The sequence below is a fragment of the Musa acuminata genome, chromosome BXJ2-5, assembly GCF_036884655.1.
Source record: "Musa acuminata AAA Group cultivar baxijiao chromosome BXJ2-5, Cavendish_Baxijiao_AAA, whole genome shotgun sequence".
In the NCBI taxonomy this organism is placed as follows: Eukaryota; Viridiplantae; Streptophyta; class Magnoliopsida; order Zingiberales; family Musaceae; genus Musa; species Musa acuminata.
In genome coordinates this window covers 43,193,001-43,253,948 of record NC_088342.1, presented here as the reverse complement: position 1 = coordinate 43,253,948, position 60,948 = coordinate 43,193,001, and the positions used below count along the sequence as shown (strand labels likewise).

The 60,948-nt window shown below is 36.4% G+C and overlaps 7 protein-coding genes across 16 annotated transcripts; 1 reads left to right on the top strand and 6 right to left on the bottom strand.

Moving 5' to 3' along the window:
* Positions 1–354: 354 nt before the first annotated feature.
* Positions 355–2,071, bottom strand: LOC135584801 (dormancy-associated protein homolog 3-like). Of its 2 annotated transcripts, none has more exons than XM_065109641.1 (3): positions 1,675–2,071; positions 1,489–1,591; positions 355–685 (listed from the first exon to the last, which is right to left on the bottom strand). In XM_065109641.1, exons 1-3 carry the CDS (start codon positions 1,940–1,942, stop codon positions 658–660), a joined length of 399 nt encoding a protein of 132 aa, XP_064965713.1. In that variant the 5' UTR covers positions 1,943–2,071; the 3' UTR covers positions 355–657. The 2 variants fall into 2 exon arrangements, with proteins under 2 accessions (XP_064965713.1, XP_064965714.1); XM_065109642.1 differs by having other exon boundaries at positions 619–1,330.
* A 4,404-nt stretch (positions 2,072–6,475) lies between these two features.
* LOC103985535 (protein SMALL AUXIN UP-REGULATED RNA 12-like) lies at positions 6,476–8,404 on the top strand. 3 transcript variants are annotated; one of them, XM_065109640.1, is made up of 4 exons: positions 6,488–6,601; positions 7,157–7,277; positions 7,524–8,041; positions 8,138–8,404. In XM_065109640.1, exons 3-4 carry the CDS (start codon positions 7,606–7,608, stop codon positions 8,164–8,166), a joined length of 465 nt encoding a protein of 154 aa, XP_064965712.1. In that variant the 5' UTR covers positions 6,488–6,601; positions 7,157–7,277; positions 7,524–7,605; the 3' UTR covers positions 8,167–8,404. The 3 variants fall into 3 exon arrangements, with proteins under 3 accessions (XP_009401534.2, XP_064965712.1, XP_009401535.2); XM_009403260.3 differs by having other exon boundaries at positions 7,157–7,320; XM_009403259.3 differs by lacking the exon at positions 7,157–7,277 and having other exon boundaries at positions 6,476–6,601.
* LOC103985903 (putative pectinesterase 63) lies at positions 8,382–10,962 on the bottom strand. Its single transcript, XM_009403758.3, has 4 exons — positions 10,370–10,962; positions 10,070–10,276; positions 8,820–9,055; positions 8,382–8,713 (listed from the first exon to the last, which is right to left on the bottom strand). Exons 1-4 carry the CDS (start codon positions 10,937–10,939, stop codon positions 8,554–8,556), a joined length of 1,173 nt encoding a protein of 390 aa, XP_009402033.2. The 5' UTR covers positions 10,940–10,962; the 3' UTR covers positions 8,382–8,553.
* A 3,245-nt stretch (positions 10,963–14,207) lies between these two features.
* LOC103985904 (pentatricopeptide repeat-containing protein At4g13650) lies at positions 14,208–16,634 on the bottom strand. The gene has a single exon (XM_018826117.2). The coding sequence runs from the start codon at positions 16,632–16,634 to the stop codon at positions 14,208–14,210; it is 2,427 nt and encodes an 808-aa protein (XP_018681662.1).
* A 3,225-nt stretch (positions 16,635–19,859) lies between these two features.
* Positions 19,860–24,359, bottom strand: LOC135584795 (pentatricopeptide repeat-containing protein At1g19720-like). Of its 4 annotated transcripts, none has more exons than XM_065109633.1 (3): positions 21,343–24,359; positions 20,877–21,206; positions 19,860–20,055 (listed from the first exon to the last, which is right to left on the bottom strand). In XM_065109633.1, the coding sequence occupies exon 1, from the start codon at positions 24,165–24,167 to the stop codon at positions 21,480–21,482; it is 2,688 nt and encodes an 895-aa protein (XP_064965705.1). In that variant the 5' UTR covers positions 24,168–24,359; the 3' UTR covers positions 19,860–20,055; positions 20,877–21,206; positions 21,343–21,479. The 4 variants fall into 4 exon arrangements, with proteins under 4 accessions (XP_064965705.1, XP_064965706.1, XP_064965707.1 ...); XM_065109634.1 differs by having other exon boundaries at positions 20,877–21,062; XM_065109635.1 differs by having other exon boundaries at positions 19,860–20,065; positions 20,877–24,359.
* Positions 24,360–25,008: 649 nt separating this feature from the next.
* LOC135584794 (conserved oligomeric Golgi complex subunit 3-like) lies at positions 25,009–46,014 on the bottom strand. Of its 3 annotated transcripts, XM_065109637.1 has the most exons (26): positions 45,904–46,014; positions 45,657–45,740; positions 45,319–45,423; positions 42,894–42,938; positions 42,729–42,803; positions 42,534–42,629; positions 41,749–41,826; positions 38,840–38,925; positions 38,690–38,756; positions 38,521–38,583; positions 38,327–38,428; positions 37,986–38,090; positions 37,812–37,904; positions 35,982–36,070; positions 33,871–34,090; positions 31,867–31,950; positions 31,250–31,366; positions 31,092–31,124; positions 29,171–29,257; positions 28,999–29,061; positions 27,245–27,361; positions 26,563–26,655; positions 26,045–26,170; positions 25,873–25,973; positions 25,298–25,469; positions 25,009–25,201 (listed from the first exon to the last, which is right to left on the bottom strand). In XM_065109637.1, the coding sequence occupies exons 1-25, from the start codon at positions 45,994–45,996 to the stop codon at positions 25,340–25,342; spliced, it is 2,352 nt and encodes a 783-aa protein (XP_064965709.1). In that variant the 5' UTR covers positions 45,997–46,014; the 3' UTR covers positions 25,009–25,201; positions 25,298–25,339. The 3 variants fall into 3 exon arrangements, with proteins under 3 accessions (XP_064965709.1, XP_064965708.1, XP_064965711.1); XM_065109636.1 differs by having other exon boundaries at positions 25,009–25,469; XM_065109639.1 differs by lacking the exon at positions 25,873–25,973 and having other exon boundaries at positions 25,009–25,469; positions 25,974–26,170.
* A 3,302-nt stretch (positions 46,015–49,316) lies between these two features.
* Positions 49,317–56,148, bottom strand: LOC135612868 (beta-ketoacyl-[acyl-carrier-protein] synthase III, chloroplastic-like). 2 transcript variants are annotated; one of them, XR_010487130.1, is made up of 9 exons: positions 55,736–56,113; positions 54,330–54,478; positions 53,569–53,705; positions 52,739–52,841; positions 52,540–52,658; positions 50,360–50,424; positions 50,036–50,255; positions 49,634–49,957; positions 49,317–49,545 (listed from the first exon to the last, which is right to left on the bottom strand). XR_010487130.1 is itself a non-coding variant. In XM_065109631.1 (8 exons), exons 1-8 carry the CDS (start codon positions 55,912–55,914, stop codon positions 49,736–49,738), a joined length of 1,194 nt encoding a protein of 397 aa, XP_064965703.1. In that variant the 5' UTR covers positions 55,915–56,148; the 3' UTR covers positions 49,317–49,735. The 2 variants fall into 2 exon arrangements, 1 of the variants encoding a protein (XP_064965703.1); XM_065109631.1 differs by having other exon boundaries at positions 49,317–49,957; positions 55,736–56,148.
* Positions 56,149–60,948: the final 4,800 nt, after the last annotated feature.

The window sequence follows — 60,948 nt, the reverse complement described above, 5'->3', positions numbered from 1 at the left end:
ATATACCTCCATATGGCTTATACATCCACCTCTAAGCACTCACTGGCATCATCTACATAGCACTACTGCTCTCTGTTCTTTGGAGGCTTCAGTCCATCCTTAAATTTAATACTAAAAAGAGGTCTCCAAATCTAGACCAACTACAGTTAGTAAATGCTTAAGATCTCAATTCTCTCTCAAGACACACCATCTGACACTAAAAATAAGAAGAAGAATACTTTTCTTTTCAGTAATTAAAGATTGTGGAGCTCTCACTACCAGCTGATATTGCTAAACTACATAAAAAATTATACTGGACTATCTTGATACAGGAATTCTAATCATGGAGCAAACAGTGATTTCAAGCACAACAGCTCTGATAACATGCACTGCATTATCCATCATCACATCCACATACCAAGACTCCATTCATTACAAACTGATTGCACCCTGCTTGGGTTTCTTTTCACACCTCCAAGTTCTCAGACACCCCCTTTCTCTCTCTTTTTCTCTCTTCCTCTCTTGTTCTACATCCACTTCCAACTTTATTGTAGTTACAAAAAATCTGCATACATGCTAGCAAAAGATATAATCTTCACTTACTGCATCTTCTTCATATTTTGCTGTTTCAGCTCAACATTTTTCCTCTTTTTTTTTTTTTTTTTCTCTATATGAGTTTCAACTGTCCAGAGAACTTATCACCACCCTACATGCAGTAATTAATAGAACAATTAAAACCAAATTAATGCAAGAAGATTATCATTTGGATGCATACACAATATGCTTAGCCATCATGAAGAACAAAGAAAGGTATTTTTATTCTTGATTACATGATATAGAAAAAAAATAAAAAAGAAATTCCAGACAGGTTATCACCATCCTACATGCAGTATTTTACACAACAATTAAGACCCATTTGATAAGGCAAAGAAAGAAAAGATCTTTTCCTCCATCTCAACTGTCCAAAGAACTTGTCACCACCCCACATGCAGTACTTAGCAATTAAAACCAAATTAATCCAAGAAGATCATCCTTTTGGTTGCACACACACACACACCCCCCCCCCCCCCCCCCCCATATTACAGGTGCCATCTTTGAAGGAAAAAAGGGATTTATTTGTTGTTAATTAGTTGATACTGAGAAGAAAAGAAAAGAGGGGTCTTTCCTCCATCTCATCCTTCATGCAGTTTATAACACAACAAATAAGACAAATTAATGCAAGAACATCATCATCTGCTTACACACATATATCATGTACCATCTCTGATTTTTAATTAGTTGATATGGAGAAGAACAGAAAAGAGTTTTCTCTACATCTCACTCTCATCTATCCAGGGAACTTATGGCCACCCTACACGCAGTAATTAGCATATCAAATTAACGCAAGAAGAACATTGTTTGGATGCACAAAATAAATATATATACATATATATATAATTTTAATTAATTAATTAATTAATATGGAGAAGAAAAGAAGAGAAAAGAGGGAGATTAATGAACAGGACGAACCAGTCATAGACGGTGGGGCTTCTCGGCTCAGCAGTCTCGACCCCCTCGGCCACCGGCGTCGGCTTCCTCCGGAGCCTCTTCCAGTCTCCCCTCGGCGTCGGAGCTGCAGGAGGAAACAAACAGGTAATAAAAAGACGATCTTTTTCAGAATTCTCCTTGCCCCACAGGGTTAGGCGGCAGACTCACGGGAAAGAGGGGAATCAAGGGCGCTCCACGGGCCCCGAGGCGACGAGGCGGCAGAAGACGACGGTGAGGGCGGTGCGGCGGAGGCGCTGCCCCGGAGGATGGTGATGCTCCGAGTGACCTGAAGAGCGACGGGAGCTGCTGCTGCTGCGGCGGCGGCAGCAGAGAGTGAGGAAGGGGAGAAGGAGGAGGACTTCCGGAGCTTGCCGAGGCCGGTGTCCGGTGGCGGCCCGGCGACGGTGTCGTCCCACAGGTGGTGGAGAAGACTCATTCTTCCTCTTTCCCCTCTCCGAGTCCGTTATTATCACTACTGTCGTTATTATTGCTCTTAGCAACTGTTACAAACACTGTCTCGGTTTGTTACCACGAATTATCGATTCATGGAAGGCATCACCAAAGCTCGAGAGTGTGCGCATTTATAGAGGGAAACGGGTTTTTGGATTTTGTGGAAATAATTATTTTACATAAAGATATATATATATATATTTGACTATGTGTGATTTGACTTAGCTACGTGTTATTTAGCTTGATCAAATCACGTATATGATGTGATCGTCCATCTTTTCACTCATCAGGGTTATGATAAGCGATGATGTTTTAGGTGCAAATGAATGACATGGTATCTAATTTTGCTAATTTAATATAAATAATTAAATGGAATACAATTTTTTTAGTAGACACCTTAATAAAAAATATACCTAATCAAGTCAAGAAAGTTGTGCTGCCATTTCCTCTCTACCATTTGATTTTTTTATTAAATTAAATTTATTTTGATTGCTAATCAACTGATTAAAAAAGAAGATAAATCATATTATTCTAAATAATTTTTAGACAAGTTATTTTAGACTCACTTAGCAAAAATGGGATATTTGAAATCTCATTCTAAAATTTTTTTAAGGAAGCTAGCTATGTTAGTCGATAAAAACTTTGACGGTCGATAACTAAATCGATCGTACATTAGATCAAATTTTTATTACTTATTTTTAAAAAAAATTAGGATGTAAATAATTTTTTAAACCCTAAATTTATTGTGTTAAACCTCTTATCATTAGGAGGAAAAAAAAAAGATGAACTTTAAAATAGAAACACTCAATTAGATTAACAAAGTGGATCATTCATGCAATTAGCCGCCCTCAAACAAAGCAATTAGGGTTGTATACTTGTATGACTTTTCCACCCATCTTTGTCTTCCATGATGACTCCATTTCAAGTGAACTTTCCAAAGCAGATAAAAAGTTACATGATCCATAAAGAAATAGTCAAAAGGCAGCATTAGGTTTTCAATGAGGGAAATATCACCAGAAACCTTCCAATGATGATAAATAAAAAAAGAGTGCATTATTGGGAGGCAATGACCTAAACATGTCACCATCTTCATCACCCTATTTTCTGCACCAATCCAAGAGTCAGGGTTAGGTATCCATTCCTGTCAGTGGTTGCTCTTGGTTGAAGGCATTGTGAGTGGAGATAATGCCAGAGATGGTAGAGACTATCATGTATTTATGAGTTTGGAATGCCAAAACTTGCAATCAAACACTATGGGGATGAGTCTTACTCTTTGAATTGATTAGCATCACTACACACATCAACAACATCTTTTCTGTGATGGAAAAAACATAAACATAAAATTAAATAAAAATTTCTGTTGTTCATGACAAATTAACTCTCATTCTTCCACTTGGAATGAATTTTAGTTCTGGGCATCAGATGTATTCAAAAGGATTGGAAAATAAATAATAAAATTAATTTTTTATACCTTTATTTTCATGTATAAGCATTAAAATTGGATTAATGATATTGGCTAATGGATACTGATCTAGTTCATCTTTTGGGATAAATCTAACTTCCATTTCATCCATTGCAAGCCCTTATGAGATATGATCCTATTAAAAGAGATCAGTTAGCCAATATGTGACATGGGAAAGCTAAATGCAAAGGAGTATTAGCCACACTTCAGAGGGAGTAGTTAGTATTTGACTAGGCTTTAAAGAATTCTTGAATAATGGTAATACATGAATAATTATTGTGGCAGCTATGTTTCAGTAAATATGACTATTAAGCTCAAGTTTAGATGTTAGAAGGACCACACAACCTTCTTTGCTGGACTTCATCTTTTAGAGTCAAGATAAAGAAATAGACAGCTTTACTTCAGTGGCTATCCACTATAATTTTTTTTTGATAATTTTCTCTCTCAAAATATATGATTGTAAATAAAATTTATTGTTGAAGACTTTAAATCTAAACCTTAACCAATAAGTACCAAAGATATCAATCAACTTAGTTCATATGACATTTAGCTGTTGATAATAAGAACATCATTGTTTATTTTTTTCAAAAAATTATTTATTTATCATAAGGTTTCAAACATACAGAAAAAGGTAGGGAAGAAATTATAAATGATTGTCTGCCACAGTGGATAAGTTTGAATTGACACAATTTTCATGTTATCTTCAAACTTATCTGATTGCTTCTCATTTGTCCCTTGTTAATGATCTTGACACTATTATCTGAGTGGCTTCTGTTTACCCTGCAGTTCCTATACAGCAAAAAGTGAACATTTCTTTCTAGTATCATAAGTGCTGCCATGAACATAAAAAAATTATTATAAGTGCTAGTATTCTTGTTGGTTACTCCATAGTTTATGCCAGAATAATTGAATTCATGAAATGACAGTAACACAAGAAATGCAGATCTGAGCTTGTCATGCATTCCTTTACAACAGTTTCCAGGATCAGATATATTCAAGTTATCTATCTGTACCTCAACTTGGAATCTTATACTCTTCAACTTTTTGTTTGCATTAGAGCCTCTAATACTATCTTATATGAAAGAATTATCTGAATCCAGTATCACAAATAGCCAAACAATGATGTTAATCAAAGACAGATATGCTGAATTTGAGTTGAAGCCTCCAGCCATGCTGCTAATCATGGAATGTTAGGTGAAGTAGGTCCATCAGAAGTGAATTCATTTAGCTTCATCAATAAGGTCCAGTGAGATTGTAATAGTTAGGATCCTCTTAATCTTCTACAGAGAACTGGTGGACCAGTTCTCTGCAACAATTAGAGAGAATTGAATTCTTACACAACATTAAAAGCTTTCACAAGCATGAGTGGTTGCTCATGAATTGCCTTGTGGACCCAAGTATGAGTGCTATCTTCAAATTCACTGAGTCTGAGATCTCATGGCACAAGTGATGGAAGGAGGAGAAGACTGAGAAAGACTTCATTAAGATGGAAAATAGTATACATACATTCTCATGTCCTTGTTGAAAAGAGTCAGTCAACATCAGAGGCTCTTAGCACCAAGCATTTGGATCTGTACCACCACCTTGGAATTGTTCAGCCCCTGTTCATCCACCAAAGCCATGACAGACTGACTACCTATTGTGTGGACCATGGAACATGACAGTCCTCTAAAGTCTAGACCACATGATCCCTGAGAGCACCTTTCCTGGAAGCTCCAACAAGATGTGGCCACATTCTAAATCAGAATGGTGCAGTAGGTATGTAATCCTTTTCTAGTGATTTCTCAGAGTATGTAACAAGTCATTCCTCAGTTCTTTCTGATGTCCAGTTTAAAGGTTTTCATCTTTTCTGAAGGCAGATCCTTGTAAGATACACAACTAATTCCTCAGCTTAAATCATTCTTCTAATCACCACCTCACAGTATTCTGTCAAAGTCTTCTTGGAGGAGGCTATTTCCAAGATTTCAATACTCAAATCATTTTAATTCACCTGGAAGCTTGCAAATGAACGATCATGCTTCTTTTCTGCTAGCATATCCTGCAAACTACTTATTTTGCCTTTGCAGACATTCAAAAGAAAATGGATCATGAAGACAGCAACCCCTTCTACACTGTGCTGGTTCAGTCCACTGGAAGATCTCAATGCAACAAGACTGGTAAATAAGGTCAACTCATGAAAACAGCTCATCTGTGATTCTGCCTTGTGCACTGTGCCATCCCTTTCCTTTTACCTCAAAACAGACTACTTGAGCAAAGCATAGTAAGGATCAGAACTATGCCATAAAACTCAGTTGGTACTGCCTTGTGCAGTTGGGCTTCCAGGACACTCCTCTACATGATCATAAGCTACTGCTTAGTTTGATTCTGGATATAGTTCAGATCAGGCCCATAACTCAGTGAGGTCTTATAGTTCATAGGATCATAGGCTTTACATAGTTTAGTCCCAGCTTATGATGTAAAACGAGTACATAAATTTTCATCATCGTCATTATGATTCAGACTCATTATAATTTCACGGATGTGAGACTATTTCTTCATCTCCTTTCGTTTCCAACAAAATCAAAGCATAGTGAGTCATAGATAACTCTTATTACTATTAAATTATCCCTATCATAACTTTAATTTCCTCCTCTCATGATTCACACTCTATCCATCTTTTATCTTTAAGAATAAATAGAGAAAAAAAAAGGAAAAAGAAAGAGAGATTGGATGCATCAATCAATGCGATCACGCTCTCCAAAGTACGCTTTTGAGGTTGTCACGTTGGATCACGGAAAGGAGAAAGGGATCAATTCTGATCAAACCGATCTCAGCCGTTGGGCAGCGACATCGACGGACGCCAGCGAGGCCCTCCCCCAAGAAAGCCTTCCTTTCGGCGCTTAAGGATCGGCGCAATCGAGGTTGACGTCTGCGGCGTTGACCGAGTCTGCGCGGTCAATTTTCATCTTCCCATATTGCCCTCGGTGGATATCACTTGTGTTGGGGAGAGATGAGAGAATAAAGCAGAATATAGGGATAAATTCGTCATTAGGTGACCTTACCTTTATTACAAGGTGTGTGTTCTTGTTCCCTACTTGGGTGTTCTTAGTCTATCTTCGTCTCAAACCCACTCGTCTCCTCAGTCACGATGGCAGCTTCTCCTCTCTGCATGCAATTATCTTGCCATCTCTAATGCCTCTTAAGGTACTAAAAGCGAAAAATTGCTTGCTTATGAATATATATATGTATGTGTATATTTGTTGCAATTTGATCTCCTTGCTCTGGAATGTAGTTTGCAATGAATTGTAACTTTTTGGAATTTATGCAAGATTAATTTAAGTTAACTGTAGGTTGATCAAGATATCTTCGAAAGTAATTAACCATGGTTATTCTTATGCCCAAATCTATCAATGGTAAAGGAAGTATTGTTCTCCTTATTTCCATTTCAATGCCAGCTCTCATGATGGAATAGGTGGTAAAGGTTTCTGGATTTTTTTTTCTGTATAAGATGTACACTTCAGGTTGTTGATGCATCAAAGTAGACTCAAGTTACAATCCTTCAAGACCTGAATTAATTTTTGATATGTGAAGCTTAAATTGCAGGAAGTATTGCAGATTTGTTGCTGTAACCCAGCAATACAGGAACTGAAGCACATAATATTGTTTTAGGAGCTCTAACAATCCGATCTAATGTTATTCACCAGCTTTTTTTTGTTCCAGACATTATATTTAGATGCCTAAATCCGAATAACTTACCAGGAACTGGAATGTTTGTAAGAGGAATTCACATGTTGCATCACAATCTGCTATGACAGAAGATCTGAAGATGGTTTCTGAGAGATGAAATCTTGCTGTGTCTCAGAATCTTTACAAGATTCATGTTAGTACAATCCATGATCCTGTCTTCAGATCCCTGCTGTAATGTGAGTCACTAGATGTCTACTTATTCCTGGATCCAGAAGAGTAGTCTGTAGTGAATCTTCTGTCATCAGCAGTAGAAACCAAACCTTGTTGTTGATTAGAATCTTCCCCTCTGTATCATCTTCTTATGGTAGGTCGTATGATCTTGTAATTTGTTCTAGAAATACCTTATGATCTCTATGTTGCTCTTTCTGTCTCCGGTCAGAGCTATGAATGCTTAAGGCCACTGAAATCCATCATCACTTGGCGTTCTGAGTCCGACCATCACTGGTTTGGGACTCGCAGCCATGGGTGAGGAAGCTGGGAAGGTGACTAGCATCTGGCAGATTGTGAGACTGCGAGAGATCCTTCAAAAATGGCAGTCCATCGCCCTCGGGCCAAAAGAGGACCGGCACAGGGCGTCCGGGATCCCCCCGACCGTCAGCAGCCGCCTAAAGGACGTGTGCGTCCAGTGTGACTCCGACGAGGAGTGCTGCCAGAGCCCGGAGGCGCCGCCGGATGTCCCCAAGGGGTGCTGCCCAGTGTACGTAGGACCAGAGCAGAGGAGGTTTGTGATTCCGACCAGTTACTTCAGCCTGCCGGTGTTCAGGCTGCTACTGGAGAAGGCTGAGGAGGAGTTCGGCTTCGATCACAAGGGCGGACTCACCATCCCTTGCGAGATCGAGACGTTCAAGTACATCCTCCAGTGCATGGACCGGCACGGCAAGGGCCTCATCGATGACGGTAAGTAAGCTCAGGCTTTGTCTTCCTTCGAGTGCTATGCATGAATGAATCACTGTGAACGTTGAGGTTTGTTCGAACTGCTCTCTGTCATTGCAGAAGGAAATCCAACAGGGCTTGAGGAGTGAGAGCGCTTGGGATTGTTCTTTGTCAGCTACAGCATTCATAGGGATTGATAGAACTTCCACTTGGTGGTATGTGCTAAGCTTAAGGAGAGCTCTGAAACATGTTTCCCCCTTCCTTGGATTTCAGGGGAGTTGCTGGGATTAAGCTGTGTAATCCCCAAACATAGTTTTCGGAAAATGGTGCTGTGAATCATGTAATGATTGATTGGAAATGCAAATGCTTGAAAAGCTGCTTTTGTGATGACTACTACTACTACGCTTTTGGAATCCTTTTATTCTCCAAATCACATGGTCTTGCAACACGACATGCACAGTGGGCAAACAATGATAGAACAGGAAGCAGCGACCAAACATGGCGCAAAGAGGAGAAGGAGATGACATGCTGAGCTCCTAGACTGCAGGGGGAGGAAGAAGCCATGATTGTGCTTGGATGAAGTCCATGGTGAGGAATGGCCTTGCCTGCTTATCATTGAGTAATCTCGCATACTTCACACGCCCATCGGTAACAGCCCCTGGTCCCAAGCACTTGTACTCGCCAAAGTACACCGTCCTGGTGGTTCAAGATTAAGTGCCGGCTCACAGCTCAGGGAAGAAAGGCCCAAGACTGGGTGGGATTCATGTGCAGGGAGATCAAGGGAAGAGATGGGTGTCGATACCTGTTGCGGCCGGCGACGCCCTTGTTGTCCCAGCCTCTGGGGTCGATGAGGCGGCCCATGTGGGTGTAGGAGAAGACCACCCTCGACATCTCTCGCCATGCCCGGCTCAGGAATGCGTTCCCTGTGCCTGTGATGTTGCAGTGGATGAACGAGAAGCCACTCTTATCTGAGAGATTAGATCTGGCTTGTGCTGTAATGTAGGCGACATTATCTGCCACTGATTCGATTTCACAGTTCTGTAAGATTTGTTGATTAGATGGAAGTTTCTATCACCGAAAATGTTTCTTTATATATATATATATATATATATATATATATATATATATATATATATATATATATATATATATATATATATATATATATATATATATATATATATATATATATATATATATATATATATATATATATATATAAAAGCAACCATCTCATTGTTTATTTTATTTTTGATTTGATTTTGTTTTATTGCACTTATCTTTTTTTGCTTATTGGCATTAATGACCAAAGCTAAAAGTGTTTAATAAATTGGAAAAAGAGAAGCACATTACTACTACCCATTGTAGTGGATGGACTATTGGAATGTTTGTATACAAGAGAAATCTAAATACACTCAATTAAACCCATGTTTGCTGTTAGTTTGATTAATTTAGCCATAAATGTGCCTTAAAAATCCATAAGTGCATTAATTTTACTCAGTGTTTGGAACCTACTAAAGTAAAGTATGTCTGAGTAACCTAAGAGCATTGATTTGGCATTCTTCTAATTTTGTTAATGACACATTAATTAGGCTTCAACTTTAAATTAGATGAAATACTATAATTATTTTTTAAAAAATTAATTAATCAATCTTAATGAAAAAAATTGTTATATTAAATTATAGTTACTCTCATTTGTGGATTCAAACATGAGACCTATCACTTGCAATCCAATGTCACAACATCACACTATATTATTATCCTTTACTCTAAAAAATAATTGATATATATATATATATATATATATTTTGTGTCATTCATTCTTCTCCATGCAACACAGAAAAAACATCTTTAACTAGAAAGAATACTATAATTAATCAAAAAATCAAATAATTGATCTCAGCAAACTAAATTATTAATCTACTTTACAAAAGGGATTAAATTTACACATATAGATTACATATATGCTTCTTTTTTTCTTGTGCATGTAATATGGATTCTTGTTCAGCCATTAAGTGTGCAACAGAGAGGAAGAAGAAGAGAGTATAGAACCTGGTAGATGGATCTGCCATTGCCAAAGATGAAGTCGACTGTTCCCCTAATGAAGCAGTTCTTGAAGAAATGCCTGCCGGTGTCATCGCAAAGCGTGTCTTGGTATCCGTAGAACTTGCAGTTGTAGAAGGCTGCCATGTCCCCCGATATCCTCATCGCCACCGCTTGAGCTCCCTGCACTCCATCGACTGGCATCGGTGCCGTGTTCTTCAACGCCGCGAGACGCATCAGAGCAGGTCAGTTAGTTCTATGCCTGTGAAAACCCTACTGCGACTGCTTCGGTCTCTCGAGACCGCCTACCTCGAAGATCACGTTGCTTGCGACGAAGTAGCTGGACTCCACGGCGACGGTGGCGCTGTTCGCCGTCCCGTACCTCGCAGCCGTGCCGTCGAACGATATCGTCGGCATCGCACCGGGTTGGCCGTAGAACGTGACGTACGGCCTGGACTGGTCGACGAGGATCTTCTCCCGGTAGACCCCCGGGCCGATCTTGATGACGGTGCGGGCGGTGTTGCCGGATGGGATGCTTTTGATGGCGTCCGTGATCGTTCGGAAGTCTCCGTTGCCGTCCTTCCTCACCGTCACGACCCTCCCGCTTCGCTCCGTCTCTGCGAGGAGTGGTTCTAGGGTCGGTGCACTTGGTGGTTCGAGGTTGCCCAAGTCAGCGGCGGCCGCGAGGGCGGGGAGGATACGGAGGCAGAAGAGGGCTGCAAGGAGGGCGGCCGGAGAGTGAGCTTGTCCCAATTGTCGTCTCATCTTCGATGGAGGAGGAGCATGAGAAGGAAGGAAAGAGAGGTGAAGGAAACGAATAAACCGGTCCAGCTTCTTATGTGATCCTTCTCGCCTGCTACGGTTACCAAACATGGCCATATTGCCGGTATAACGTAACTGAGGCATCTTGAAAGGCCACCATCCAACACAAATTGTTAGCATGATATTATTAGGGTTAGTAAGTATTTTGAATTCCTAATGCTAATAAGATTGATTAGAAAATAAATTTTTTTGGAGGAAAAGAAATTAAATATGGAAAGAAATCTTTAGAAAATATATCTTAAAGGGGGAAAGGGGAGAGAAGACGTAGGAGGAACACTTTGCATATAAAGTTTCCGGTAAATATAGAAAGGCTGAGGAAAAATTATTGAACTCTGTGATTCACAAAGCTTAATGAATCCATATTGAGCCTATGAGAGTTGATATGTCAAAGTAAAGGAATAAGAGAAAGAAATCAGAATTTTATCTATCTAAATTATCTTTTAAAAAATTTAGAATTTCCCAAAGGTATTTATTGATGATCAAAGTATATTTTTCGATTTAAGTTTATTTTATAAAAATTATACGTCAAAAGTTGCACACTATTATGTCTTATTTTGTACATCAATTTAATCGTTTACACTTACATGCAAAAAAAAAAAAATGTTTAATATATTTTACTCTATAATTTACAATAGTGTATATTTGTTTTTCATGCTAATCTAAAACTTACAATATATATCATAGGGTTAAGGTTCATTTTAATCTATGTGATTTTGTCCATGGATCACTTAAGCTCTTATGATTTATTTATATTTAGAATAACTCTTACATATAAGTCAATCCCGTCAAATTTGAGTTAATAAACATTAGAGTATGCTTACATGTTGACTCATAATAGATCATTAATATAATGACATATGTAATTTAAGTTTAAAAAAAAAATTAAGGTCCATTTTAGCTCTAGTGGTTTTGACTATGGACCACTTAAGCCTATATAATTTACTCGTACCTAAGATAACCCATATATTTTCAAAAACGTAGTATATAAGCCTCTCTCGTCGAGTCTAAGTTAACAGAGTTAGAATATGATTATATGACATAATAACTCATAATAAATTATTAATATAATGATACATATAATTTAAATTAAAAAAAGGTTAAGATCCATCTTATCGAGGAAAAGGAAGCGACAGAGACCATAATGGTGGACGAAGGCGAAGAGGCGAAGGTAAGAGAGAGATGGACCATCATGGGGTGCAAGAGAGGACGAAGTGGGAGGCGGTGGAGATAAAGACACCTAAGAGGAGGAAGAGGGACCAAGAGACCACTATGTACTTAGCTCGAACTGGTCAACACACACATATCCATCTGAGATGGGACCAGAAGCTCCTAAGCTCGTCGTCAACGTGGAAGAAACTGTATGTGTACAATGCCTTACTAAGCAATAGTAGCTCGGTGTTGCTATTGGTGGTTACTTTCATAGTGATGCCTCCTCCTACAATTTATGATAATCTTAATTTTTTAATTTAAGTTATATGTGTCATTATATTAATATTTTATTATGAGTCAACATGTCACATAAGCAGACTCTAATATTTGTTAATTCAACTTGACAAAAGGAACTTATGTGCTATATTTTTAAAAATATAAAGATTATTATAGATATAAATAAACTATAAGGGCTTAAGTAGTCTATAATCAAAACAATAGAATCTAAAATGGATCTTAACTTTTTTTAAATTTAATTTATATGTGTCATTATATTAATAATTTATTATGAGTCAGTATACCACATAAACAGATTTTAATATATGTTAACTCTGACTTGACGGGAGGAACTTACATGCTACATTTTTTTAAAATATAAGAGTTATTTTATACATAAGTAAACCATAAGAGTTTAAATGATCTATAACCAAAATAAAAAAAATTAAAATAAACCTTAACCTTATATCATAATAATAAAACGTAGACCGAATAACTTATAATAATCATAAACTTATAATAACTTACATGTGAAACATTCCGTGAAACGAATACAATAATTTAGCAATCAAACCCTTCCAAATTGAACTTATGAGGAAGAACAGTGATAAGTATGAACCAAAGCTACAACATCAAATTAATACGATGTCATGTCACCATGGTGATTATTTTGATAAAGGCATCTATTGATCTCCATCCTAAAGGGTCAAAATCATGATCCAACCCAGAGACAATTCCTCATGGGCCAGCATACTTGTGCGAATGAAAATAAATAATAACTTATTATGTCTTGACTAAGCTTCTTCATTGGAGATTATTGATAAATATATTTAATTTCATATCAATTGAGGAATATAAAAAAAATTTCTAAGAGTAAAACCATGTGGGGCTCACCTAAGAATGGATAATTCCTCGAAGATAAATAGTGATTTATCACCCTATAAACTAACTCAATCAGCTTCCTCCATCCAATAAGAGACTAAATTGGGGTCCTAGTAGGTCACCTTTTCTCTTTGCTTTCTTTTGTTTCTGGGGTCCTTTACCACATCAGTGCATTGCATACATAAGAAGTTTCAAGATATTTAAACCAGGGAAGTAGTAATAAAAAAAGAATATATTTCTTGTTTCTTCTCAAAACTGCAACAATCTGCTATCTAGAAATTTAACGTTCAAAGTAGGCCAACTTTATCTTTCAAACAAGATCATCAACTTGATCTAGTCTAAATAGATGTCCTAATAAAATAATTTTCTCTTCATGGAAAAAAGTAAACAAGACACTGATCTCCATATTCTTGTTTGAAACATGATTGTGATCATAATTGTGATGTCCTAATAAAATAATTAAGTTTCTCTTCATTGACAACATTGTTTGAAACATGAGCAACCATAGTCATTATAATTGTGATCATAACAGGCAAATAGAATAAATAATGAGCAAATAAACTTTCGATAAACCATATTTTACATATTAACATTTCTTACAGAATAGGATGATGGTGACTATTGAGTTTTTCATGATCAATCATTAAATAGAAAAAAAAAATGCATTTTGAATAGGAATGACTGAGATGTATACCTGATTTTAGTTGAGACTCTTTCCTTTTGAAACAGCGATTTAGCAAATGCTGACTGCTTAGAATCCAAAGAAAAAAATTTGCATCCATCCATGTTCCATGTTTCTCCAACAGCTGGGACACAGTTTGCCCGAGCACAAATAGAAGAGAGATTGCATCCTTTCTCAATTCAATCAGACTGTAATTGTGCTAAGCATCAGCAGCTAAGTCCACGTGATTGTTACTCCGAGTGGTTCTTTAGGCCATAAATTCTTTTGCAAAGTATGACCTCGACTCATCCTCATTTGATATGAATTTCAACTAGTTGAGACCATGATATCAACTTATTATGTAATCCAGCTCACACCAACCTTCTTCAGGTTCACTACATCAGCTTCCATTACATCTCTAATTTTCCTTCTATCATGCCACTTCTCTTCAACAGCATATAAATTAGACACCAATACAAATGCTGAGCTATCCATCTGGCCCAATAACACCATCTTTGCGATTGAGGCCAAACCTAATCTAACATGTCCGTACATAATACAAAAGCTAACCAAGGTTCTTAGCACTGTTGAACCAGGATTAATTCCCATTCCCTCGATAAAACTGACTGCATCCTTAAGTAAACCAGCACGTCCAAAAGCGCCAACAACACAAGCATGGTGCTCCATTTGTGGTCTGATTCCATAGTCATCACTCATGCTCCTAAAGAAATGGACTACTTTGTCAATAAGGCCACCATGGCTGCAACCGGAGAGAACAGAAAGGAATGTAATATCATCGGGCTTTAGCCCACGATCAACCATTTCCTCATAAGCCTTGAGCAGCTCCAGGACATTACCATGTTGTGCATGCCCAGCAAGCAAAGCATTCCAGAGAACAAGGTCATGTTTAGATGCTCCATTGAAGTAGCTTACTGCACTTCCTATGCTTCCACACTTGCAATACATGTCGATAAGAGCACTTCCAATGAATGTATCTTCTTCCAGGCCAGACTTTATGATAGCAGCATGAATTAACTTTCCGATCACAGGATATGTTAGTTTAGCCGCAGCCTTAAGTGCACTTACAAAAGTGAAGTGATTCGGATTAATTTCATCTTGGAGCATTTGATTCATGCACAAAAGAGCTTTCTCATTGCATCCGAGATTTGCATATGCTGAAATCAATGCAGTCCAAGAAACAACATCATGTACCATCATCATTTCAAACAGCTGAATTGCTTCATTCAAGCTCCCGCATTCAGAATAAAGAGACAGTAGTGCTGTCTGGACTGTGACATCCATCTCTGAGCCTGATTTAATCAAAAAGGCATGAATTTGTTCACCTTGATCTACAGCCTGCAAATCGGTGCAACCCATAAGAGCACCAATGCATGCAACTGAATCAGCAATAATATCTTCTTTGTTCATCTGGTAGAATGTGTCCAGTGCTTCCATGGAGGATCCACACTTGGCATAGCCTGAAATCAATATAGTCCATGATAATAAATTGTGGTCTTCACCGATATGCTGGAAAATCTTCAGAGCATCCGGCATACACAGACACTTGGTGTACATATCCATCAGGGCATGATTGATGCAGTTATTTAGCCCAAAACCATATTTGAGGACAACAGCATGAAACTGAATACCAAGTTTCTGAGACTCAGAAGCAGCTGCAATACTAAGAACACAAGCTAACAAAACATCATCCAACATCATGCCGTCGTGATAAAAATGACAGAAGACATCTAAAGCATCTCGAAATTGTTCTTGGCTTGCATACGCACATATCAAGCTGGTCCAAGAGATCACGTTCTGGCTGTTCGAATATCTCAACAAATCATGTGCGTCATCCATGCAACAACAATTAGCATACACTCTGATAAGGGAACTCTGCACAGCACCATCCCCCTCAAACCCAAATTTAACTACCAGGCCATGAACTTGAATAGCCTCCCTCCAGAATTCAAACCCATCGATCCCACTCAACACATTAACAAAAGTAGCTCGAACAGGTAGCAGGTGTGATGCCAAAACATGATTGCAAAACACCTTAAAGGCTTCTTCAAGATTCCCAGCTTTAGCAAGTAGACCAATCACGGCATTAACCAATACAATGTCCTTGCGCTCCAAGCTCTCAAAAACCTTCATCACGTCACTGAGGAGTCCATAGACAGCATAGAACTCAGCAAGGCCACTTGCAACGAAAGCACTGTCGCCAAGACCATATTTGACCACAACGCAGTGAGCCGAAAACCCCATGCCAAGATCGCAGCTTTTAAGAACTCCGACGAAACTAAACTCATCGGGAGAGACACCGCATCGCAGCATCTCCCTAAAGCAAGCCAAGGCGTCGAAGCGGAGGCCGGAGAGGAAGCAGCCGTCGACAACGGTGTTCCACGACACGACGTCTGGATTGGGCATTTCGTCGAACACGCGGAGGGCGTCCGGCAGGGCGCGGCACTTACAGTACATGTTAGCCAAGCTATTGGAAAGAAAAACGGAAGGGTGGGGGATGGTCCGGAGGATGCGGCCGTGGATGGCTCTGCCATCGGGAAGCGCTCCAGATTGCGCGGCGGCTCGCAGGAGCCCGGCGTACCGCTTCTCGACCTCAAAGCGGTTGGTGGAATGCGGAAGGGAGCCATGGAACCTCGAAGCTGTAAAGAGAGCAGCAACGGAGGGTCTAAAGCTGCAGCCCAACCATCGACTTGTGAGGCAATCTACTGCCTTGACTTGTGCAGGAGAATGAAGTGTTACTGGCTTGCATATAAGCTTATAGTTCATGAATAACAACAATTGCACTGCTAACTCTTATATATATATATATATATATATATAGTAAAAATAAATTAATTAGGTAACCAATGACATAGTAAACCAGCTTACTAAAGATTAAGGATTTAAAATTCTATCCGACATATTTCGGAAGGATATAGTGATTAATCGTTCGAATCTTAGAGAAATATTTTTAGACACTAAAAACTATGATTCCACTCACAAAAGTTTGAAGACTTAAAAAATTTATTTAATATATATATTTTTAAGATACTTGCTTATTTGATAAAATATTTATCAAATTATTTAGAGTGTTGGGGTAAATCTTGTGTTGGCCACCTATTTTTGGAAAAAAAAATAAATTGATTTTGATATCAAATGCTATCTCTCATCAATTATCATCATTGATTAGATTGAACAAATTAATCAAAGTACAAAAGGATCAATATTCTTTGTAGAATATATGCATCCAAAATCCAAACCAGTGTGGATGAGTAAAAATGAAGCACAAGGTGTTCATTAGAGTAGAAAAGCATATCATTTGTTTCCAATAGACTCTTTCTTTTCTCTTATAGGGTGCAACATTCCCTGGAAATAGGAGGAAACTTGAATTGGCTGTCAGTCCGATGGATTTGTCTCGAACTTGGCATACAATTCTGTGCAGTTGGTAAATATGCAGCCTTCTCATCATTCAGAAAGAAGGGGCTTTTCTTCCTCGTAGATCTCTATGCTACTGATACGATCCTCCTCCGGCGGTCGGATTCCTGAACCTTATTGGCGGCGGCGGCGGCGGGAGGACGAAGAGGTGGCTTCATTCTCCCTCTTGCTGACGCTTCAGCTTCTGTTCTTTCATCCAACAAGATTTGATCGCGACGACATTCCTCACTGCAGAATCCCTGGTCACCCCTGCGTGAAATCACAGTATCTGAGCCACAGTTCATTGTGATCTCGGCCTACTATTCTGAAAATACAAAGAGTGTTGTTGTGAGCTTGTGTCAGAGATCACTGTTTGTGTGTTCCATGATAAGCAGTCACAATCCGACAACAGCTCAGGAGATCATGGATGATAGGTGGTCTCTCTCTCTCTCTCTCTCTCTCTCTCTCTAAATCCATCTACTATTACATTGTCAAGAGCAGAATTTGTGTTGAACTTGCATCGAACAGTAGCAACAGCAGTGCTTCGATGTTGTTTAGAGAGGAAGAAAGAAGCAGTCGGGAGTGATGGAATACCTATACATGTAAACATCCTTGTGAGGGCTCAGCTCCTTTCTGCACAAGAAGCAAGCTTTCAGGAAGCCAAACTGAGGCGCAGAAGCCTTGGTTAAATGGTGAGGCATGCAAGATCGAAGTGAAGAATTGATCACGACATTGGATCGTCGTCCCGAGTTCTGTATGAGGATTCGAAGGCCTTCGAGCCGCTCGCAGGCGCCTTTCGAGCTTTCGATGGCAGCTGCAACAGTCTTTGGTGCCTCCCCACCTTCCTCCCCCACATGGAAGATGCTCCATGTTCTCGGTAGCATCTCGGAAGAGGGAGGAAGGGAGGAGGGAGGAGTTGAGGTGGGAGCTCTTCAAGGAAGGAGATGACGGTGAGAGAGTGGAAGGAGTGATGGATACTTAAAACAACTTGGTGTCCACAAAAAGGATCCCCCACCTCTTTCACATGACATGTTGAAATCGTTATCTTGATTGGAATTGCTGATCTTTAGATTTGAGACAGTACAGTTATGCACGCAACCAGATTAGGGAGGGATAGCCAAGTCTGATCACCATGAGACAAGTCCTAATCAATTAGGGTGGAGGGATTATTTCTTTTTACGGTTTATTCGAGCAATTTCGAGTCACGAAAATAGTCTCTTTGTTTTTTTGTTTAATTATAACATTAGGAGATCTTAGTGTTACAGTAGTTGGCTGATTTTAACAAAAGATGTAAGAAATTATTTTTATCTAAGTTGTATGGATCTTAGATAACATGAGCAAAGATTAGTGTACAATGATATGGATAACAAAGAACATGAAGATATTGGATTGGATAAGAAAACTCCTTAAATATATTATTTTAGAGGTTTTCTCTAATAAACAAAAAACAGTAATTACTGTGAGATAGGAAGTGATTCATTCAGGATGTGGAAATCTTTGGTGCATAACAAAGAAAAGGTGATTCATTCAGAATGTGGAAATCTTTGGTGAATAAGAAAGAAAAGATTATTATAATGAGACTATGAAACAAATCAGTAAGTGAGAATGAACACAGAACACAAAGGATGAACTCAGAGGGTGCAAAGAAAGCTACAGGAACCAAATAGGATATCTCTTTTCTTTAGATTTTAATAGCAATTATTAGGTCTGCAATGCTTTATAAATTCAAATATTGAGCGATTAAGAAACAACATATATATATATATATATATATATATATATATATATATATATATATATATATATATATATATATATATATATATATATATATATATAATATCAAGATGAATATCCAAAATTACTAGGAAATTTTTTTTAAAAAAAATTATTCAGGAATAGTTAGATATAGTTATGAAAGGATAACACAAGATGAATCGTTTAGCAGTTAGAAAATGTGAGATGATCATTACTAATGATGTCAGAAGAGATTGATGAACATTTGAGGGAAGAAAACTATAAATAAAATTTTAAATATTTTTAATTTAATTTAGAATATTGCTATGTAGAGAGAATTCAATGCAGCAAAATATTCATATAACATGCACCAAATAATTGGAACTTAACAATTTGATGTTCTTGTACCAGCACCATTCTGGCTTTTCATTTTCTGTTTTTTCTCCATTTATCTATAAATATATTTTTCAATAATAATTGTTTGAATTTCCTTCCTATATTTTGGCCAAAAAATTGAGGTTTTTCTTTGAGGAGAATTTACTGGATATGTGAGGAATTGACAAGATCAAGTGGATGGTCAATATCTATAGAAAAAAGTTTGAGGTGTATATCAAGTTCATCAACAAACATACTGCATGCTGTGATAGACAGATCAAACTTTTTCATACAAATATAGTTTTATCAAGTATATCTAGAAAAGAAGTGGTCCTCATGGGACCCACTGTCCTCTCACATTGTCCAATCATATGCCAAGTAGATCTTAAAATTCAGTAAAAGTTGAAAGATACAGCAGAGGACTTATTCTTCCAAAATTGGTGGCATGTATTTGTGCTTGGCAAGTGAACACTCCACATGCAAGGGTGGAAGAAAGAAACAACTCAAATGGTGCATTAATAGATGCTCTCCAGAGAGAGAAAAAAAGGTCCACACACTAGTTGGAGAATAATTCCTTCTCTGTTGGTATGTTGCAAGTGACTTCAGAAAGTCTTAGCTGCACATAGTTTTCACCCTTGTTGATGTTCATGTGTTGTTGACTCTGCAAGAATCCAATGCTTTCCTGCAAAAGACTGTTATTAGATCAAGATATTTACCTTAAAAAGGTCTAAATCACCTTTAGTTCACCCAATACTAACAAAAGGGGAGAAGCAATAGAATGAGAAAGGTGGTTTTCTTTCTCACCTTAGACAGGTGAATATTCTATAAAATATATGATAAAAAAAATTTAATTTAAAGAGTATTTAAGTAATCATAACTGTATAATAATATTATATCAATTTTATTTAATCCGAACCAGTTCATGTGATTTATCTAAAAACTGTTAGGGTCAACTAGTTTGTTCCAATATTTTAGTGTAACCCATCCAATAATAACCTTTTGCTACTCTAATTTTCTCAGAAAGGGAAGAGAAGAGACCAAGGAGCCAATTCTGTTCCAATTCAATAGGAACTTATTATGTTCAAATGAACTCAATAAGAACTCATTATGTTCAAATGAACTCAATAGGAACTCATTATGTTCAAATGTGGAAGGAAAAATAGACTCAACTCTAACTAGTAATGACCTTATTGAAAGCATATATGACCTTGATTCTGCCAATGATTTCTTCTTCTAAGTTGTAAGAGAGAAAATAGGTGAGTAAATGATCCAGTGAGGCAAATAATTTATATCTCATGTTTTGTGTTTTCTGGACATTACTTAGGTGTCTAAAACATACATGCAGCTCATGTATGATCTTGACCACTAGAATATGATGTTTGTTCAAGAAAATTACTAATGCTAAAGCATCCATCCAGTGTGAAATGAAAGACTGCATTATACTTTATTATTAAATTTGTAATTGAAAATGAACAAATAATCTTTTGAGCCAAATAATCTTACTTCTCATGATTTTTCAGATCACCCAGGTCTGTGGAACATATATGTAGGCTCAAGTGTTTTTCTTTATCTATTGAAAATGAGGTCAGCCCAAGCACTTGAATCTGCTGTCAGTTTGTCCCATAGACTCTTCTTTGGTCTGCCAAGCACCTGAGTGAAAGCAGATAGAATCCAACTACAGTTCTTCACCTTGCCAACCAAATCATTTGCAAGTAGCACATCAGTGCAGGTTAACTAACTTTTCCACACACCAAAAACAAAAGCTTTCAGAATAAACTATGGGAGAGGATATCAGTTAACTTGAATATCATCTTTTCATGTTCCAAGTCTAATCTGTAGGACAAAAAAATTCTTCACTTGGTCATCTTTTCTTGATAGAACTGGATACTTAAATCTAACTGTACATAAATTTAAAAGAAAAATAAACTTTTTTTGGAAAGAAACAAAATTAACTATTTGCACAACATACAAGTCAAAAGGATATAATTTTGGGCAGCCGCTACACCCCCACGTGAGCAACTATGTTCACCGGCTGAAGATGGCATTGATTCTACCACTAGGAATTTTCTCAGCACTTAAGAACATCCCAGTTTTTGCTCTTTTGGGTTACCAATAATCTCTGCAAGAACATGTCCCATCTTTAAAGCGATGCAAAGACTTTGGATCCTTGATCAATATTTCACGTTTATATAATTTAGAAATTAACTTGCAAATTGTGTGACAATTGGTACATATCCGAACACTCTTAACTATCCGAATGGCTCTAAAAGTTGGCAGGTTAACAAGTCCAAAGGCAACTGCTAGCTTCTCGCTGTGGGTGCCAACTATGTCTTCACTGTCTTCCTCAATCTCAAGAATAGTGCCATCAAAATCAGGGATGACTTCATTTGTATCCATTATTCTGCTATTAATTTCAGCTAGTTTGGACTCTGAATTCAAAGTAAGCTGTCTTCCTGTTGAGAAGGTAATCACCTTCTGTTTTACTTCCATCCAGCAATAACCATGAGACTCATTAACACTGCCTTCTTTCTTAGCCCTTGGCACCTTTGACACATCATTTGACTTTCCATATAAAGCTTGAGCATGTGATAGCAGCCTGAGAGTTTCAGGGTTTCTAGGTTCCAGCTTAAACAAATGGGTTGCCGCAAAGTTTGCTATTCTGATATTGCCATATATTCTAGCTGCAGTAAGAAGGGCATTCCAGAGAGCAGCATCGGGCTCAATAGGCATATTGTCAATCAGATCAGAAGCTTCTCTAAGCCTACCAGAACGCCCCAAGAGATTTACCATTCCAGTGTAGTGTTCTAAACCTGGAGACAGCTGGTACTCCTCTGTCATGTTAGAGAAGAGCTTCTTTCCTTCATTCACCAATCCATCAAGACCACAGGCATTTATCACACTAGCAAAGATTGCTTTGTTTGGTCTTATACCTTCCTGTTTCATTTGATTAAAAAGATCTCGTGCATCATGACAACGTCCATGTAGAACAAGCCCAGCAATCATTGAATTCCAAGAGATGAGATCCCTTCCTGAGAGACCATCGAATACTACTCGAGCATACTCGATATCGCCAGACTTTGAATAAGTATCTACAAGAGCATTTGCAATCGAGATATCACGCTGCAGATCATTGTGCAGAATGCAAGAATGGATCTCCTTCACCTTCAACACCGACAATAAACTTGTACAAGCTGGAAGGATACTAAGAATGGTAACCGAATTAGGCCGAACCAAAAATGCCTGCATTTGTCTGAATATTCTTAGGGCCTGGTCTGGATCACCATTTTGCAATGAACCAGCAATCAGAGTGTTCCATGTAGCTGTGTTTCTTCTTATCCCCTCCATTTCCATCGTGTGAAAGAGTTCCACGGCTTGGTCCTCATCCCCATTCTGAATGTAGCCTGAGATCATGGCATTCCAAGTCACTACGTTTCGGCGCACACCTGAACTCTCCATCCTTGAGAACAGATCATAAGCCTTACCACAGTAACCAGCTCGTGTGTAACCTCCAATCATTGAATTCCAAGTGAAGACATCTTTCTCAGCCATCTCCTCAAAGATCCTCTGAGCATCCTCCAGTCTACCACATTTTGCATACATATCGATCAGTGAATTCCCCACTAGAATGCTGTGGATGCATCCGATCCTAATCGCATATGAGTGGAGTTCCTTTCCATTGTCCAAAGATTGCAAAGAGGCACAAGCAGATATAGCACTTGCAACAGTCATGCCATTCGGTTCCACTCCTGAAAGCAACATCTCCTGAAAGAGATCCAAAGCTTCATTCATCCTGTCATTCTGAGTGAGCCCCGAAATCATGCTTGTCCATGTAAAGACATCTGGCGCGATTCCAGAACTCTCCATCTGCTCCATGAGCTCCATTGCAAGATCCGGATTGCTAGATTGATTATAGCTCAAAATAAGTATATTCCAAGTGACAACTCCTGGTTCAATCCCTTCGGCTCTCATTCGTGCAAAAAGCCTCAGAGCTGCTTCATGGCCACCACACTGGCAGTGCCCAGAAATGATAGAATTCCACGATACCCTATCTCGTCTATCCATCCTCTCAAAAAACCTCAAGGCCGAATCCAGCTCACCACATTTTGCATACATCGCCAACACCGAGTTGCTCACACGGACCTCTTTCGACGAATCCAGAAGTCCGATCCGAACGGCAAGTGAGTGCAGCAGCCGCCCGGTCTCTAAATTGCCGGTGTTGCTGCAGGCCTGCAAGATCCTCGGAAGCAGGAAGGTGTCGGGGAGCACGCCCTCGTGCATCATGCCGAAGAACAGGTCGACGACCTCGCCCCAGCGCTGCTCGCGGGCGTAGCCGCCGATCATCGCCGACCAGGTGAAGAGGTTCCTCTCGCGCATTCCGGCGAACACCCGGCGGGCATCCTCCAAGCTGCCGCATTTAGCGTACATGCTGACGAGCTTGGTCTCGACGAAGGGGTTGCGGTCCTGCACCGAGCAGAGCGAGGCGTGGAGCCGGCGGCCATCTTCGATGGAGTCGGCGTCAATGCAAGACTGGAGCAGGGAAATGTAAGCTCCGGGCCGTATGGGGGAGCCCTGTTCCAGGGCGGTGATGGCTTGCTGGAGGTGGCCGCCGTGCTCAGGGAGCTTGAGGGAGCCGGCAGCCGTGGGCAGTGGTTGTTTTTGCTTGGGTTTCTGGGCAAGAAAGGGGGTGATGGTGGTTGTAAGTGGTGGTCTGAGGAATTGGAATAGTTTCGACTGGCTGAGGAAGGGATTGGGGATTGGGTCGGTGGGGTGGCAGCCTAGGAATGGGTTCTCCATTGGTGGGATGGAAGGGGACGAGGAAGGAGGGGTTGAGAGGAGGGAAGGCAGGGATGAGACCTCCCCTACACGTTCCAGTGTTATCCGGATAAAGGGGGACGAGGAAGAATTGGATTAAAATTAATATTGATGGTTACTTCTAATCATGTTTCTTAGAGTATCGAGGTGTCGTTCGTTCGTTCGTTCGTTCGTTCTTATTTGGATCTCAGATGTCCGCTAGTTGAATGTAAGATGTAAGAGATGATCGAAGGCTTCGTTTGTTGGCACAACTAAACTTGTGGCTGTGTATCCGTATAAACTGCAATCAATAAAGGATTCTTATACATGGAAATTAAAATTGATGTAAATCCAAAGTATACAAGTCCTTAATCCAAATTTATTTTAGTCTTTTGAGGAAGATTCACATTCTTTTTTATATTTAATGAGCAGAGCTTAAGATGTGAATTAGTTCTCTTTTTTTTTTTAATATGTTATTTTTTGAAAAATAAATTAGAGCATTTTAACATGACGAGCCATAATATAAATATGCTAAAAACAAGCATAACAATCTTAAGTAAATTGATGATTAACTCATAAGTCTGACCTGACCCTTAATAAATATTGTGTTGGGTAACAACATATTACCAGACTGACCCTTCATAGCTATTTGACATTAGTTACTTCTAATCTTTTCTCCCAAATCTAAAAAATGGTATTATCATAAATTTTAATGCTGCATAGGTGTTGCTCTAAACAATGGGGTTCTTCAAACATATCCCTCCTTTGATGCTCTTTCAGAAAACTTACATTGAATAATATTAACAAATTATTTTAGTACTGCACAAAACATCTAAAGGTATCATAAAGAAAGACGGCTTTTGAATAACATTAACAACAATTTGAACGTCTCTGTCCTATTGGCCAAATAACAGTCAACCACGAGTATAGTGTTGAAGATGGATGCTCTCTCTAGACTGAAGACTGACAAGTTTCAAACTCGTAGCCTCTGTTGTCTACCAAGAATGATGCATGCGTAAGTAGCAGCATCTGCTTTTCTGGGTTAATCAATAGTATCAAACATATTTCATGATGCATTCAATTTCCAGAAGACATGCAACAACAAAAAAAAAAGGCCCAAAGCAAGTGCTTACATGATCTAAGAAGACATGGGACAGACCAAAACATTGTTGGGTCTAAATGAGGCCATCGAGTTGAGATTCCAGATCTTGTATTGTGACCATGCCAATGCTTTCTATTTCTTCAGTGGAATATTCAGATTTTAGCAGTGTCTGCAGCTGTAAGTGGGCTTCAAGTATGTTTGTCCTGCAGAACAGTAGAAAAAATAAAAAGTAAGAATTCCAAGTCCACCTGGCCTCTATCAGTATCATGTCACACTTTCACTCTTCCAAATAATAATAAACCGAGCTTCTCCATTCAAAGTAGCATTAGCATTCTGAGAATGACAATATCAAAGATTGCAGCCAACAGAATGAAGGAGAAAATAAAAGAATAAGAACTTAGGTAATTTATTATATGTTAATAAAAAGTGACCAGCCTAGGCCTAAAACATAAAGAGAAAAAGAAAAAAACTTATAGACCAGCAATGTGAAGTTCTACATACCTATATATTTTTATAATATTTCTAACCAATCAAGTAGGTAAAGAATTTAAGATGCATTCTGACCATTTCATTTTTTGCAATCAGTAAAATAGTTAAGCTACTCACTTGATGGGTTTAAACAAAATCATCCTAGTCGATAGGTTTTGCAAATATAGCTTCATTTTCATCATTACTCTGGGCAGGTCTTGCTGGAGAGCTGTTGCTACCTGTTCATATAGGAGCTCACGTGGTTAGCACGAAACAAAAACCACAGCTGGGCTTGCATATTATAGCATACCCTTTGAACTAGTTCAGCCACTTTATCAGGAGCAGCAAATGCTTGGCTCTTAAGGGGTTTTGCTAGAACAGAATCCAACTTCTGCCCTTGATTTCCTGACGATAGTGCAACTTTCACAGCAGTTACCTGGTAAACAAAAGTAACATTATCACAGACCAGTCTTTCTGATTATTAATCCGCTCTATACATCAGTTTCCTGGACACTAGTAAACCCTTGTTTGATGAACAGAAGAAAATGAGAAACCTAAATGAAAGTATAAAATCCAAGGCAAGTAAAACTGCTGTTTTGATGCAAAGCAGAAGCCAGTTAGGAGTCAAGAAACTTTCCATTGAAAAAGAGAACTCTGGAGCCAAGTTTACCCATACTTCATACTGACATTAAGATGCAACAAGAACACATGTATGCATATGTTTGTATGCGGATGCTTGTGCATGTGAGCAAGAAAATTGTGTAGATATGCAGATCTTTCATTGCATATTTAACTTGTGAACCTGCATAAGGGTTAAGGATCTAAAACCTTTGCAACAAATGAAAGCATAGGATCTACAACCAACTTCGTGGTAGCCATTATAAACTCTTCACAAGTAGTTTTAAGGCTTTTCTCAAGTTCCTGCAATCAAGAGAAAATTCAACCAAATGTGAGTTGCATCAGAAAGCAAACAAAGGCAATGAAAATGCATATTGAGACATTTCACAATCAGAAAGATGAAACAAATAAAAACATGCATCAGAGTACTAATATGTTTAAACCACACAGATTGAATAGGAATCCACTCTGGAGATCATCAAAAATATTATTGCTCTTTTAATCATACCCTCAAAGGTAATTGTCCAATAAACAAAACTATTCCACCTTCAGTTAAGCACCCTGAACGTAGTTAAAATTTACTCTAACATTGTGAATAGGAAATATTTTCCAGGTTCATTTCAGAATTCAACTCATTCCAGTGCTGTAACTCTGTGCATTTTGGATAAGATGATTCGGACTGAAAAGTTTAGATGCCTCTGATATAATGTACATATTCTATCATTGTTACATCCATTAGTTGCAACTATAGTAGTACTTTCTTAATCTAAGCAACAAAAATGTTAAAAGATCTGAGACTCAGTTGAAAGTCAATTATGCTTCAGATAAAATAAAACTAAAGTATAAACTACTCGGCACAGTGAAAATTGAATATGATAAATTAGAGACTTACCTTCTTCGCATCTATTTGACTTTCGAGAACCCGAGGAGATAAAGTTCTGGCTAACGAAGCTGACATTGACCAATCAAATAGTGAGGACTGACCTCTGAGAATCCTCCTGAGATGCTCCTGAAAATTATTAACAGAAACGGTTGCTTCAAAATGGAAGGTACATCGAAGTTCTTGTTTTACTATAGTACAATCCAAAATCATAAAGCACAATATAAAACAAGCTTAAGAAATGAAACATGGCTACATGCAGATAAACAAAGCATTAGACAAGGCAAAAACATGTTACGCCACCTTTATTTCAACTGTATTTTTATCATAAGCTAGCAACTTCACCAAGACCATCCAAGAGGATAATTTACTGTTTTTCCTTTATAGTATAGTTTATGTTGTGTTCCAGCAAATACAACCGTTACAACCAAAACCTCTCCTAGTGTCTTCATGAATGATGCTTTCTACAAGGCGCAGCTAGAGTTAACTGCAAGCTACCAATCACTAATTGAGTATTATCTATTTCAACATAGATATTTTCTCTCTAAAATTTCCCCCTTTTCCTGCTGTTCAGTTATACCTCTTTTAGATTTAAACTATCGATGACATCATAATCAATGATCCACTACTAGATAAATTATTCTATCATTGACAAGGTCAACTACCAGATATATGTCCAATTATTTTTTATTTAAATACCTCACTCATCTTGTTTGTTTGGACTGTGCCTTATCTCCCGACTTCTTCAAGCCATAAAATATCGTTAGCCTTTATCACTACAGAATGGTTCCTCTTTGTAGCAAATGCAGAAATGAGGAACAAAAATGAGTTGGCTCTGACCCAAAATTACGATCATAATCCTTCTTACTTTTTCAGTTGTGTACAGCTCTGGCCCAAATTATCATATTAATATATCAATGCAACTAACGTCATCTTCAACTCTTTGAACTTTGTCCCAGTCCAAGGAACATTATATATTCTCTATCTACTTTGCAAACAACTACAAATAGAAACATCAAATGATTACTGCCTTTTCTCACATTTTTTAGCTCAAATAAGTAACCTTATAAACTTTCATTACTGGATTGCCTTCACTAATAGGCACCAATATGATGAATGTTGAAATACTTAAATAATGACACAAATACATAAACCAACATTGGTATCTGTAAGGACCCTTTGGAAACTAGCCCCATCTAGATGCAACAGAGTGATCTCACTGTGCATGTATGGCAGGTGTCCATATCAACATTGAAAAGAAAGTATACCTTACCCAGAAAAAATATACTCTCCCTCTGCATATTATGAGCTTACTTCCATTTGTCATATCTTTTAGAAGTTCAGTGTTGTCAAAAGATGATAACTTATGAATAGCTTATTGTGGAAAACAACGTTGAAATCATTCTACATGGACTAAAATACCCAAGCTTTTGAAAATTGGTTCAATACCAATTTTGATAGCCTTGTATGATAATATTTTATACCAATGGTACAACGACTTGCACCACCTAATATCACTTCAAAATTATGAAGAAAAGTTAAATACCAACTGGGACTGACTTATATTGTCCACTAATGTTCCTTGGACCATTAAATACTGGGTACCTGTTTGATTGATATTTAGATCCTTAAAAGTAACAAACAGATCCAGGGTTTGGGTCATTTCTTATGACTAAGTTATCCAAATGGATAGAGTATTCTGGGAACAAATTAGTAATCATAATATGAAACAATCGAAGAGACATAATGTTTCAGCTTATACTGACCAGTAGATGAGAAAAATCCAGCTCCTTGTGAGTTACTGAAAACTCGATATCGAATGGTGCGATCTGAAATTTACAAAACATTTGAGTTGCAATAAGTTTCCTTTTTTGTGTCACCAAAAGCCAATATCAGCTACTTTTTACATGAAGAAAGACAATGCAAAATGTTGCCCACCTGTTCCCTCAATATAAGAAGGTGCTTGACAAGAAAAAGTTGCCCGTCCATTGGGGATGATCTCTTTGATATAGATTTGCTCGCATTCTGATACAAATATATCAAAAAAGCAGTTAAGAACAGATCACATGATAGCACAAGAATTTAAAATGGCCTCTCACCCCCGCAGATATTCTGCTTCATATACATACGTGAAATGCACATAGGCCACTATGCTGCAGTTAAAAAGCTTCATGCATTGCACTTTTAAGAGGCTTCCTTAATTATGATTACATAGTTGTTTTTTAAGAAAAGAGAAACCTGTCCTAACATAGTTTATTTTGTGCAAGCAACCAAGGCATGATCCATGGTGCAAACAATAGTGTTCCAGTTCCATTTTAGTAAATTGTTCACAAGCCTATTTTATTTTTCTTTGGGTCTAATCTGCAACATTGCCAAACATTCTCCCCATCAGAGGAAACGAGAATCAAGCTAGGCAAAAGCAAACTCATACTTTCGCCTTAAAGGAATCTCCTATTGAACACAATCTTCTCTCACAAAATTGATGCCGTTAGATATAAAAGCGGTTGACTTGAGGAATGATTATGAGAATGAAAAAGAAGACAAAGGGCTTACACTTTCAGATAACTGGAAGCATCAAAAAAAGGAAAGACTCAGCAACCCAATTATCAATTTCTCTATTGCTTCTCTCATAAAATTGATGCTATTAGATATAAAAGCGGTTGACTTGAGGAATGCTTATGAGAATCAAAAAGAAGACAGAAGGGCTTACACTTTCGGATAACTGGTTGCATTGAAATATGAAAAACTCAGCAACCCTATTATCAATTCCTCTTTTGTTTTGTTATTTTTCCTTTTTGTTTATTTAGTGAGGATGACTAGATGAAGATTTTCAGAAGAAACCAAAAAGGATTATTGAACAAAACAGTTCATAGAGATAGTCCTATATTGCATGTGAGTTCTACAGATAACTGATAAAGATTATCTTTTGCCGGATGAAAATACCAAGGACCAGATTTCCTGAACCAAGTGGACTAGTAGAATACTAACTACAATCGACTGGTAGTGATCCTTTCACTGTAACATAGTTGGGAAATTTTAGTTATTAGAGCGCTCAAATATACCCTAGACTATCAAGACATTAAAGCCTTCAATGAAGATAAAAGATGAAAACAATTGTATGATAAAAGAAAAACAATGTCATCATCCTACAAGATTATGATTAGTTTATAAATATTGCACACTAGATTACCTATTACAATTAAAGAAAATCGAATATGAGTTTTAAAGTGTTAAATAGATTATTGATTTTGAATGCTAATTCCTTTTCATGGTTCATTTTTTCAGCAGACCCAATTAACAAGATTAGAAACAAAAGAAAGTTTGATTCAGAAGGTCACAGGAGAAGTAGAAAGTTACAGTGACACTTGTCACCAGTAAAATAACATAAATCAACCTTTTTTTCAAATACACATAAAAAAGAAAACATTTTAATTTCTTACCATCAAACTTCGCCCCAAGATAACTTATCTAAAATTCAGAATATATATGCTTGAAAGTAACATCAGCATATTCTGAACTTCGAGAATTCAAGCTTCATAGTGAATGGAATGGAAAACATTATAAAAGATTCGGCATTAATTGCTCACAGAGAATTGGAAATGTGAACTATCAACCATGAAAAGATGAATACTGCAATTTACTTGGTGGTTGTTACCTAATGAATATTTAATCTAGCACATTTAAACTAAATCCAACCTTCTCCAAGTAAATTTTCTTCTCCAAAATTGTATACTTTCCTACAAGAACAACAACACAAATACCAAGAACATGCACGTGTTGTATATTTAGAGCATCACTTTCAGTAAGCTTCATTCAATATATAACTTTCTGGCAATTCATTATAAATAACTTGACCAACCTGAATAGATATTGAGCAAAATTCTACAGCTTCCTGAAAAAGATTTTGAAGAGAGAAAATAATATTAAATATGTTACATTGATGTATACATATATGCTGATAGAGTGCTCCATAAATTATATCTAAATAAAAGGTAAAAATGTAAGCAAATCGAATACCTGAGCTAGACCGGTAAAAACGGCAGGTTCCAAGCAATGATATAACTTTGAGATGCATGATACTGTTTTTTCCAGCGGTGGATAGCAAGTTTTAAAAATGTCAGAGGTATCATCAACCTGATATATATAAAAAAGAATATGCCAGAGTCATTACCAAAACTGTAATAATCCAGATTAAAATAAAAAGGGACATGTCTACTAGTTAATAGTGCAAAGCATCCAACAACAGATAAAATCAAAATTATTACCAGATATTTCGTGCAGCACACATTTCTTTTCTACTTCATCAAAAGTGACTTTGTGGGTCACCCTTTAATATAAAAAAACTTATGCATGAAGACCATATCCAAATCAAAACTACATGGCATACTGCCCATTAAACATCGTATTATATACTTTGAATCCGAAAATAGCAGCAGCTAATAAGAACAGAGCATTCAATTGACTATTATAAAACTTATGCAACGAAAACTCTATCCAAATAAACGCTGCCAAACAAAGCCTTTTGCAAAAGTTTAAAAATTGAATGTACTAATCAAATCCAAGCATATCTTTAAGATACTGAGATATAGCTTTTAAATAAAGAGAGAAAAAGACTACTAGGAGAAGTTGCATACACTGGTGCTTGAAGTCATATCAACATATCTCTCGAGTTTTGCAGGATAATCTAGATCCTCATCAGAAGGACGGTAATTCGCTATCTGCCAAAAGTTAATAACGATTGAAATATCATTAAAATCAAAAAAAATAAAAAGATTAGGGTAATTAGTTGAGCTGTAAAATTTGGGAAAGTAGCAGTACATAAATCTTTATCTATGCACTGCAGCAAGCTTTACTCCAAAATTGGACATGTAATGTGTTCTACAAAAAATATAACTCGAGAACAGTAGCTAGTTGATGTTTGAAAAAGATGACATTTACTAAACAAATTTTTATGGTTACACTTTGTGAGTGAACTCAATAGAACCATTTAAAAAAGAAAAAAGTAAATCATGTCATATAGAAAAAAGAAATAGAAGAAAAAGACAAAGTTATTTACATAAAAGACCTTCATTTTTCACTTTACAACCCAACTCCTCAAGTATTGATATTCACAATTCAACACTAATTGTTTCCCTCTGCTTGAAAAACCAGCAAAATATAAACCAATCCACAGGTAAACTATAACCTGACCTTCAAATGATAAATTCATACCTTGGATAACACCTAGTTGATATCACATTTCTTTCCCTTTCTCATGTCCTCATTGCCAAACTCAAAATAATTTATTCCCTAATCACCTTTTTCTTTTTAGTTGCTCTCTTGAAGTATAGTGAATTAGTCAAGATTGAGTCTAGGTACTTTCAAGAAATGGGATATGATCAATAGAGGTGGATTGACAACTACAAGAATTTACAACATAAACAAAAATTTCACTGTATAAATTTAGATCTTAAATAATAAACATTTCTTAATGTTGTTGTATGATCAGTTACACCAAATGCACAATACTTAAAATTATGGTGGAATTATTATGTGCTCAGAAATTAAAATTAAAATCGAATTTAACTGAAATTGAATGGAAATGACCAAATCTTTCATGTTTGATTCATAAATACAAGACAACATTTTCTTGTTTACTTGATTTGTCAAGAAGTAGGAATCAGAATCAAATCTTTTTTATATTATTTTATTTTATTTTGTTTAATTTATATGTTATTTTTAATTATTTGATTTTTTAATACATACATAATCTTCTACCTGTGTAATTGTTTTCTATACATACATAATCTTCTACCTGAGTTATATTATACTATTTTATTTCATGTTTTATTTTTTAGTATCATATATCATTTTATTTATTACTTATATTATATTATGTGTGTTAGATAAATCCTACCTGATTTTATATTATTTGATGTGATATATTGTTTTTTATGTTTTTCATTTATGTTACTTTATGTTTATGCTATTTCTGTTTTCCATCTATTTTATTTTATTTTATTTTATTTTATAAAATAAAATAAAATAGAACGTTCGACTTTGTCGTTGTTATTCTTGTAACAATATGTCAAAGAATTATTTTCAATATATCTTAAATCACTTCATATTTTAAAATATTATAAATACATTACTATAATATTTCATTATAGTTTATTTAAACTTTTTTTTAAATTTTATATTATTTTTCATTTTATATCAATGTAACTTATAATGTTCTATTGTGACATAATATTATTTATATTATTTTGTTTAATTTTATATTGTTTCATTTTACATTTATTTGCTTGTATCATTTCATCATTTTTATTTTTATTTTTATCTTTATTTTTATTTTTATCTTTATTTTTATTTTTATTTTTATTTTTATTTTTAATTTCTGCATTGTATTCATATTATTAGATGTTGATGTTATGAACTTTACCAAGATTGCAAAAAACATTTATGCAGTCATACTAATAAAAAACCCAAATAAATGCATTGTCTCAGTCTTGTGTTCGAAAATTTTTCACCATTCAATTGTTGAAAAGTTTCCCAATGACAGCATGTTAATAGACCAGTAAGTTGAGAATCCAAGCCAAGAAGTTCAGTTTGAGCCAAAATGAACACAGTAGTATGAAAATGAGTTTTGATAAGAATACCTCTTCACGAATATGTGTCCGAGCACAAAACGTCAGTCTCTCATGAATATCTGCTAGAATTCGTTGCAGTGTAGGACGTAATCCAGCAAGTGACTCACCACGTCTACTAAGCTGCTCTCCAAGAACTTCAACTTTCAGGATATCGACAAGTTCACATAGAGAATCAACATTTGCTTCATGTATCAGTTTAGGGCGCAGTGTATCATACAAGTACGTGGACCTGCATATTTAATACCATCACCATGCTCTTACAGCAAAGATACAAAAGTGGAAAGGATCTTAAAAACATGCAAAAGTTGAATAAAAGCATAAGGCATGGACAAAAAAAAATCAACTACTTCAAATATATAAAATAAGCATTTCTGAACAAAATGGACAACTGAGTATTATACCTAAGATATCAAGAATCACAATTTAAATGAAGTATTACAGAGAGTAGAGACTACCATATATGAGATTATCTTATATCATTATGTTATATGCTCTTCAAAAACTAACCCCAGTGACTCATAAAGTAATCCAAGTTTACATAGATCATAATGTAAAAAGGAAGCAAATATAAAACATCAAGTATAAAGACCAAAACAATTCAAATTGATGATCATCAATGAAAATGGATGAAGACAAAATCTAGAAAAGATTAATAAATACACAAAGGCTAATGTGAAGATAATAGAGTTAAGTTGATTGAATCTTGTTCCAAAAGTTTATCACATTTTCCATACATAGAAGATTATTTGCAACAGAACATAAGAAATATTACATCCAAATGCCTGGTATAGGGTATGCAAATTAAAGAATTCAAGTAGTCATATATAGCATCTAAAGCATAAAACATTGTGCATACAATTTAGAAGTTGTTACCAAGAATGAACTTAATTGCCTCTCTGTAAGGAAAAGAGTGGCACAGACCACAGAACAGGTCTTGATGGTCACTTTATGCAGCCTTACCCCTATAAAACAGTTTCATGACTTAATCTCGTCAACCGAGTTGCAAAAAAAGAGCCTTAATTTGTTGCCCTGAGGGGTGCCCATCCGCCACAATTATCCTAGTCACTATACATTAATTGCTTCAATCCATTATCTTAGTCATTGCCTAACAAGCCAAGCATTTCGAAGATAAATTTGTAAGAATACATTGGCCAGTAAAAGGTGGAATGGGTGCTGGAATTCTCTTTTCATTGAAGAAATGTTCTTTTAGCTTTGCTTGTTTGCTGAGTGGGGAGGCAATTTGCTTGGCTCCAGTTTAGCAGGATAAAGCGTGCCTTTTAAAAAATCAGGGACTATTCAGGGGCATAATAAAACAATGAATTTTAGGAGCGCAATCATCCCTCATCCTTGGTAGCATTCTATTTAAAAGCCTAGGCCTCTCAAAGGAGCTTAAAAGGTGCATATATAAGGCATGTCTCAATGAAGCCTATAAATCTTAAGGGAGGGAACAAAATTTAAGACACATGCACCTTGTGCCCAGGCATGCTGTTGATCAAAACTCCCCTGAATAGAACAATGTTAGCATCAAAGCATTCTTGTAACATTTCTTCATATTTTAATTATCCAAGCTCCCATATCAATAAGTTGCATAATACCAACCTCGACCCCAGAATGCCTAAGAAAAGATTTATAGATTAAATTACATGAGCTGATAGGATGCAGATCCGCAATTAAGATATAATGATCAATTACCAACATACATCCCTGATAACAATGACCTTAAGAAATTACCAGCTTTACAAGTCAGTTAAGAACTTAAGATCATAAATCATGATGTTGATTCCATGTAACAACCATCACACACATTTGTCCTCTGCTTCAAGATCATAAAGTTAATTGCATGTAACAAGCATCACACAGATTTGTCCCAATGTATAAACTACTGTCAAACTGCATTCATAGAGCATTTAATCTTGTGCAGATCCTGGAAACTACTAAGAGTAAGCTTATTCTACCATTGCTGGCCAAAAGAATGATATTCATGTCCAATTGCACCTAATCCTCAAAATTATAGTTACACAAATACCTAAAGCCTTGAACTCCTACCTACTCCATAATCAGATGTAGCAAAACATCAGCTGCAGATGATGCAAAGGAAGAAGGCAAAGAAAAACACTTACAAAGGATTTATTAAAGGAGACAAACTTGAGACATCAGCTGAAGATGATGCAAAGAAGTGTTCAAAAAGTTGGTGCTCAAGCTGACAAACCTGGAAATTTGCAAATAATACCATCCCATGTCAGAATATGTCAATTTTTGTGGAACCAAAACAAAAATACTAAAACACTCACAGTACTATCTCTGGAAAAAAGGAAGTGATTTGACAACACAACTGTTTAAAGAAAGAACAAATTCGAAGAAGAATCTCATGAACAATGAAAAATCAGAGCACAAGTCAAACTCATAAATTTTTATAGGCATAATCATGTGAAAATCAGTCATATATCATGACTGGAATGACCCATATTTTATGACAAAATTACATAGGCAAAATCATACAAGCAGCACCTGCAACATATGTGTGGTATGCAAAAAAAATGCATAAAAACTCTATAGACGCAGACAAAAGATTTCACGTTATGTATATGTAACCAATAAATCTCTGATGTTTTGCAGATAGGAACCATGCGGAGGGATGTGCTTCATTGGCTCATTGTTTCGTACCTTTGAAAGGAACATGTCTCCTTTAAATCTCATTCTTTCCAGCCTTCTAGATGATCTATATGAAACTTGGAGGATTCAACCTGGTTGAATGAACCTAAACTGCAACCATTAGATAGAACCTATCCACTAGTTAGTCATTTAGGTCTCTTGTTCATCCTTTTTGCCTACAGTTGCATTCAGAGCCTGATACCAGATTCAGAAGGTTGACATTTGTTCAAGTCTTCTATGGAACATTCTTCAGAGTTCTCCCTCTAGTCCACATTGTCACAAAACCCACTTCCAAGACAGGACACTTGCACGGATTTTAACTTTGTAGAAACCAATGAATTTCATACTTTTCAATGTTCTTGATGTTTAATGATCAACATATAGCAAGATCACATAAACCTGCCATATGCTTCATCAGCATCTCTTCCGGATGACACTTTCTTGTGTAAAAAATTACAGAAGACTCAGTATTTCCATGATCATATAGACAACAATATCCACAACAACAATTAGGATAGATCCATGCTCATATATTGGAGTACTAGTTGTCTGCTCAATGCATCCCTCATTTTTCATATCTAGGATTGGCAGTGTAGAAGATTCAATGAAAGGAATGCACAGGCACAGTTATAAACAGGCATACAACCATGCAGTGTATGTTTCACAAGCCATAAGATCCCGACTATCAGGAATTAAATGGATCTTTTCCCACTACCAAGTGATATGTATGTAGGGCAATTTTGTTAGGTAAGGAACTGAATCTCTCAGGTGCTAACCTAATGTGGTCCTCTCTCAGAGTAATATGGCCCATTGCTACAGTATGATATACTGTTGTATGTTACTGGAGAAATACAAAAAAAAGTAAAATTTAGTGTATTTAGCTTAAGTTTGTGTGTTTTCTGTTCTTTTTTTTTTTTGAAACAGTTGCTTTGCTTTGCTTTGCTTTGCTTGGCCCAGAAAGTGATTTTTAAAAAAAATTGTGTATATTATTAAATGGCAGTAAAGTAGTTAGATTGATGCAGTGTGGTCCACATATCCATGATTCCTTTAATCCATGATTCACTAGGATCTTTTATGCTACTATCAAATGAAGATAAATTCTCATAAGAACTGTTTTCACGTAATGTACAAAATTTCAGAATATTGGTAAGTCTATCATGTAAGACTATAAGGAGGCAGAGATGACCTGGCATTTATATGAAAACAACAAACTTCAGTTTCAATGTATTATAATATACTAATTAAAACACGTATTAGATGAATTATTTTATGAAAAAAGAAGAATATATATCTATCACCTGCATTAGGTATGCACATCCAGACCTAGTCAATGATGGCAAGGGCTCTTTCTTTGAGAACTCTGAGATTCTCTGTTGCACGATACCTTTCACCTAAATGGCATGCATGCAACATCTGAGCATACTTATGACTAATTCGAAACTTAGCACATAATGCCAGCATCATGAAATTACCAAGGACAGCCTCTGCTCACAGTACAGTTTGTGGCATTCTTTAAGAATCTGAGCATACTCTTTCCTAGAAGTTCTGCTCTCAATTTCTGCCAGTACTGGCTTCAGCTGTAAACATTAAATATTTATTAATTTTTGTCTTCACAACAAATAGCAATATATCTGACAAAAAGTTTCAATGACCCGATCATTATATGAACAGGGAACCCCATAGTTGGAACTTGGAATTTGGTTATTTCAACAAATATAAATTCCTTATCACGGCTCTGTTTGATTTCTTCCATCGATCTGTGCAGTCTAACAACCTAAACCACCATTAAAGCTGAAAAATAGGTTACATATACCTCACTTGCTGCTGCTTTGAAGCGAACATAAATAATTGATGCCTCCACACCCTCTGAAACAGTTGCTTTGCTTGAACTACTCCCTCGAATAGCAGTTTGAACCTAGAGCAGTGATATTAAATTGCAGTTGATAAGGTACAGATTGTATCAATTTGCCTCAGCAAGCAGCGAGGAACACCTAGAAAATATTTTACCTGGGAAGAAGCACTTTTAAGAACAGAAAGCACATGAGAGCGGATCATACCTAACGCTCGAGACTGTAGAAAGAACAACATAATAGCTAGTAAGTTTCATCCTTTACAGTGAATTGAAGGACATGCAAAAATTTATGAAAGAAGTTAAAAACATAAAATAATCATGCACCTGAAGCTGTCTAAACTTCACCAAGTAGACACCGGATTCTGCATACTGTGGATTACTCTCAACATACCTAGTTTGAAGAATGTTAACATAAGACCAAAATTTGCAGATTTTTCAAACATCAGAAAAACTAGAGTGATTTTATTCACTTACGAGATGCAGTCATCAAGACGCTTCAATAAAGGAAGAAACTCCACACTGCTGATACTCATGTTTGAAGAATAGAAATTGGTAGAAACCTATAAAAAGCAGAGGCTACACACTTTAATAAAAGATTATCCATGTGGACTTCAGCATAGAAAGCCAACATGTGGAATTCATGATCCATGGTGCATAGAATAAAAATGATCACTTCCAAGAAAGATGTGAAAAGGCATATTAAGATGAGCTAATAAAACTCATTGTTTATCAAACGTTTCTCATGTACATAGAATCATTCAAAATATTAGATCAGAGACAGACTAAATTAAATGGATCTATTTAAATGCCACTGCTGGCATAAAGGTCAGTCTGTATGATCATCAGAGACGGCAAAAGATCAACAAAAAACTCTGCAAGTATATCACAAGTAGTGTAAATTTTAAATGTTAACTATACAAGCAATTCAGAAAAGTGGTGGGTCATCAATGCCTTTATTTTAATGGGATCAGTGATATGAATGATGTCAAGGTTGGACACATGCATTCAGAAGTACCAGTAATTTGTCCCTAAACCTAAAAGATGTGCATCTAAATTAGGTCTGGTCAGATTGCATCAGCACAAGCTGATAATGAATTTACTCATTTGATTCAAAAATGTTCCAATCATCTGACAAAGAAATAAAAAATAAGTTGTTTAATCTAGATCATTTTGATATGCACCTTCTTGTCCTCCTCCTACCCTTTTCTTCTTTCTTCATTTGCTTGCTTCTTCTTCCTCTTCCTCCTCCCTTCTTCCACTTCCTTCTTCTTCCCCCACCCCCCCAAAAAGAAACAAATTCCTCCCAGCATACCATGTGTTAGTATGCCAGAATAGACTGGATCCTTACCTATCCGCCAAACATGGACCAGCATGGATCCAGTACTCGAAATTGGATTCCTTGGGATACCTAAGAGTTTTTAACCAACCTACAATACGTTGGGACTTCATTAGAAGTAAAAGTTTTTTGGGGAGGCGTACTGATGTACTATATGTTGATACAAGAATAGTAACACATCTTTTTCAAGCTTCGAGGAATAGCTTTGTAGTACATTCCAGACCGTCCTTCTGTTAATATTGAATTATCTACAAAGAAATTATTTAAATTGTTAGATTATTTTTTAAACAACTTAAACTTTAATATTCAAATGAATTAAATAATCAATATATGGATATACTTGGTTCCACCACCAAAAAGAACGACTCCATGGGTGGTGGATCAAGGTCCTTGATAGTCAATCCTATGTATTTGTATATCAATTTAATATATTTATCGAACCCAATTCTAAAATTGATCAAACGACATAGTATACTGATAGTCTGATACAACGTATGTCATTGGTGCATCAATCTAATGATGATCATAGTTTGATCGTCTTGAACCATATGTGTCCGAGGTGGCTCCTAAGGCAAGGACGATTGTGGTATGTATTGGTACGAAGCATAAATAATATCAGAACTTCTACTTTCATCACTAATCAGCCGCTTCACATCATAAGATTGATCACTATACTGCTACTTGGAGAAAAATGACCAACTATCATCGTACTGTTGTTAACCATAAAATTCTCCATAATACAACGACCGTGAATACGATGAGCTTCACTCTGTGTCTACACCGTGTAGGCTCTAACTCATCTGCTCAAAATCATCCACTGACTTTTCTTTCCCCTTCCCCTTCCATGTATAAACTTGATCAGTACCTCGTCGAGCTCCATGATTTGAATCTTGGGTGGCATGTTTAAAATACTACTCGATCCATGCACCACCCTCAAACTGTGTAAACGAGACCATCGACTCCTCGGCGTCACCACCATCATCGATCGAGGTACTATTGTCCACATCGCTACCATGTCTCTGGATTGAGTAGGTTGTTGAATGCGATTAAGAAGGTATCTTGTAGCTCAATTCGATTCTTTCCAATAGTGTTGATGCTACTGCCTTCCCCTTTTCCTTTTGCCTTTGCACACTGGCGGACGACTGTGACGGTTGGGCGTCTCTAGTTCCTATTAAAGTGTTTTTCTTCTTAATTTTCCTAAATTAGCTTTCCAAATTTAATCAAATCACAGCCTTGTTAAGTTTAAGAGAGTGAAAATATGAGAATGAGAGAGAGATAAGTGAGAAAGAGTTTGAGAGAGTTTAAGAGTTTAAAAGAGTGAAATGAGTTTAAAGAAGAGGGAAGAAAGGGTTTAGAAACTATTTGACCATTTGAAACAAGACAATCTCAGCCCTTTATTGGTAATAATCGAAATATAATTGTTACTAACTAGTACAAGCAAGTAACAGTCGGATTTCGACCGTTACCGACTAGTATAGACCCCATATCGCCCGATATAAGGTCATGTCATGTGTACCACCCAATATAGGACAGTCCATGTATCGGTCCCTTGTCGGCCTAGTACATACCACCCATACCAAGTGGTACATCTCGATATGACGAACCCTGGTTTTTAGTATCCTAAACAACATTGACAAGCATCAAGAAGAGTGCAATAATGCACGGTATATTCCCGAACAATTCTAACCAATTCCAGCCAGCAGGGTACATATAGATTTTGCAATCTAGTACTTATTCTATACATGCTACTTACGAATTAGCCTCTCATATACTAGGCCTACAGCCTTATACATTATAGACTAAGCTGGGTTAACAAGTGCAAAGAAACTGATACATGCATCCCACAAAAGGTCGGCTTGGTTTGGACCAAAAAGAAAAGGAGAAACACATAACAGAGAGAAAGAGAGAGAGAGAGAGTCATGCTTATTTAAATTATGTTGCTAAAATGGGTACAATACAGGCAGAAAGTTTAAAAAATATACCAAGGAAAAAAATATAATGATCACAAACAACAAATAATATAAAGAACATAGATATCAAACCTTACATTCTCCAGTTCATCAAAGTAGTTGAGCTTACTGCGGAGCGCATCTGCAAACTCAATCAATCTTTGTTTTTCTATCAACTATAGAATCATAAGAAATAAGAAAAAGCTTGTTAGAATGCATTGGCTGATTTCAGTAATCACTGTCAATTTGCAACACTAAAACCTAGCATTACTGGTCATCAGACAGCATACAAGCATACAACTCACGCAGGAGAACGAAATTGAAAATACATTGGCCAACAACCATGTTAATCAATTAATTTGTGGGAGTGCTTCAACAACAAGTATAATGCCAACAATGGAGCAACCTTACTGGTGTACCAAAGATTGCCATTTAAAGTAGCAGAACATCAAATTCATTATAAATCATAGCTTACCTTTTGACATTTAATGGCATTTTAGCATGAAACCAACATCTCTAGGCATGTTTTTTAATTTCACAGCATACCACCATGTTTGACATGTGCTGGCATAACACTCTAACCTTACTTGGTGTGTCATAGTTTGCCCTTTCAAGTAGCAGAATATCAAATTCGATATGAATCATAGCTTACATTTTGATGGGATGACTCTACACTAACCATGTACAAAAGTTTTGACATGAAGCATGTCCACATCCCATCAAAGTTTGGCACTGTTTTGGCAACTTTGAGATGTGATAATTTGACTATAATCTAGGAAAGCACAGTCTAATTGCAAGAAAAATGTATAATCTTAAAACAAAATAGTTATCAGATATTAATTGTGAGCCACAGGCAATCGGAACAATAGGTTGGAGCACATACTAATCGATCACATGCATCGTGCAAAGTTTTTGTCTTTGTGGCAACAGTCTGGTGCAGTGACTGAAGTTCATTGAATAAATTGAGGGTCTCATCCACCTGATAAGGCAGGTCAACCAGTCATGATACTTAGAAATTCCTGTCAATATATGCAGAACAGAGAGTGTATACACACAAAATGATCTAGAATAAACTTACCTGCTGAAGAATTTCATCACATATCTGAACACGTTCCACCAATGTATTCACATATAGACGATATTTTTCTTCTGTCTGTTACACAATTAAAGCATAAGTAATTTCATTGAAGCGCGTGGAACTATCTAATTTTGGCTAACTGCAAAGCAACTGATTTGTACCAACCTCAGACTTCATAGCCGATTCAAGATCTGAAAACCATTTGTAGAACTATAAAAAAAATATATAGATTTAAGTAATGAACAAATCCTCTCAAGGATAAAACAATGAACAGTGAATTGATACAGAAAATGGAAAAAAAAGCAACGAGCACCCTCCCACTTGTATTATATGTCAATAGTCCATTATTGAAACTATGGAAGGAAATGTGTGTATCTCAATCCACAACATTTCATTTTGCATAGAAATAGAAACAGTTTTTCTGAATGCACAGAAATAGAAGAAAAAACAGTTTTTCTCAACCCACTCATGATATAACTCCCAATATCAGTTTGATAGGGTTAAAGCATGAGCCAAATAGAGATTTGACTCAGGAAACAAATTATCACATACTAATTAGCAACATCGTCTAGTACATTGATGCACTTGAATGATTAGATCAACAAGTACTCAACAAGAAATTACTAACTTTAATTCTCGAGTAGTTCTTGAACAAGTTTGTATGATGTTTTGAATCAAGGAATATTAGGTTCATAAGATGGTGTTTGTCGTTATAACTAGTGTTGAGCAACTTGCCTCTACATAGCCAACATATGTAAGTATGGTGCTTCTTGGGCTAGCTCAATATCAGAGATAAACTTTGAGCTATGTTTTATATGAATTAGCCCTTGACAAGAACGTTAAGCCTTTAAGTAAAGAATGACATGGCCTTGATTTGTCCCACAATAAAAGTGGATGCAGAGTTGTGTTGGTATATATGATTTGATGGGATTATCACTAGTATTTTAGTTTTGAGCAATTTTTCCTTGTAATTTATAACCCATTAAATCAAAGTTACTATGATAGTAGGTTGATATGGTCAAGATGTGAGAGTAAGATGAAGAGTTCAGGAAAGTAAAAGGATCATACTCGAAAATCATGAAACCTCCTCCATCATTAAGAAAGCCAGAAAATCATATTCACTTGTAGAACAAAGCTTGAATCTAAGTTAACATCAATCAGACAAGGATGTATCTACTCTTCAAATTGGAAAAATGAGAAGATTTGAACTGATTGCCTATCATTGACTACTGTTTTGGTGACAAGAATGAAAAACAGACCAATTTCTTATTCAAATAAAAAAATATATCCATTGTTTCTGCAACCATTCAAGAACATGAACAAGAATTGTTGACGTAGTATGAAAATTTTACACCTCTAAAGAGGTTATCAAAGATAACTGTCAGATAAGTTACAGCAGTAATTATCCTTAATTCTATCGAACTGATTGAAGCACTAATTGAACATAAGTAGTGGATCACCTAGTTGAGATTATAACCCACTATTTTATTTTCCCATAGAAAGCATCCTCTTCCCGGATGAGATCTGGTGAGGGTTCAATTGGTCAAATTGTATAGCTAGGCAACTGCCCGCCTCCCCCTGAGGGGGACTACAGGAAGCTCCCGGAATGGGCACTATGGAAAAGAACAAGAAGAACAAAAAGAAGGAATTTGTCTTAGCGAGGGAAATCCCCAAATCATGTTTGGGGGAGAAAACATCTGTCTGCTAGTGAAGCCTCATTCTGAACCTCTCCCTATCCTGTGCAGCTCTTCAATTTCGGCTTTTGACTTTCAAAGTCTAGTAGTTCCAATACAGCAAAAGGATTTACCACAGCCATTATGGATCTGAATTAACATGCTATTGGCTGCCAACAAAGAGCTGAGAGATTGCCTAGTACAACTGGTGGTGGACTCTATAAAGGTGCTCCATGACAGGATGCTGGCTCCAGAGGCTCCATCTCTGTTGGGTGATGCAGGAAGGCTTGCTGCTGAGCAGGTATCCCAGTGCAAGAATATATAAGAAGACTTGAGGTCCGAAGCGGCCAATCTTACTGAAAAACACTATTTTTTTTCAAGAAAAAGTCCCTCTTTCTAAATGTCTTTCATTTTTTCAATGGTTGGCATGAATTAGTTGAGAACATCCAAAAAGGAACAAACTGAGAAGCAACATCACATCATAGTTGGGAGGAGTCAACAAAGTATAGATGGTCCATGAATGCTTCAAGTTTTCATATAATTACAGGTCACTACAAAATAGCATTGTTTGTGATCTACAAGAAAGAAATGGCATATTCATTGGAGATGGAAAGGGTATATATTGTATAATAAAATTGATTCTACCTAAAGCAAACAGGAGAACAGCTCAAGTGCAGATTGTCAAGTTATTTCTCGAAATCAATAAGATGCGCTAGAAGAAATAAAAAGACAGCTCTTACTAAGAGGCTACCCTAGCAAAGGAGTCAGAATAATGCATTGGACTTCCTGTTTAATGGGTTAGAATGTTTCAACTTGTTGAATTTACAAATCTTTAATGTTCTTGCACAAAAAGAATATCATATAGGATTTTATGTTCAAATCTTTCTGATTAACATCGTAGTCAAGAGTAAAGAAACCTGGTGAGTGTTAACCAAAACAGCATCTATAGCTCCTGAATCCTCCAAAGTAGAATCTTGGGGCGAAGCTGATGCGCCACTACCACCCGGAATCTGCTCCTGAGACTGCAACAAATCCAATTAGGATCATAAGGAAAACAAATGATATTATTCAGGGCAAGAACACTCACTTGCCAGAGATGAAACAGAAAGATGAACCAAAAAATGTCGTTCAGATTTCATAATCGAATCCACGTACCAAAAAATCAGAGAAACTCAAATATATCCACCTAAAGAGTACGCAATAAGATCTAGAGAGCTAGAAAAGAAAATCGACATAGCTTCTCGCGAACACTCACCAGATGAGGAGGGAAGGGTCTCTCTGCGACAGCATTGGAAAGCGCCAAGATCGCGGCCTTCTGCTGCTCCGTGAGGGGCGCATTCTGCGGGTAAGGATGCAAAGACAAGGAACAGCGGATTTAGTACTCCTACCGGACTAGATCTGATGCCAAACTCGCAGATCCACTCCAAGATATCGGACATATGGATCGATGGGGGTCAGGAGTTGCGACGGGTAGCGAAATCAAGAATTTGAGATCGGGTTACCTGCTCCCAAGAGGAAGCGAAGTTGTAGCCCTTGGAGACGGCTCCGGATTTGGGGAGAGGATTGGTGGTCGCCGTCGTCGTAGTCGCCGCCATGGGAGCTCCCGAGGCGAAGCCGAGAACCTTTAACTACATAACGGAGACGAACGGATCCGAGACCGCTTGCATTTCGGATCCTTTCACAGCGTATCGGATCTCGATCCGAACTACAGAAAGAATCAATGGTTGTTATTGCGATGTCGGGCAGTCTGATCCGTTCAATGGTGTCACTCGTTTCGCAATGCTTTTGAGAGAGAGAGAGAGAGAGAGAGAGAGAGAGAGAGATATATATATATATATATATATATATATATATATATATATATATATATATATACATATATTTATTTATTTATTTATTTATTTATATCAATGTCAATCCCAAACTCAAAATAAAAAAAAAATTCTATTAAATCTTAAGAATATAAATCTTTACCAATTTCAATATATAACTAAGTCTTCATCCGAAAATGACATGAGATATTTTCACCATCTAAATATCCTAAATTATAAACATAGACTAGAAGTTGGTTCATTATATCGACACCCACCATGTAGGCAAAGATGATCTCATTATTTTAGATCAATGGGAGTAAAAAAGTCAGTTCAATAACAATGGATTATATGAGTAACTTAGAATATAAAAATACTTTCAAGAAATCAAATTAGAATTGATACACTATCATTAGAAGAAGAATAAATATTATTTTTTTAAGAGACTAAATGAGTAGAGAAAAATCTAAAAAGATTAATAGTAGTAGATTTAAAATTTGATATTGTAAATGTAAAAAGATATAGAGATAAAATTTTAATTTTAATTTTTTTAAAAAATAAAATATTTTGAATCAGTGCTCATACTCCAAAAGTCAAATTGGATGATCAAACCAAAAGAGAGTTTAGGAAAGCATAGATGATATCATTCAAAGAATGTCTATAATCAAAAAATTTATAATCAAAAAGATATTTGAATGGTCATATAGGAAAAAATACATAGTTAATATAAACATGTGCATAAGAGCTTTGGTTATAGAGAGAAAAATGAAGATATTAATATAATTTTAGATTTTATAACTTTGGATGATCACATAATTATAAATACTCACTTGAAAAAAAGATATGAGCATTTGATTACTTATAAGAGTTGGTGATGATACAATGAAATTAAAAAAATATTTTTTATTAAAAGATTATATTTTAAAGATTAGTACAATTACAAAAATAAGAAAAGATTTAAATAATTAAAAAAGTTAAAAAAAGATTAGTATTGCAAGAAATAAAGCTTGTGATAATTTTTATAATAAATTAGGTAGCAAAGATGGTGAAAAATATTATATTGAATTACTAAAACTAGAAAAAGAAAGTGTAAGGATTTAGATAATATTGGATACATTAAACACAAAGATTGAAGAATATTTATTAATGATAATGAGACTAAAGAAATGTAAAAAAAAAAATTATAAATTATATAATAAATATTTCGTATAGTATTTAAATTTAATGATAAATAGTAGTGGTAGATTTAATAATTATATATTTATTGATAAATTTAGATAATATAGTATAAGATACATTAAAGAAGATGAAAATAACTAAAAGTGTAGGGTTTAAAGATATCCCTATTAATGTTTGGAAAATTTTAGGTAACAAAGGAATAGCTTAGTTAACTAATTTATTTAACAAAATCATATGATTCGAAAGAATGCTTGATAAATGGAGGAAGAGTTTTTTTATACCAATTTATAAAAATAAGAGTAACATATAAAATTATTCAAATTATAAAAAAAATTAAAATCATGAACTATACTATGAAACTAGGATAAGGTTTAAACAAATATTCTTAAAAATTAATTTGATTTTATGTCTAGAAGATCAACCATATAAGCTATTTATTTATTAAGATGATTAATGATTATACTAGTGCATTTATTAAGATGTCTAGTGCATTTTTCTATTAGCATATGATTATACTAAGAATTCACATTAAGTCATTATCTTTTCACATTGAGAATAGATAAATTTACTAGTAATTTATATGATAGACTTCTTAGGTGTATGTTATTTGCTGATGATATTATCTTACTTGTTAAGAGTCTAAGTATAATTAATTATAAACTTGAGTTACGAAGATAAACTAAAGAAACTAAAGGTTTTAGATTAAGTAAGACTAAAATTGAATATATAAAATATAATTTAGTAATTATAGAATTAAGCAAGAGAATATAGTTAAATTGGATAGCAATAAGTCTCTTTAAGTAAAAGCTTTAGATATCTTGGATCAATTATTCAATAAGATGAAAAGATCAATGAAGGTATTATTTATAGAATATAAATAAGATAATTAAAATGACAAGGGGTATCAAAAGTCTCATGCGATCATCAAATACTTTTGAAATTAAAAAATATATATAAGACAATTGTAAGGTGAATAATGCTCTATGGATCTATGTATTAGACAACTAAGAAAAAACATATACAAAAAAATTATATTGACAAAATGAGAAAGTTGAGATGACTGTGTGGAGTTACTAAGAAAGATAGAATAAGAAATACTTTTATTTGTAAATAAATATATATTACTTCGTAATAAAATAAGATGAGAGAATATTATTTAAGATGATAAGGACATGTGCTATGGAGATCTCTAGATACGGTAATCGGATTTAGTGAAATAATTAATACTAGTGATACGAGAAAAGATAGAGAAAGACTTAAAGGATCTTAGTAAAAATATAAATAAATATTTAAGTATTATCGACTTATCTAAACATGTAGTGTTTTACATAGCCCAACAAAAGAATCTATGTTGTCGAACCTAAATAATTAAAAATTTATAATTTTATGACTTTATTATTATTATTATTATTATTATTATTATTATTATTATCATCATAATCATAATCATAATAATAATAATAATAATAATAATAATAATATATATATACACACATGTAATCATGGACATTAGTATACACCAAACAAATATTTTCATGATGGGAGATGATGATACCAACTAAAAAGTCCTGATAGACATTAGGATTAGTATCCAGAATTTTAGCAGAGATAATAGTGGGGACTGAGATTGCTAATCTCAAGAATGGTTTAATTGTATGTGTGATAATAATGAGTTCGTGCTCATGAAGTGGATACCAGACGTTAAATTCACTGAGCACGACACACCACATTGGAATGTGGTTAAGTCTATCAACCAGTAGAAATTGCTCAATTCATGTAAGTCAAAGTTCCCACATGATTTACTGCACATCGAAAAAAAAAAAAATATTCAAATAAGATGTAAGAACAACAAGTGTCAAACAGCCAAGTCCCAGATTTGCACCTCAGAGGTATCAGCGATGGAGCTTCACCATTCTCACAAAAAAGAATTTAATGGTTTCATCTGATACCAGCAGTGTGTCTGTGAAAAGAACCAAACCATTCAATACTACTCTATGAATTGCTAGCTTCATCACACTGGTGGGATGAAGCAAAATCTAGTAGAGTGGCACTTGGGGTTGCTGTTCTTTAGCACACGGTCCAGTACCCCATTGTGGCCAAGGGAAAGTAAATAATGCTGGGGTTCTCGTTATTTGACCTGATAAAACAATCTTACTGATGAAAGGACAAAAAAAAAAGACAGCCATTTTAGGATATCGATAGTAGAACATGGACAAAAAAAACAGGAACCAATCCCTTCAACCTGAAGCATGGGTGAAAGTCCGAGCTGGCTCAGGGAAATCGATGTTCACAAGGTTGAGGATATCAATCCGAACAAACTTCTACCTCCATCCTTGAGGAAGCTTCATTTCCACCTCATGATTACTGAGCCCCATGTGAGTCCAGCACCAAAACCTGCAGTGGCAATGGTGTTGCCAGCCTGAACCTTTCCAGTCCGGACGGCCTCATCCAATGCTAAAGGAATGGATGCAGCACTTGTATTCCCGTAGTTTGCCAAATTCGATATGACCTTAGCTGAAGGGATCTCTAATCGGGTGGCTACAGCATCTATGATCCGCTGGTTTGCCTGCCACATGGTATTTTCCACCAACTTTAAGATATTAGAGAATGCACAGCGAATCTGGGGCTATCAGAAGCTGTTTACCTGATGAAGTAGCAACCAGTCAATGCTAGAACTAGTGAGGCCAGCTTCTTCCAGTGCAGCTTCGATTGACTGTGGTACGCAGCGCACGGCAAAGCGGAAGACCTCCTTACCATTCATCTGGATGCAAGAATATGATGCTTTCTTTGGAGGAAACAAAGAAGTACCATTATTGTTTGAGATGAAGTTGCTGTGGTCATCTTTGGCTGGAGCATTTAGTTGCCTGCGATGAAACACGACAGCCAGTGACTTGGATGAAACTAATGAACAGAATATATAGATCAAGAATATGACTTTTTCAAAAGACATTATGCAAAACGTTGACACCTTTGGCCATGGCCATCACTGTGTAAGTCAAAGCCAAGCAAGCCGTCTTCATCACTACCACACGCCTACATAAACAAAATTAAGGTATAAAAAACTTTCAGGAAGAAAATTCTATAGATGCATAGAAACATATTTAAATGAAATGATTGCTGTGCAAACTGCACTTGTATTACTTCTAGCGATTTTGCCTCATATATTAAAGGCTTTCCACCTTCAACCTTTCAAGCAGATGTTGCAACTAAGATGATAAAGGATGGTGATGGCCTCAAGATATCAGATCCGCATAGCTTAGATGCATTTCAGTCTGATTCATTAAAGAAAGGGCAGATATTTGTTGTAGGCATGCTAGTGTAGCAGAACATAAAGTGAAAAAATAATAATAATTATGAGCAAAACAAGCCGGCTCAGCTGGTAAAGAACTTGAACATTGTAGGAAAGGTCCTAATGGTTGAATATCAATTTCACCGCTTCTCATATTTTCTTGTTGAAGATGCCAGCTGGTCTAACTAGTAAAGATCTTGACTGGACACAGCAGAGTCATGTAATCAACTGCATCATTTATCGTTACCCACTATGGGAGATTGATCACACCTTCATCACTTACCCTTACCCACATTTCAGCTAAATCTTAGTGGTAAAGATCTTGACTAGTTGTAGGAAGGTTTGGAATTGAATACCATTTTCACCACTTAAAATTACCCACATTTCTTTCACCACTTATGCTATTGCTAACTCACGTTTTGAGTGCCAGCTAGCTCAGCTGGTAAAGATCTTGACTATCGTTAGCAAAGTCATGGGATAGAATCTATTTTCACCACTTAACATTCTGATATTTTGACGGTATAGTTGAAAAAGATCTTGACTGGTTGAAGATCCTGGGACCCATAGCCACATTTTTCCCTTAACATTACCCACTTTCGAGATCAAATTCCACATTCCACCTTTGCCACTTATCCTTACCTTGCTTCTTGCTTTTTGAAAGCAAGATCCTGACTGGTTCTTTGCCATTTTTCAAGGTGTCAGCTAGTGTCCTTAGCCACATTTTGATCTCAACCATTGTATAATGATTAGGATAATTTTTATCTTGTGGTGTAAACCCCTACCACCTGTCTACCAAACGTCCGATCTTTCAAAGGTAGGCCATTCATTGACGCATCATCCTTTCTAATATATATGGTCCTTTCTCATCTCTTCTGACTACTGATGGCAACTACAGTTTATCAACTGTCCACCAGGCAAGTTGCTAAATTTTGAGATATCAATCAGCTTTTTGTTCTTAGGAAAGTAAACCGATTTCCTAGAACTTCAGAGAACAGAACATGGTCCCTGAACAAATACTAAGACTATCGTGTTCTGGCATCTTCCTTTTGTCTTACTCCAGGTGAAATCCTTCCTGCAATGTGTGTCTTGGCAACTTTAAATCTCCATACAACCATCAAAAGATTAAAACATTTATGCATTAATCAAGAAGAAATTCTTTATTGATATAATTGTATATCAGGCATAATTTGGTGATTCTGCAACAAAACAGAGAATTGCAAACAAGAAGAAAGAGTTCGAACTCATTATAAATAGTTGTGTTCCATTTAGTAATCATACAGCACATTATATGGCCAATATTAAGATCAACAAAGTGTCAGACTTTAGTTCCAGATAAATTCTACATGGACACTTCCATGCAAGTAGCATTCTGCAGAAATATTTACAGATTGATCACTTACGTCATCCATATGGTAGAGAATCATACATTGGGTGAATGTTACAGACTGCAATTACCATTTATGCCACTTTTATAGCGTGTTTTTGAAATAATGAAAATCCAAAGATTTACCAAGCATTCAAAGAAATCAAAGGAGCACAGAAGGAAACTTTCAGCTACTATTGATATTGTAATTATGTTAATGTCAACTTGCACACCCTAGAGGACACTTGCAAACTATTATCCTAATCTTATTACCACAAATTACAAAATCAACCTTTTTTTAGCAGCACTTGCATATAATGTGGAAAGGAGTACTTTTACGGTGTAACCGTTCCAAGTTCATACCTAAGCAGTGTGAAGTTTGTGTGATAATGTCAATTTACAAGTAGTGGAATTCTTATTCTTTTAAGTAATACTCCACTGGGAGCATAATGCAATATGTTGAATTAGGCCATCCATCAAAAGTTTAAAACACTACCTGGACCAACACTGCACCAGCAGCATCTCCAAAAAGTATGCATGTGCCTCTATCTGTCCAGTCGACATAGCGTGAAAGAACATCTCCACCAACTACCAGGATATTCTGAAACCCACCACCTGCAGTTGAAGTAGCATAAGTCGTCCCATAAACTATAAAAATGCCGACAACCACAATTTGGTATAAAGAATAACTATACCTTTAATAAATCGAGTAGCAGTAATGAGTCCTACAACAAATCCACTACAAGCAGCTGTTATGTCAAAGGCCCATGCATTTTTGCATCCTAAGTCTCTTTGAACCTGAACAATATACAAAAAGGAAGTTTCTAAACATATATCTGCAGAAACATAAGGAAAAATCAATATTAATATTCATAACTTGATGAGCTAAACCGAATATTGCAGCCTGATGACAAAAGCCTTGCATTAGAATTGATAAAGTAACTCTCCAAGATAAGCATTCAAGATGGAACAAAATTAATAAACTTTTCCAAACTACTCAAGAAAAGAGATGAAAGATGAAAATTACTGAATGAATCTTGGATATACAAGATGAATTCATCAAAGCAAAAAAAAAAAAAAAATGCATCAGTGAACATTTCACAAGTATAAGCGCAAGCGAGTTCCACACGAGTTAAAAAGTCAAGAAAGCACAACTTTCCAACAATCTAATCAGTTTATAGATCGCCTCAAGACAGAAGTAACGAAATCAGATATTTTATTATCTCTGTCTTCCCATAGTAAAAGCAGGACACAAAAAACACAGTAGCAGCTAGAACTTTCAACACGTAATTAAAACTATATTAGATTACAACAAATAAGGAGTCTGATACCCGAAGCCACACATGCAGTGACATTGAGAGTTGCATGATTCAAAAGAGTATGTGGCATTTCCATCTAAAATTAAGTCTCCAAAAGTATGCAATTTTTTAAGAACTTGATCCAAGACAAACAGTTTAAATCCAATTCTCATCTAAGAGAGATGACAAATATTGGGACAATCATTCAGAAACAATATTCAGCAAACCTGGGCACCACATCCAAAGAGATCATCCGGTGTGGATGTGCACATTATGACAAGATCAACTTCTTCAGCTTCTACATGAGCCATTTGAAGAGCCCCTTTTGCTGCAGCTACAGCCAAGCCACCCAATGTTTCATTTTCTGCAAAATTTTCATAATCATATACACTGATAGTGATGCAATTTGTGGGATCTACAAAGAAAATTAAAGATTAAATTTTGCTATTTCATTTGACATTCTAACACTAAAACTCATGTGACCTCTAGTTTCAGTTACCTGACATGAACCATAAGTTAAGAGTCATTAGTGAAACACTTAAAAACTTTCAAGTGGCAAGCTCTGCAGTGTCAAGTTACATTCAGCAATCACCCTTTAACTGTTTGATTTTGTTTATCCTGACCGTTTATTTTATGTTAGCTGCATAAAAGCTCTCCTCCAAACTATTAAAATGGACTTTCTTTTGGAGAACTTAGACAAATAGAATCATGCAAATCATAACAGCTTGCTTACATGAGGAAGATTGGCCTTTGGCTGCCCTCTGAAGAAGAAAGAAAAACATGCTTATTGGAGAAGCAACATGGGACCTGTAGAAGTCTTAAGCAAAATTTCTTCTCCATTTCAGCTTTTACTACTATTATTTTTTTTCTTGAGACTAATCATTGTTGACAATCCCAATACTCTTTGTACAGATAGAAAAGACTGCATATGAACAATGTAACAAACAAAATCATTGACAGTGATAGAAAAGACTGCATATCCCAATACCTGAAAGAACTCGTCTGTTACGAATCCCTGTCCGAACAGAAATCCATTCATCTGAGGTTTCAACAATTTGTGCAAGGTCATCATTGGAAATAAGAAGCTTCGGGACAGCCGATCCACATCCAACAAGTTTGGAGCCCATGCCAACAACTCTGCAATTTTTCCTTTCTTAGAATGGATATATGGTTTTGAAAAGCATGTTCAACTGCCATGGATCCATAGTTTTGAATGCATATTTAAGTACTCATAAAAATAATCTTTTGTTTCAAAAGATATTTATGGAAGATAAAATTAGAGCACCAGAGAAAAGTAAACCCCTAATTAACAAAAACACAAAAGTCAGTGTGTATGTGTACAATGCATTGAAGTCATGCACAAAAACAAGTAACACTTGACCTTAATGAAAATAATGTATACTGAAGTAAATAAAAAAAAAAAACTTAATTCTGAAGTAAATCCAACAATATTGTGAAACAGAGAGGATCTAAAGACCATGTTCCCAAAAAAAACGTATTAGACCAAAGTAAGATAATTACTAGCAATAGTAAGGTAAGAGAGAGTTTCATGCAAAAGTAGATAGTATATTTTCTTTTCCAGTCATATTAACCACAAGTGAGACCGTAAAGTGAAATAAGATGATAGATCCTTCTTCTTAAGTCATCCACAATAAGGGTGGATCAACCTATCTTGGGAGTCTCTTTTTATGCTGTCAGGAGGTCATGTTTTCCTTTTAGTCACCTTTCAAGAATCACCAGGTTGCTTCTGCCGACTATTCGTGGAGCCCTAATCTTTCACTAAGCTACATAATCTCGTTTCCATGACACTATTTGGCAATTCATACTCAAAACGGGAGTAGCTAATAAGCTTCAAGACAACACTTTGATATCAAGCTTGAAACTTTGGTAAACATTCCACAAGCACAAACCGTAAGTTGGTGAATCACCCATTAATACACTCAGACCTTCCATAAAGCCTTCTCTGATGGAGTTTGGCCGCCTGGCTACTTCCTCCTAGCTAAGGCGGTTCTCCATAGTACTTGTTGCTGCTTTCCTGGCAAACCTATTTCAGCATAATCAATTTTCTTTTTAACTAGAGTGCAATCGATGAACAACTAGGTTCGTCTAGTGGTACTACCTGTGTCATTGTTGCCTACTTAGAACCATTCTGCCTCATGAAGATCCCTATATTGATGTCTGATCCTTCCAGAACATCTTGAGATGAACATTATTCGGCATCAATTCGATCAAAGAAAATTATTTTGCAAAACTATAAATCTTTATGCTCTCTCACCAAAAATGAAGCAATTTTTCGCGTACCTCCGAAAGATAAACCCCATCAAGTAGAAACTCAACCCAAATCGCAATCATCCACAAGCATTAAAACAAGAACGGGCTAAGACGAAGGCGTACCTCGGACGGCAAGACCTTGATGAGGTAGAGTCGAGGACGCGGCCCTCGACGCCGCCATCGGCGGCGGCCAAGCAGATGAGCGCCGTCTTCTTCTCGGATCCATCCAGCCCCAGAGGAGCCCGATTCCTCCGCCGGAAGCAGTGCACGGACGGCGAGACGATCCCCAGCGCGTTGGCCATTCAGCAAATCGACTGTGGAGCGAAGGGGGAGACCGGAGGAAGGAGGGGATATCCGACGATCACAGAGGAGGGAACGGAACTGTAGATGCGAAGGACCACGCGGCGAGGGGAAGATAAAGAGGGGGAGATGAGACGATGAAACAGGAGAGGGGGGGGGCCAGGAAAGATCTGCTTTTGGTGTTGTTTCATCCGCCCTTGCTTGGCCAACAGCTTCGATAACTTCGACGGGAGCTTGAAGAGAAGAGATGGTCCGGATCGGCTGTCCTAGCCAAAACACCAACGCTAATAAAAGAAATTTCCAATTAGCCGTCGAATGCGGGAGCCACGGCATCTCCCATGGAACCCACAAAAGCTTACGTTCCCTGGAAAGAAGACGGGTTTCGTGCCGAGGGGGCCTGGGACCCTCTCTGGCCCGCTTCAAACGCTATAGGAGAGCTTTCCATTGGTCGGAACTCGTGGGATCCACGTATTGACCGTGGGTCCGACGCTATTGTACCACTTCAAAACCGTGCTTGATGGATTTAAGAGGACACGGGATCTGGACCTTCAAAAACTCGCAGTTTCCGTGAGCAGGAGTGTGGAACTGCAGGGGTTCAATGCTGCTTCGTTAGATTTAGATGAGGTTTACCTGCAGATTACTGTGATTAGGAGTTCTCTAATAGACCTCTGCATCAGTCTCTGGCTCATGAGAATGACCGGTAACCCTCTCTCTCTCTCTCTCTCTGTGAATGCATGACGACCAGTAAGTAGATTGCTGTTTGACCATGAATAGCTTCTATTCAATCATGAACTTGGAAGAAATACGTAGGATGGAGGTTTTCACTTCTTAAGAGAATGGATTGATTAGAGAACTAATGATGAGATGTTGATTACTTTGGTAAATGTAACATGTAAAGTTGGCAGGTGTGCTCGCAGAATCGATTAGCAGTCATGAATTGTTTTCTTCTTGTTTTCACCGAAAAAGAAAGGCATGGTTGATTCATCATTTTGTTAATGATGATTCATGAACTACACGGTGTGCATGGATTAGACGTTGTGCTATTGTTTGTAGATCATTAGGTATTTCTAAGACTAATTACATATTATTCTTTATAATTAAATCTTATTAACATCATAATTCTTATATTTTAAAATTTTATATTATGATCTTTATAATTATAAAAATAAAAAATATATATAATTTTATTTATCCTAACATCATCCTGTTGTATTGACAAAAAAACATAACATATCATGTGGGTGATCGATATAAAAGTAATAGTTAAAAAGATAATTTTAATATTCTTTTCGTTTCCGACAATTTTATCGATAAAAAGATAAAATAAAAAATATTATAATTATCTTTTTGTTATATTTTTTATCGGCAGACGATATTAACACGAATTGAGTTATTTATTTTACTTTTAAAATGATAGGATCCTAATATAAATTTTTTAAGTATAGAATTTATAATATTAATAGGATCTAAGCATAAGACATAATATGTAGTTAACTCATTTTTTTACTATTTAAATGTCCAACACAATAAATGCGCCGTATGATTGTTGAAACAATATGATTCATGTGCTATGTATAGATTGAGATGTTGGTTGGATGTCTAAAAGAATCATCACTAAAATGTCACCATCATTAAAGAAGGTGGAAATCAAATCGAAAATTACTTCAGCCTAATATATATATTTATCAACAGCCCATAAATGATGCTGAACTGAGAAGAATAGTTAGGAAAACAAGAAAGATTGTTTAGATCAATCAGCCAAATGGAGGGACAAGTTGATACAACTGTGGGTGAGGGAATATAATTTGGATATGAAGTCAGCCTGCTGAGGAACATCTCAATCTCAAAGAGTTTCTACCACAATCCTTGGAAGATGTTGTTGTCCACAGTTGATTAATCCATCGCCAGACATGTGGAAAGTGTGGATGAGCTGTAGAAATAAATCTACAGGTGGCAGATCAAATTAGATCATCTGCTCCAAATCTTCCAACTCTTTAGGTGATCTCAATATACATGTTTGTGTATCTCACAGGGTCAATGACTCATCTGTTCTTCCCCTTTGGACCCTACTACCAAAGGCTTCAGTGAATTGGTCTCTTATTGCTCTCCATTCTTTTAAGTGCAAAGGACAGCTTGATTAAATATGCATTATTTGTATGAGTCTTATTAAATTAATGGCTATGATTGGTGGGATCCAGTGGAATTCAATCTGTATGCATGCTTTGCCGAATCCACATCTCTACAATGAGATTATAATACTCACCATGAATGACAGTACAAAGCTTCAGGGGCTGCTCCCACAGATTGATTCCCATGGCTTTGCTCCCCCACTGATAGATAGTCTAGAAAAAGAACCATCAATTCAAGATAAACCATGAATTTATGATCAATAAGTGTTATTATTTTATTTCATCAAATTAGCAGAAGCCGAGAGAAAATAATAATAATAATAATAATCCTTGGCTACATCACCACATGTCTCCTATTTGTTTCATGTTCTTGAATGATAATGTTAATATCTATACGCATATGAAATCTTTAGATGCTTCCAAAACCAATCTCAAGCACTGTGTTGGGATGTCACATATCGGAACAGTAGATGAAGATGAATCGTCTCATATAGAAAACCAAGTATTACTTTGCTTGGGACTGATGCAAGGGAATACCACCAAACTGTGCCACCCAAACGAGAGTCAACCACCGGCAGACTTGTCCCCCTCACGTACCAAGTTGCTTCGTCTTGCGTCGGCATCTTTCCACCTTTCAAGCTACCTTCCCCACTTTAATATCAAGGATAAGCCTCTCTACACTCATCCTGAGAAGAAAAAGAAGCCCCACTCCGAACACCACCAGTCTAGTTTAATCACATCACCATGTCTCCATTCAACACTGAGCTCCCCACGTTACCAGGCTGACCATGTTCACCCCCCCTTCTTCTTCGTCACGTTTCATTACATGAATGAATCCCCCCATGCATCCGGTTTGACTTCGTATAAATGCCCATGGGGGATCTGTGCAGGATGAGGTCTCGGGGTCACTTTTGTGCCTTCGGCCATGGCCTAAGCCTCATCGTATAGAGAGAGAGAGAGAGAGAGAGAGAGAGAGAGAGAGAGAGAGAGAGAGAGAGAGAGAGAGAGAGAGAGGAACAAAGGTGTCAGTGTCTCACTCACATGTCTGTATCAGCCATGGCTGAGAGCAGGAAGTGCGCCGTTGTCCGGCCGAGGAAGGCGAGGAGGGGAATCACCGGAAGGTGCGCAGCGCTCGTGAAGGAGCAGCGGGCCAGGATCTACATCTTGCGCCGCTGCGCCACCATGCTGCTCTGCTGGTATATCCATGGAGATGACTGAACTAAAAGCTGGGGACTTGCATGGCGCAGCCCGCAGCCCCCATGCAATGTAGCATCCATGTTTTGCTATCTTCCACTACTGCTGCTCTTGGCCCTGGTTATATCTACTGTACACCACCAGATGCTACTACGACTACTTCTTCTTCTTCTTCTTCTTCTTCTTTGAACATGTTTTGCACCATGGTCTTTAGGCATGGTTTTTGAATCTCCTTCTTCTTCTTCTTCCTCTTCTGTTCCACCACCACCTCCTCCTTCTTCTTCATCTTTTTTGTCCATTCCATGGTCAGTCTCTTTCTTTTTTTCCAGTTGCACAGTTCATGGGACTGGGTTTAGCTGCACCATCAGCAGTGTGGGGAGGACTGGATGCATCATGGCTGGTGTTGCTAGTGATTGCAGTCTTGAGAAGGCCTAATTGGATGATCTACTGCTCTTTTCCTTCTTTTTTGTATCAGCTCTCGTGGTTTTGAGATGGACCAAAGAGGCTTCATGTATCATATACAACTACTGCTGCTGATATTTATGTGAACTACTTAGCAATGGGATTAACAATAACTCTATGTAATGAGTTCCATTGCCTGTCTTGAACATTTACAGTCAATATTAATGTCATTAAATAAATTAGGTGGGCATTTAAATCAAAGTTTGGATCTCTGTTGTCTGCATTAAGTTTGGATCCCTTTTAAATCATTGCCGATGGTGCAATGACCGGAAACAGGGATGAGAGAGGATCCAACCTCTCAGTTGCAGTTGAAGATCCAGATCCAGTCTGAGAATTTGAAGATGGGTTTCAGATTCTGTAGTGCATTTAAATTCACACTTGGATCAAGAAGTGTGTTGCAGATTGCTAGTTTAGCTTTAGATATATCTACAAAACACTCAGAAATAAAATTAAAAATTGATGATATATAAAAATAATTCATGACTTTAGAGACTCATTTAGGTTCCAATATTGGGACATACATTGTGACATCCCAACCAAGCAGAAGTTGGAAGTGGACAAGACCACAATGCCACAAGTTAAAATTAGTGAGAATGTAAGATTTTAATCCTCAACAAGCAACTTATACAATAATATATTATATGTTTGAAACTGTAACCTATTAATTCACAAAGTTTTCATAACCTATTCACTCTCTTAAATAATTATATTTAAGAGTGACAAGTTAAGAGTATGATAGAGAAGAGTCTTAAATAATTATATTTATTTTTTTTCACATTTTTTCATCAACAAAATAATTTCAAATCAGATACACTGCACAATTTCTCCTTATTTTTATATTTAATCAAATCACAATTATCACATATTCCAACGAAAATAACTAATTAACTTTATTTTTTAATAGAAATAATTATCTATTATCTTTTATAATTAATTACGTCTAGCATCTCGATCTTTACTATTTCAGAAAATATATTAGGATACATATACTTATAAAACATTAAAATATCTGTACGTGAAAAGAAAGAGAGAATAGTTTCATTGAAGCGATGAGATTATACATATCATTCTCGTAAATATATAGATCTCAAATATAATTTTTAAAAATATAAAGATCGAAATACTAAAGATAACTATTTACAAAGGATAATATGTAATTAGCCATTTCCAATACTTATAACGTTTCAATCCAAATAATATATATAATAAATTAAATTTATATAAATATTAAATATATTTAAATTATCCTTC

Bases quoted from the DNA above. Each gene is read 5' to 3' on its own strand.
- LOC135584801 (XM_065109641.1), bottom strand. From the start codon at position 1,942: ATGAGTCTTCTCCACCACCTGTGGGACGACACCGTCGCCGGGCCGCCA. The intron at 1,592-1,674 runs GTGAGTCTGCCG...TTCCTCCTGCAG, and splicing joins CCTTGATTCCCCTCTTTCCC to CTCCGACGCCGAGGGGAGAC. The intron at 686-1,488 runs GTTCGTCCTGTT...TACTGCATGTAG, and splicing joins AGCCCCACCGTCTATGACTG to GGTGGTGATAAGTTCTCTGG.
- LOC103985535 (XM_009403259.3), top strand. From the start codon at position 7,606: ATGGGTGAGGAAGCTGGGAAGGTGACTAGCATCTGGCAGATTGTGAGA. The intron at 8,042-8,137 runs GTAAGTAAGCTC...CTGTCATTGCAG, and splicing joins CAAGGGCCTCATCGATGACG to AAGGAAATCCAACAGGGCTT.
- LOC103985903 (XM_009403758.3), bottom strand. From the start codon at position 10,939: ATGGCCATGTTTGGTAACCGTAGCAGGCGAGAAGGATCACATAAGAAG. The intron at 9,056-10,069 runs GTTCTATACTCT...CAAATCTTACAG, and splicing joins ATGGCAGATCCATCTACCAG to AACTGTGAAATCGAATCAGT. The intron at 8,714-8,819 runs GTATCGACACCC...TTGAACCACCAG, and splicing joins GGCGTCGCCGGCCGCAACAG to GACGGTGTACTTTGGCGAGT.
- LOC103985904 (XM_018826117.2), bottom strand. From the start codon at position 16,634: ATGAACTATAAGCTTATATGCAAGCCAGTAACACTTCATTCTCCTGCA.
- LOC135584795 (XM_065109635.1), bottom strand. From the start codon at position 24,167: ATGGAGAACCCATTCCTAGGCTGCCACCCCACCGACCCAATCCCCAAT.
- LOC135584794 (XM_065109636.1), bottom strand. From the start codon at position 45,996: ATGGCGGCGACTACGACGACGGCGACCACCAATCCTCTCCCCAAATCC. The intron at 41,827-42,533 runs GTATGTGCTCCA...ATGATTCTATAG, and splicing joins ACGATGCATGTGATCGATTA to TTGATAGAAAAACAAAGATT. The intron at 29,258-31,091 runs GTTGGTCAAGTT...TATTTGTATCAG, and splicing joins TTTGCTCAATATCTATTCAG to AATGCGAGCAAATCTATATC.
- LOC135612868 (XM_065109631.1), bottom strand. From the start codon at position 55,914: ATGGCCAACGCGCTGGGGATCGTCTCGCCGTCCGTGCACTGCTTCCGG. The intron at 50,425-52,539 runs GTAGTGTTTTAA...TTGTTTATGTAG, and splicing joins CTGGTGCAGTGTTGGTCCAG to GCGTGTGGTAGTGATGAAGA. The intron at 49,958-50,035 runs GTAAACAGCTTC...ACCATGTGGCAG, and splicing joins ACTGGTTGCTACTTCATCAG to GCAAACCAGCGGATCATAGA.